Source organism: Pholcus phalangioides, unplaced genomic scaffold, assembly GCF_987345545.1.
Source record: "Pholcus phalangioides strain wild (caught in Gottingen) unplaced genomic scaffold, Ppha-v1.0 ptg000009l_1, whole genome shotgun sequence".
Taxonomy (NCBI): Eukaryota; Metazoa; Arthropoda; class Arachnida; order Araneae; family Pholcidae; genus Pholcus; species Pholcus phalangioides.
The window spans coordinates 13,910,476-13,981,964 of NW_028301602.1; the positions used below are offsets into that span (position 1 = coordinate 13,910,476).

Genomic DNA, 71,489 nt, shown 5'->3' on the forward strand with positions numbered 1-71,489 from the left:
GTCAGAATTAAAGAGAGGAATAGGGGGGATGGGGAAGAGAGATATATATTTCCAAACTTGAGCGAGTGGCAATTTGGGGGATTAAAATTTAAAAAAATGAAATAAAAATGATTTTTCTTCCAAGCATACGGCAAAAAACTTTCTTATAGAGCTTTAGAGTTTCATGGTGAAGGGAGAGCGGTAGCAAAACAAAAAGTCTCGGAAATAAAAATTATCTGTCATTATTGCTGGGGGGGGGGGGGGGGGCAATGTCCCCCCCCCCCAGCAATAATGACCGCGCCCCCCTCCCAGACTTTCAACTCTGTCCCTGCCTATGATCTGTCACCACAGAGACTTTTCTTTCCGAGTTCATCTCTCGGCATAATATCCCGAGAATATCTGTTTCCTTGATATCTTGAGCTGAGAAAAAAAAGCCATCTATATCTATCATCATTTAAGTTTAGCAGTTGCCTTCGGCAGTGGTTTTTGTAAAGTGTGTGAAAATTCATACTCTTCTTCCAATATCAGGGGTCTGCACTCAGCCAAAATTTTGGCCCGTTTTCTGGACCCTTCACGAAATTCCGGATCTAAAAAACGGACCCTTTACAAAATTCCGGATCTAAAAAACGGACCCTTTACAAAATTCCGGATTTGAAAAACGGACCCTTTACAAAATTCCGGACGGACCCTTCACAAAATTCTGGATCTGAAACACGGACCTTCACAAAATAAGAATTAATGAAACATAATTTGGAATTTAATTTCTTTTATGTAGAAAACTAAAGATTACTAGATTAACTATATTACTTCGCTTCCCGCAAAAAATTACTTATTTTTCATAAAATTATAATGATCCTTTTCACAGAAATAAGGGAAATTTTCACAAAAACTGGACCCCACAAAAAGGACGCCTGAATGTTATACTTTAATTTAAAAGGTGTATAAATTTCTATGATAAAGTTATAAAATATATATATATTTTATTCAAATATATTCTAACTCAGAAGATACAACAGATTTAAGAGAAAGTAGATGGCTCTTTTCTCCTTCCTCTGGTTTTTATATTACCAAAGGGTATCACATACGGCACGTGACGTAAAGTGGCCAAAGAGGAAAGAAGAATACAGACCTCTCCATGGAAAGCGCTGCTGAGCCTTGACCATATGACCCGTATTTTACGGGATTTTTTTTTTTTTATCAATTCTTCAAAAAAAAATTTCTTTTCTAATTTATAAAAATTAATTTAAAAAAATTCCATAGTATTAAGTTGGTATGAAATCCATTTTCAGAAGGGGTGCGCCTACGCACCTTCTTCACGAACCGCCCTTGCCAATCACCGTTTTCACGCTGCACGCACTGTAGAAACCTGCTCCTAGGAAAACCCGGCTTTATGCTTGAAAATTCCTAAAGTATGACCGATCGCTCAAAAAAATGTTTAAAATATGACATCATAAAAAACGTCATAAAAATCTGAGCCCTAATCATCATCATAATTTTATGGATTCATCATTCGTTTTGAACTTATACATACAATTTTACATACGGGTTTTGAAATTTAAACTATTTCAAATCAAAATTGATTATAAATGCTATCAATGTGAATTTCTCGTAATCAAAAATGCCTGGAATATATTAGGGCTGTAGTTACCATATTCTAACGTGTATAAGGAACACATTTTTTCCAAAGAAAAGTCAGTGCGTTCCTTATACTCGTTAAAATACAGTAGAACCTCTCGATGGCTGACACCCATGGGACCAAAACTTTTGTCCTCTAACGGGGAGTGTCCGCTATTGGGGAGGTGCGATATACAGTAACAGCTTATACACATTTATACGACGTTTGGCTTCGCTCGTAATTGGTTCCTATATGTTACTGTTAAAGTGATACACCGGTGGTTATGTATAATCACCAATCGTCTCGATAAAGAATTTCATTAAATTTGTCACTTTTACCAGCGATTCCCAAGCAGTGCATAATTCCCAAATAAAGTCGGAAAGGCTGATAAATATGCAAAAATTTATAACCTTTCTTCTGTTCATTAAACCAATTAATTATTTTTATCCGTACATGATACGTGCATTACACATATTTTGCAATAAAAAATTGAATTAAAATAAGCTTGAAGAAGAAATAAACGTTCATAACAACATCAGTTGTGTTGGCTTTCTTCACACGTATCAGTATGTGCGCACAAAACCAACATTACCATTCGGAATCTGGACCATAGTTATGCTCAGTTAAGCAAGTAATTAATTGATAGATTATCATGTTTACCAATACGAGCTTGGAATTATGCATATAATTACCGTTGAATATGATAACTATTATATGATATTTTTAGGGGCATCTTTTTCTCAGCCACCTCGTTGGGCATTTTGCCTGTTGTGGCGTTGTATTTGTATAAATTCTCGATTTAAGAACAAAAATTCACCAATTAGAGTTTGCCTGATTTTACTGTCCGCTAACGAGGAGTGAAATACATTAAAGCCCTATTCCGTGAGACCGGGGGATCAATAAAAGGTGTCCGCTAACAGGGAGTGTCCGTTAAGGGAGGTTCCATTGTACTTGATTTCGTTTCAGATTGTAGCTCAACTATGATGCGAACTAGATGGCAGCACTAGCTGTAGCTGTAAGAGATCAAATGTATTTTTCATATAACATATTACCAGGGTTACCAACAGTCCTACCTTCAGAAATTTGAAAAATAAAATAATTTCTTAAATACGGTAAAATTCTTCATTCTCTTCATTCCAAAAACATCAACAAACTTAAATGAAGAAAAAACTGTTCCTCAAAACATTTTTTAATTTGAAAAAAAAAAAAAATTACAAACACATCTATCAAATTTACTTATTTATTTTATTTTCATTGAGTCACCGCGGAGCCCCTGAGCAGTGTTGTCTTAACGCATGGGCCTACCCGGGTGCGGCCCGGGGGCCTCGAGAGAAGAGGGGCCTCACAAAAATGAGATTTGGTTGAAATTTTCTGTAATTTCCCTGGTAGGTCTTCAGAAAAACCACTTGGCCCGGGAGCCCATGGTGTTCTTAAGACGGCCCTGCCCCTGAGAAGTGCACACGGAGCACCGGTTGAGAACTTCTGTTCTAGGGAAAGAATGGGGAAAAAAAACATCAAATAATTTAGCACAGAGAAGTTAATCAGCCGTCACTAGCGGAGTACAAAAGAGAAAGAAAAAAGGTGTATACTTTTTTGCAAAAAAAAGTAAAAATTGTCTTTTTACTTTAAATTGCCAATGAACTAAGGGGATCCCGAGAAATTCCCCAAAATAAAAACTTCCTAATAACAAATTCATTTTTACTTAAAAATGCGTCGAAACTTGCCTTTATTCAGCTGAGCTAATTACCGTGTATCATACGATGTACATTTATCAAATTCTACTTGTACAATAATCAATATATCGGCTCCGTCATGCCAGAATCACTCACGAATGTGCAATGTCCTTGGAAAAAAAGAACGTTGGAAATGACGTCTGAATGTTTACTCTACCCATGTCACTCTGTGAAAGTCATTTTCCTAAAATGTTTTGTAGCGTGTGTTTCAATAGGATACACATTCGTGTTTCAGTCACCAACTTAGCAAAACAAGGTATTCAAGCAACTGATAATAATAAAAAAATTGTACATTCGTGCTTCTGGCATGCAGCGGAAGATATCAGGTTAGTACTTTTACAGGGTGACCCGATCACCCGATTTCAAAATTGTATATTTCTTAAAAATTAAAAACACAGAATAGAATGATAAGTAATATGTGAATATACGGGGGATAATGTGTCTACGTTTTATGAACAATTTTTGTTAATGTTCGATTTAATTCGATTTCAAGTGTAGAATCATTTTTAAATCGGACAATTATTTCTTAATCACCGTGTATACGGAAATCAAAGAACATACACCTCGCTACACTTCCATCGACAATAATAAGGGACACTAAGTACACTCGTGTGCAAAATTAAGAGAATTAGCACATTATGTCGAATTTCTGAAAAACTAGTGGACAGATGTTGATGAAATTTGGTACGAATACACAGTTTATAACAGAGAAAGAGAGATGTATCATACAAAAGTCATAGTACGCACGCATGATTGTCAGTAAAGCTCATCACTGCAGGGATGTCCAAAATCCACGTTTCGAGATCGAACCGAAAATGAGTCTAATATGGGGTATGGTCCCCTCTCACAGTCAGGCAGGTTGCACAGCGCGACGGCATACCGGACACAAGGCAGTGGTGTATGTTCGCGTAGCATTGGCTTTGAAGATGTTAAGGACTTTGCAAAAGTAGAAAACGCTGGAGTTGGGGGAGGAACCTTTCAAATAAATGAAGTATGTGCTTAGAAAAAAATTCTGTAATATTCACATATTCTGCCAACTACGATCGTATTTCGCCGAAAAAAGGCAAATGACGTTTTATGTTTCGAAAAATTAAATTTCATGGGTTTTTTTTTTTCAATGTGGATAGATAGATGGGAACATGGCTCCCACATTCTGGAGCAGGGCCACTAGGCTGAGATTTTTTGCGGGCCCTCAAGGCCAGACTTTCTAAGACACTCTTTTGAACACTCCCATACTCACACACTCTTTAAGTCACTCATTTAGCCATTCACACTGTTCTGGTCACTCCTATGCTTGCACATGCACCAAGTCACTTTTTCATTGCTCACTGTCATGGTTCCTTGCTGGGTTACTCTTTTGATCATTTACACATGTTCTAGGTTATTCTTATGATTATTCACAAGCTTTCACACTCTCCAGATCACTCTTTTGGTCATTGGCATGCTTTCACACTCTTTAAATCACTCTTTTGGTGATTCTCATGCTTTCCCCACTCTCTAAGTCGTTGACACTGTTTTAGTCGTTCACAAGTTTGCACATGCTCTAGATCACTGTTTTGATCATTGACATTCCACACTTTCTAGGTCACGGTTTTGGTCATTCACGTGCTTGCACGCACTCTACGTAACTCTTTTGCTCACTCACGAGCTTACAAATTCTCTAGATCACTTTTTTGTCACGGACTGACCTAGCCTCTAGCTATCTAGGCAGAGTGCGAATTTTTTAGGATAATGCAAATTTTGCCGCCCTTCCCCCAATTTTCTGGGCCAATTATTCTTCAAATTTGACGTCCCTTTGAACTTCTAAGAGCTGCCCTGCTCGTTGGCCTGCTATGCCCCCTATAAATACACCACTGCATGGGCCCTCACATGGTGAGGCTAACAGGGCTCCGGATGATTCTCATCGTTTCTTGATTTTCAAATCTACAAATTCACTATAGTGGAGACTAAAAATATGAAAAATATGAGCAAATACCTCCCCCCCCACAAAAAAAAAAAAGAAACCTAGCTCAAGAGCCCTGCTTCAGAAGGTGAGCTTTAAACATAGCCTCTCTATAATATCTGAAAATATAGTCTTCGGACCAATCCAGTAATTTGGGACCTTTATAAATTGAAATCTTTCAGGTGCGAATAAATAAGTACCTATGGATTAAACGAGTGGATCCTGCTTATAATATTTCTCCAAAAAAAAACATCATAAAAAACGTTGTAGGCTGGAAACGCTTTATACGGGCAATATCAATGAATATTAGTGAAAGATGGGGTCACGAAAATGAATCGCACTAAGCGGGAAAAAGTTCTAAGACCAGTCCCTCGATCAGATACTTGGTCAGCATTTTGCTCCCACCCCGCATCCCTTGTAATGTTGAGAAGGGAAGTAAAAGGGTGAAATATGCTCCCCTCCGGTCCAGCGTCCGGGGCACCATCCCCCCTCCCCCACAAGTTTCAGCCAATGTTTGAAGATTGAGCGTAATTTTGATGTTCTTCAGTTAGAAGCACATTTACGGTATTGCCGCCCTCTTCCATTCTAGTCTAATTTTCTTGACTACTATTTGCTCGAATTTACCGCCAAGGCTATAACCACGACCACCTAGATGTGTAATTTAGGTGGTCGTGCTATAACCCGCTTGCCTCCCCGCAACCCCTGCAAGTAAACACGTGTTGAAATCACCCGTTTAGTCATTCACATGCTTGCACACTGTTTTGTTACTTACACACGCTCTAGGCAATGCTGTCTTAACAGCGGGAGGAGGGACTCGTGAGGATGATATCTGGTTAAAATTTCAGTAAGTAAACATGTCTCGCCGGGTAGGGACCCTGAGAAAATCACTTTGCCCGAGGGCCCAGCATGTGCTTAAGACGGTTGACTCTAGGCCACTTACTGAACTGGTCTTCCGCTCCGTTAGTCACTCGTTTGGTGATTTACTTGCATACTCTAAGAAACTTTTTTGCTCACTCACGTGCTCGCAAACTCTCTAGGTTACTCTTTTGGCCACTCCCTGACCTAGTCACTTACTGTCTGGGCAGAGGTAGATTTATAGAGGGTTATACAAATTTCATCGCCCTTCTCCCATTGAACTTATTTTCTTGGCCTCTCTGAACTTGCTGCCCTGGACAATAGCCTGCTAAGCTCCCCCACTGTAAATACGTCACTGTCTTCAGTAGCGGGACCCTCGGGAGTGTTGCAAAAAAAAATAAATTGAGAAAACTGAAAAAATAGCATATAAAAAAATGCTGATCGGGTTGAATATTTCTGGAGTTAATAGAGATATTAATTATTAGTATAATAGACCCTCCCCTCTGATCTGGCACATATCACACCAGGTATGCTATGTTACTGAAATCGAAGAATTACTGCAAGTTGATTGAAAACTCCCATTTAAATAATATAAACTTCATGAGGGGGGGGGGGGGTTTCAAATGTTACATGGGGAAATCCTCTGCAAACAATCTGCAGATTACCTAATCCATGCGAGCAAAGCCACAGGTAACAGCTAGTTATTGTCATAACTAAAAATATTGTTGCCTTACTGATTAAAATATTACCTTATTTGATATTTTCTTGGAGATTGAAAAACCAGACACAACCCGCTTTCTATGTCTTATAGATTATAAAGAAAGATGAAAATGTGCACATTCAGGTTTCTATAATTCTGTAAGTATTACTCTGAAGCACATATGAATGAACGAAACCCACAATTTACACCATTTCTTCTACTGAAATAAAAAAGAACTAAAATGAATCAAAAACAAAGACAACAAAGGTAATACCAAAGCTTCCCATTAATATAAAAACTGACTCAATTTATTAGCATATGAATCACAACAAACCATAGTTCTTTTTTCTTCTTCCTATTTATGTACAAATATTTAGGCACAAAATCTATAAGGATGTCAAAAGCTGCATAGTTTAATAATCTGAGCATTCTCATGTAAAATCAAATATGATGTACTCACAATCATAATGACACAATAAATAAAAAGTAATAATATTAATAATGATAACGAATGACAACACAAGTAAGGAACACTTCTACAAAGGTCCCTTCTTTTCAAATGTTGAACAGTGGAATCATTTTATCACACACAAAGAACAAATTCATTCAATATTTGATACAGAATGAGTGAAATAAAGGATAAAAATCTCACAATTTACATACATGAATATGATAAAACCTTTCATTTTCAAATGCTATCACTCGGAACAATCAAAAATAAACAAAGAGGTAGAAAAATACATTCATTTTAACCTGAATTTCTTGCAAACCATATGAAAATATATGTTAAATCCCTCATAGACGAATCTTTGAGTCATTAAAGAAATAAATTTTCATCCTTAAAATCATTTGTTAGAACATTCAGGTGTATCCTGTTTTGTTAATCAGTATTATACACGTAACAATCCTCAGTAAATTCTAGTTAAGTACCTTTCAGAGATGTTATAGCACCTTCATAAAGTGTGTGAAATGAATACAGAACAATGAAAATATTCTTAACAGCGACATTGATAGAGACATCAATATATATCCATACATAATGAAAATGATAAAAAATAATTGATCAGGGGTCATTCAAGTATTGCATCAGCATCGGGGGGGGGGGGGGGATTTCGGATTTGCTGACTTTTGATGACAGGGGCAGGGGGTTTGAAAGTTGCTTATTTCATCAACCACCCCTTTTTGAAGATATTAAATATTCTAAGCTGATGACGAAATTTTGCTGTCGGGGTGGGGGGGGGGGGGGAGAGAGAAAGGGGTCATTGTTTTGCTGACGGGGGGGGGGGCAAAAATGGCTGAAAATCTGCTTACGTAATATTTGAATGGCCCCTTACTGTCATAATCAATCATGAACGACTGATATAATAAACAATGGAAGATGCATAACAGACAATAGAAGTGCATCAAGCATCAAAGTAGCAGTATTGAATGAATAATACAAGCCTCTAGAGAGATATACAAATTTACCAACACAATAAAGCAATAATCATTCCTATGTGATTATTTCACCTTGTGTATGACTTCAAATCATAGGTGGACACATGTATTCATCCCCCAAATTTTTTTAGCGTAGGCTGGATTTAGAAAATTTCCACCCCCTCCATTCAAAGAGCCTATATCCCCTTTTACTACAAATGCACCACATATATCCGGAGTGGCCAACATAATGGTCAGCAGTGACATCATAGACCACATCAGGGATAACACTCCAGTGTATGAGCCATGCCATTACAATGACCCAGAAAACTTGCAGATTTGTCTAATCTAAATTCCATTATTGAAATTTTACCCTGAGAGCGTCAAGCCCAGTTTTCTTCATAAACTGATACACATCCATTGTTTATTTAGTTTCCAGCTGGTATAGATACAATGCATCGAAAATTCCTGTTTATTTTGCAAATTAGTTTATTAAACTAAATCCGCAGTTTGAATTTTGCAAACAAAACATTTTTTTTAATCCCTTACTTTTTATTTGGTGACTGGTGGGGCCTGCATTGGTCAAATACACTGAAGGAATTGATTTACACAGACTAGTGGACTTCGACAGGAGTTTTATTACTGGGATGGAAAGCGTGCCAAAAGTTTGTCATGGTATTGACAATCATTGGTAAACCTGTTATACACTAAAAACATGCATTCAACTAAAAACACCACAAAAAGGCAACTTGCCGACAAAAAGGCAGAAAGAAAAGGGGTAAAAATGTCCATAACAAACTTAGTGAATGCTATGCTAATCGCTATCACCACTAGAAATAATGAATGCAAATGAGTAGTGTCAATCAGGTCTGGTGTTGGAAATGATGGCTTAAATAATGTTTAAAAAAAATCAATTTAATACACTGTAGTTTTACTTAGTCGCAGGCTGCACAAAATCACCTCACAGGCCAACTGTTGGCCATCTTTTTCATATAGTATAAATTTTACAATTGTTCATCAATCTACATGTCTCTTAAGTTAATAATCTCTTAAGAAAATATTCAAGCCCAACTTCAATAGAATATTGAAATAAATTAGGAAAATGCAATGGAGGAATAAAAAAATGCCTATTACTAGTGCAGTAAAGAAGAAACCATCAATAAATTATATCATTGGTTCCTTTCTTTATTAGGACAATGTTATGCTTTATGATCAAAGTATATCAGATATATTGGCCTGAATCTACCAATTATTACTCGGTAAAGCTGAACCCATTCAAAAATACTTGTATTTGAAGTTATACACATGGATTTGGAATCACTTTTTAGAATAAATTGCAGGTGCCCCTCACTTTTACGATTAATTGGTTCCTAAAAATAATCATGTGTACAACAAAATTACATAAAGTGCATTGAATTTAATATGGGTAAGATAGGGAGAGCTTCTTCAGAATGAAAAAATTCAAAATTAACTCCCAGCAGAAAAAAAAATTTGTGAATAAATTAATTATTCACACTTATAAATAATAAATCTTGCTAATTTTGTTTGTATGAATGAATTTATCTAATATTCTTTTTTTTTAGTTCCGACTGTCCTCAACCAGATGATGAAAGAAGAGTTGATCTTTGCTCTCCTGAAGAGCCTAGAATGATAGACCCATAACTTTTCAATGAAACAGCCGAGATTGAGCTGACACCCAGAATTTCCTATCTTTTGATAAAATATTTGGTATAATCCGAAAATTCAGAGAATTCCAAAAAATTCCTAATGAATGTTACAATTCTTCTCTCATTATGATCATTTTCTTTGAGTGAAATTCTGATGGCAATGTCAATCACTAAGCTCTGCTCAGTGGCTTCAAATCACTGAGTACCATTCACTTTTGTCTAATCTTCATTCTTAAATCCAACAGATTTTGTCATTTTCACAGTCATGTCTTTGATTTGCGCAATTTCATCTTTAGCAAACTCCAAGCCAAATTTCACAGGTTACAGTTTTTCAAACCTAGTCTCTCAGATATCATGCAAAGTGAGATCGCATAAAGCAAGGGATACCTGTACCTCCATTCAACAAGAATAGACACAGGAGAATCACAGAGTTATCTAACACGGGTATAATGAATCAATACCAACGTAGGGCTACAAGATGCTCTGATACATTTCCGTCCCTCAGGAAATAGCAATGAAAATTAACAGTGCTATGATAGTTTTATCAGCCAACAACAAGATATGTCATCAAGAAATGATATGCGCTAAATACCTGCATCCATAAGTAGCTATCAGTAACTAGAACAATAAAAATTAATTACTTTTCATCCATAGTCCCCCACAAACACTATTTTTACAGATAAATAAAATTTAACGATAACTTTTCTGTAAACATAGATTTTTTCACATTTTACACATTGCTGACTCTCCCACAGTAATAACATTTTTATGCAACACATATATTTTTCAATTTACAATTACAACAATGGAAGCATCGAGAGAGTTTAATCACAGTAGCAAAAGAAAATAAAAATTCCTCACTCGTAAAATGGCATATATCTTACACAAACACACACATATATCAACTACTGACAGATCAGGCCAAAAATATGCCAGGATAATGTATCATACACATTATTGTTGCTACCCACCCATCCCATCCCGAAATACATGGAATCTTTCCCTCCAACGAAAGCCAGTATCATTTTGCATAGTCTAGAAGAAGGCATTTTATATCATCTGTATCACTCTTGAACCACAACACCCAGCACAAAACTCCCAAGGCACAACAATAAATACTCATCCCCGATTGCTCAATATATATATCTCTCTATACATGACTAGGAAAAAGAAGAAATATAATGTCAATATACATACATATATATCGAGCAAAATCACAGTTGTATTAATGTCAGAGTAGTGAAATCTAAACCATTTTTCATCATCGAGCACATTGTACATGCCTATGTACATACGGATAAAGAGGAAAAAAAGAAGCTGAAAGGTTTTAAAACTTTTACAAACAATACCATAATTTCAAGTTTTGGGATTTATAAATTAAAAACAATAATCCTAACTTCATTCACAAAACTGATACTAAAAAAAGTTATCGATGGTAAATGAACATATATATCAACTCTCAGCACTGCAAAGAATCAGCAACAGTCATGTACCCATCACAGATTTGCTTGCGTCCTAACGTGACTCGGACACCTTTGAAAATGTATATAAATGTGTTATGCTCTGCTATAGGCTGAATCAAAGCCCTTTAAACTTATGTTTCATCACCCCCTGGTATCTCAGAAATTTCTTCTCTGTCGCTCTTCTTGTGAAGCTCACCCATCATAGTTATCCATTGTTTATATCTGTACTTTTTACCCGAGCTCATTTCATTGCCCACTAAGGAACAATATCACCCAATTTGGAGATGCTTTAAGTAAGAAAATATATATAAAGTTAAAAAAAATCATCTTGTGGGCCTTTCTAGCCAAGTTTGTTTATCTTTGAACTCTCTTTCGCTTACTTTCTACTCATCACAAAACCACTTTTGCATATATATGAGTGTAAGATGACTGACACCGAGGGGAAAAATAATCAATAAATTACTAATGATTATGTGTATTCTGCCCCAAAGTTTGAGTCTTCATGGTTGAAACAATCGAAAAAAAAAAATCCATAAAATTTGATTTTTAAATTTACGTAATTGAAAAATTTAGCATCTGATGACATTTCTAGACCAGGAGCATTTGATCATAGAAAGGTTGATAACTTTGGTAAATTGAAAAGATCATCAACAAAATTCATAGAAATGAAGAAAATAAAAGAATACATGAGTAAAAAAAATAAATTTGAGACAGCTATTAAGGTTTCTACAGCCATTGATAAATATGTGAATCAGCGATTTCCAAACTTCTTACATCCATGACATCTCAAACTGTCATGATATAAGAAATCACTTATTACTACTTTCAACACAATTATACCCTAGAAGCCATCCTGTGGCACTCCTGACCTATTTCAAAGAGTGGTGCCAACACACGTACTTTGGTTACGATTTACTTCACCAAACACATACTCCGGCCATATCTCTCTCTCACTCTATACTGCAATTTACTGCCTTAAACGAGATGGGTTAAAAATGAAGGTGCCATCTATCAATGGTCACCTCAAGCTCATTAAAGGGAATATCTTGTTATCCATATTCTCCTCCTCATTCAAACCTGGCACCTGATAGCAACCTTCACAGTGGTAGACGAATATCTTACCCCCCACTACACCACTCGGGCTGACTATTTGGTTACCACTGGTATAAATTTTCAGGACTATCCAACAAAGGCTGAAATTGTCTGAAAGAGGATGGAGCCAGGACTGCGCACAGTTTCAACGGTATAAATGCTCATAAGATAGATGACATTATAGGAATTGTTGAATTTTCCCACACAGTAACTTCCATAATACATGCTCTTGTATTTCCAAAACAGGTTGATAATTTTTAACGTAAAAGTAAATAAAAATATTCATGGCACTACAAAGCACAGCTGAATTTCTTTCAACTGCAGTCTTTGCACAATGTGTAATAAAGCATAGAAAATACAGGTATTAATTTTAAAAGAACCATTTCAATTCTGTTCAACAAAAATAATCACCTAAAAATAGAAAATACTGTCAGAATAAAACACTTATAGATGTTACATCTATGGCTAACAATGTAAAACAATTTTGAAGAAATACTAAAATTCACACGAATTAAAATGACACATAAATAACACAGATTTTCATAATAATGAACGAGAAAGGTCGAGATCAGAAAATTTTATGACTATTTCCAATACTGTCATTGAGAAAAATATATCTTTCAAAACTGCATTCAAAGAGCTATTTAACAGGATTATTTATTTCATTGAAGTAATCTAAGAAATCAAACAGTACATGATATCAAGTTAGCAGTGATATTGAATATTATTTTCGAGCAGTAAAAAGATTCCTTGCTGGAGAGCCAATGAAGGTCAATAAAAATGAAAGCCTTGAAAATTTATTGCCCACAATGGCAGTAGAGCCCATCACAGGCACAGCTACAACACAATACTAACATAACATGAAAATTCAAGCGTTTTTACCATCTTTACTTCAAACTATGGAAGACTGATGGCAATACCAGTAAGCACACAAAAGCAAAATTCAAACAACATAAATACATTAGGGCTACACATGCGCTCAGAACACACATTCTGGCATGTGTTGATTTGTTAGAAATTCCATAGAGGAATATGCATGTATGGTAAGTAGTGGTGGAACCCTACAGTTTAGACAGGTGAAGAGTTTCTATGGTTTTCTCTTATTTCTGGGCAATATCATCAGGAGCATACACAGGATCGACCTTTGTAAGGGGCACAAAAGGCTTTGGGAATTTTCAAGTTATCTAAATCCCATGTTGAAGGCCTACCCGTTCTCTGCTGAGAGACTTTTACAAATGGTAAACCAGCTTGCATTTGTGCTCCGGATAATACTGACGATTACATCAACCTTGTTAATAATTCCACTAAAAAAAATCTGTCACAGCTCTTACAAAAATGTTTTAAAATTCTCTGAGACAAAGTTGTAAACCTTGAATCATTTACTTTGAAGCCAATGTAGAACCCGAGAATTCATTTATTTCTCTATTTCTCGAAACAAATACTGTGATGCCTATTTTCCAAAAATATAATTCAAAGCCTCCATTACTATTTTTGTTACAGCCCATATATTTGTTTTTATTTAAAAAAAAACACAATTTCACAAAAAAATTCTTGAAATACTGATGCGTAAAATCTTACTGCTTTCCAATGTAAATTTATTTTATCACAATCGATAATTCAGAGTTCATTTGTATGACCATATAGAAAATAATTTCCAATGAATACCTGTGTTTAGAACAGGAAAACACACATTAGACCAAAGTTTTTTTCAGAGAAAAGCTGCAGCTCATACACTGTTACAACAATAATGTTTAGCTTACAAATATTTTAGTTTTTTCTTTTCATAGTGAATATGCTGATGCAGCATTTATTCGAAGGAAAAAAAATACTGTAGCTTATATTACGACAAAATAGTAATAAATAATAAAATAGATAAAACCAAAAGATCTGAGATTGACACATTCAAATATGAAAGGAGAAAAAAAAAATCCCAATAAAGAAATTTTCTCGCAAACATGCATAATTGCAGCGTTGGACCAAACGATGGTCTATCTCATTTTTCAAATTTTAGAGGAGACAGAATAAAAGCCATTACTGAATTAGGAAAGCACCATTTTTTCCTGGATTGCAGCTGCGCAAAATGGCATAACAACTGCATCGGTTGATTTCTGCAGGAACTTAAGGAATATAATATAACAGAAGCTACGTGCAACATTATTCAGTCAGAAAAACCGATTTTACAAAAATGTAACAGACCGCTATTTGGCTGCACACTTAAGTTATTGAAAGGGGGAAGTATCAATTTTTATCCCTTTCCACAGCAACATTATGGATTGAAAACATCTCACAGTATATACTTTAAGTAATGAGTTCTTAGCATTTCCACGAGCATGTATAGACCATACCAGCATCCACCTCTAATGCAAGATTGAAAAAATTAGAAATGATTGTCTGAAATATAGAACATTTTGAGCATTTAGCCAAATGATAGAAAACTATTTCATTAAAATTTACCAAAATATGAAAATGGTACAGCATCTAGTCATGAAAAGATATGACATTAACAGGTGAGAATAGGAAAAAAATTAAGGAGGGGGGAGGGAAGAAAAAATATATAAATAGCATGATTGATAGGAAAAGGAACATATATGAAAACTAGACACTTCTTGAACATTAAAGTGAGTTTAGGTATTTTCGACTACCTTTCTCTTGTCCTTTTTCTACAAAGCAGTACTGGAGTGAACTTTTATAACATTTTTTGATAGGGGAAAAAAAACTCAAAATGAACAATAATAACTTTTGGTCATTATAAAATCCTGAAATTTTACAGTGGGGGGGGGGGGCAAAATCATGTTTGCTTCTTACAAAAATCCTAGTTATGGCCCTGGTCTAATTAACAGGGTTTAACAAGCACAAGTGTCCCAATGGCAACTGAAAAATATACATAGATATCTGAACCAATATTTTTCTGTGTGTGTGATTGTTGAATTGGAGTCCCAGAGAAGGAAATAAATTTCCCAAACTTATATGTCAATATGTAGAAGGAAGTTCCAAATTCCAGAATGCTGAATAAAAAAACTTTTGCACCAAGATTTGTCCCCAAGACATTAATTACATCAAACTTAAAGAAGGCAGAAAAAGGCTAAATAAATTCTACAAAAGTGAGAAAAAAAATATATTGGGCTGAATTTCTCTTGGTAAAAAGAAAGTATATTTGAAATGAAAATTTTATGTAAAAACATATTTGAAATGAAAAATTATTTCTCAAGTCCTGCTAATCGCCCAAGAGAACAACACAAATAAGTAAATTTCTGTCATGCACTTCTTTGTAAATGAACATTTTGCATTCATAGTCTATTCATTTTCTCCCTTTCAATACACACCATAAAAATACTGATTCTCACAAACACTAAATCATTAAAAACCAATTTTCTACAGCGATATAACTTGCATTAAGTTAATTCAATACATTAGAGATAGTACAAAAGTTCAAACAAAACAACATAGAAACAGCAAAAATATTTGCTCAATTGGACGGCTTTTATATAAAAGGAACCAAACGTCATTTTTAACATTTTTGAGATATACCAACATTTGAACTATTGAAAGAAGTGGGATTTTTTTTTTTTTATGTAAATAGAACCAAGTGACATATAGGCTGTGATACCATCTGTGTGCACTTGAACCAACTACCAAACTGAAGAGATAACTGAATTGACAGTAACTTTATATAGCTTTTTCTTAGTTTTGATTTAATGACACTTGGTTCCCTTTATATAAAAGTCATGCAAATTCATGTGTCATAAAGTCTCATATTTAGTGGGTATTCAATCCATGAAAATAGGAAGGGGGGGGGGGGAGAGAAATCTTATCACAAAGAATTTTTTTTTAATAAATGTTTATAAAATAAATATTTGAATAAAAAGTGAATACATATATGAAAAAGAAACACGAAGGCAGTCGAGCATTCAGAAAAGAAATCAAAGATAAGTAGATCAGATCTGAATTTTTTTTCCACCATCGATATAAGCAGTTTATTTTAAAAAATAAAAATTAACAAATTTTTCATAATTAAAGAAAAATGTATTTATAGGATCAACAATATTAACAAAAGATAAAAATTCAAACTAAATTAAACCAATTTATATTTTAATAATCAAATGTGTAAACGCTAAATTTTTTCCACATTTATGTTGCATTCAACAGAATATAGTAATAGGTAAATTCATAAACAGAAAGATAAAAACACGATAAAATTGAATCCAAACAAATCCCAAATTAACATTTATAAAACCATATTTCGCATTCCATAGTTATTTTTTCAACAACGTTAAATGAATACAACAACAACAAAATGACTATCTGTTTCAAATGTATATTCATCGATGACAGATTTTATGAGTATCTCAAAATTTCATATGAACAATGGAAACATGAATAAAGATGAGCAGTTATCAACAGCAATTAATTACTACTGTACTGTACACAATTTTTTTTTATGATTACAACATACATACAATAATACACACACACACAATAATACATACACACACAATAATACATACACACTCATACATATACATATATATCTTTAAAAATTCATATGAGTCTCGTGAATGAACGAAGAGTATCACTGCCTAATTACTCCAGCGTAAGAAACAGTTTTTGACCATTAAAAAACCAGAAACACACAAGTATTTGTTCATTGCCGATCAATCATGTAGGAAAAAAAGACCCCTCAAAGCTACATGTACATATAACAAAATATATATATATATATTAGTCCTAATTTTGCGCAAAAATGGCAGACTACAATACACTTCAAACAGCTCCATTTTCTTTCAGCAGGGTATTCTTCTCGCAGGAAATTCCACCATTTCTCTGAGTGTATTTCCACACCCAATGACCAGCCCAACTTTTCTTCTCACTGTTCTCTTTTGTTCTGCCATTTGGCATCAGTGGGTCTGTAGAACTGTCCCCTGACAATTTACAGACACCATTAAGCAAAGGCGTATCAACAGCTTCAGTTGTATCTTTGTCTATGAATATTTCTGCCCATACCGGTAAGTGATCACTTACGACTCCACCCCATTCCCAACCCTTTGGTATCAGAATATGAGATAGTCCATCTGTTATAGCACCACTGTGACCTAAATAAAATCAATATAAATGTCAATTAAAAGATATATTGGTGTTCTAATGAGAAGTGAAAAACAGCAACATGATTAAGACAATGTAATAATTAAAATGCCATTCAATCATTTTTATTGCATCTTATCCATTTTATGCACAAAGGTTGATCGAATCAGACTGAGACCTATATTTTGATATACTAGGTAGGTACAAAATAATGTGGGATGTCCTCTCTTAATGCTAGAAGGACCAAGCCATTCATTTTGCCAATTTTCAATCTTTTCGATCCATTTCCATTGTGAAAAAGATTGTTGAAATCTGGCAACTTTTCCTATAAATACTGAAAAATTATGCTGTACAGTTATCATACATTAAAAAAAATTGGGTCAGAGTATCTATCAGAGTATGTATCTATCGACGAAAATGTTCTCGAAAAATAGAGGACATTCTCTTCAGTACTAGTTAGGTGCAGATCCAAGGAAATGTGTCAGGAGGAGCCATTAAATTTATTGTGTAGGTTTGTTGGATAGTCCGGTATTTTATGGGATAGACCAATTATTTTCCATAATTATTCAAAGAGCTATTAATTAATCCTCCACAGAGCTATTATGGATCCATGTCTGTTACTAGTGAATGTCATGCGACTGCAATGCCATCTACTGGACTATAAAAGAACTAAAACAATGTCACACATCAAGAGATATCACTAGAGCACGGATTATATGCACTTAAAAAGTGGCAAAATATACTCTAAAAATATACAAATACGCACTTAGAAAGCTAAAATATGGCCTTAAAATGCCAAAATATGCACTTAAAATACCAAAATATATACTACCTTTACACATACATTCATATCTTTTATGGGTATCTTTTTTCTGCCACCTCATTAGGCAATTTGGCTGTTGTGTTCTTTGGGCTTATATTTGAAAAATCATGAAAAAAGTTAGGTAAAGAAACTTTTCTCACTCTAGAGGGCTCTAAAATCCTCAAATCATTTCATGTCAACCCAGTAGTTTTTAATTACAGGGTTAGTGATTATATTACAGAAATATTAGGAAATAAATGGAAATGTATTAAAATCTGATTAAGTTTATTTGCACTAAAAACATAGACTTACCAGTAAATGACTTGCTGAGTTTTGAATTTGACCATATGTGGCTGTCTTCTTGTTGTGTTTCCAAATTGGTACAAGTTCCAACTGGTATTAAATAGGTATAGCCTTGAAACTTCAATGATTCAAATACTGTGGGGGGAAAAATTACACATAACCTCAAATAATCATAATTTTTTACCATATTTTTGTAGTTCAAATATACATTAGAATAAAATTCACTAGATATTTTTGTATGGGGCAAATTCATAAGTTTTCTTTTTTAATATGGATTTTTCATCTAATTAATGGAATCCAAGAAACTGATGTGATATGTAAAATAAAACTATTTGTGTTAGTTATGCTCATGCCAGGATTTTTCGAATGGTAACTTTCAGAGAAGTAAATATGCTCAGAGCTATATAGAATTTATATCAGATAAAGGAGGAGCAAAATATTAAATTCAGTCATGAAGCGTGATTGTATTCAACATTAACATATACAAACAAAGACACAAACCTGTATGGCTTGGCGGTAAGATGAAATTTCCTGCTAGGATCACATTATGCTCTTCTGAAAGAAAAAAACCATTTTTCATACTATTGATGCTTATCAATAGATAATATATGGTGATATCATAAATATGCCCATCGAATAAAATTAGGTATGGAATTATTTATACTTTAGTTTGGATCATATTTATTTTGATAAAATCAATTTGCACTCATAACAAATATTGCACAAAAAAGAAATTATTAAACTATAATTAAATTTATTCAACACCAAAAAAATATTTCAACATTGAACAAATATGATGCACACAAGATAAATATCACTTGTATTACTTTCCACTATAAAACTGATCATTTCTACTTTGAAAATACCAAATCCAACAGAGATTTTGCCACCAGCAAACATTTCCTTAGCAACATTGCATTTAACCACTTGTCGTCAAATGCCAGGATTAATAACGATTAATTAACAATTTCCCTTTCACTTTTTCATGACATCTTGATGCTCACATGGTGAGGGGGGGGGGGGAAGAAGCAGATCAGTGAGCTTGCTGCTATGGTGGTTGAGTGGTCATAGTGACGGACTCGCATCGCGAGGACCCAGGCTCGAACCCCACAGTTGTGGTCGGCTGAAGTTGGTTTTCTGTGGTTCCCAACTTCAAGGCGTGAATGCGAGCCGATCTCCCCGTTAAAAAGTCTCGCCACAGAGAGCAGCAGACCTACAAAGAGCACAAATGTAATTCAATCATAACACATCACTCACTTCGCTTCTGAAATATAGATGACAGCACTGAAAAATCAAACCCAACACTACATATGCACTCAGACTGTTAGGTACACACACAGTTACACCTTCGGCACAACTCGCTAGGTAGTAAATCGCCCATAAATGGTGATAGACCTGAGTTGTGCTCGGTTTGAAAGCAAGAAAAAGAAAAGATCACAGTGAGCAAAAGCGAACGACCTAGTAAGCACATCATGACCCAACACTATTCTGGGGAAGTCGGGACACTGATTATTATCTGCCTTCAATACAAGTGAACCTAAACTTGGCTATATGCCAGCATTTATTGACTAATTAATGATAATGCACCAATTAATGATTATTGAGTAAATAATGATAATAATTTGATAAGTTTATTTTATTAACTCGTTGGTGAATTATGATCATCGATTAAAAGCGATATCTCTTGGGGTCAAAATGACCCCAGGAATTCATTAGAATTTATTAAAGTTTTTGATCTAGGGAATGCACAGATTAACAAGTTTGACTTTATTTTCACACATGGTCAGATATACGTAGCCTCTGCAAACACATACATTTTAAAGTAAAATGATTTCTAATACCTACATACATTTACTTAATAATACCTAATACATTCATTTTTGAGTTCACACACATAATTACATAAAAAATTTAAACTTATTTCAATTTTTTTTTTCAACATCATTTATACAAAACACTACTCTCGTGAATTTCCCAAATTTATATTGAGACCAATTATATGCATTGTAGCTCATTTAACTATGTTGTAAACCAGATGGCAGCACTAGCTGTGAGATTGAAATGTATTTTTCATGCATAGGACTAGTTTAAAGTTAGACTTTAACTGCCCAAGCACATAAGATTTTTTTTTCATGAGAAACATTTTTTAAATAATTTAATGGCCAATCAATTGTTGTATTGGGTAAATTAAAAATATACCACTATGTTCAAAAGGATCTGGACGTTATTTTATTATGGAAAAATGGGTACAGATAGAGCCTGTTTATTTGGTGTTCCCTTTGAAAAAACCACCCTGTTCAATTATACATTTTTGCCATCATTCATGCAAAGTATTGCAAGGCCCCTTTTGCCACAACGCCTACGCCACTGCTCACTGCACCACTTTGGAATTAGAGAATTGTTGCCTTCCCCCTAAAGCAAATTCTTTATCGGAGGAAAAAAGTCAGACGAGATCAAGGGAATATGCCTTGACTTTTGTGGTTGTGGGAATGATGGGGAATTCTTCACTTTTACCTGTCAGTAAGATTGTGGGGGTAGTACAGAAAGCACCAAGTTTCATATCACCAGCTATAAATTGATTAAAGATGTTGGTATCTGAATCCACTGTATTGATATCATCTCTGAATTTGAATGTGCTCATTCATTTTTTCTGTGTCTGGATTTTAGGAACAATTGTTTGGCGTACTTAATGCATGCCCAGTTTGTCTGCTAAAATGGCATGACAACTTCCAACTAAGATGCCAACAAGTTCTGCAATCTCAACAACAGTTTTTTGGTGGTCATTTTTCACAATTTCTTCGACAACAGCAACTTATTCATCCATGGTGAATACTGATGGCTGCCTTGACCTCTCATCATCCTCAATACTCTGGTGGCCTTTTTTTGAACCGTTGATGTCATTCAAACTCTAGTTCAGCTCACTGCTATTTCACTGAACACTGACTAAATCATTTTCATAGCAACACACAAAATTTGACAACTGTGAATGATATTTAAAATTCAATGACTTTTCCTAGTGACTCGAAGTTTTGAATGCCTGTAATTAAGTATGTGCATGTGCTGTATGTATTTGAACTGCATGAAACCGGTTCTGACTAGTCAGGCACATGATACACTTAGCTTGTTCAGTGGGAAATGGCATAATTTATATTTGGAAAATATTTAAAAAAGTTTCAGAATTTTTTAACGTAATGATACATTTCAATTCATAAAGGACCCTTTCCATTTCAGAAATAAGAGATCTTTCTCATTTGTTGTGAAATATAAATATCTGGACTTACCAGGTAATTTCTCTCTGAGCATTTCGATGATATTTGGCATTAATTTAGCAACACATACTTCAGAAATGAAACTTAAGCTAACTATACAAAATTCAAGACACCCCACCTATTGGAAATGAAATGGATAAATATATCATTAGTAATTGGTAAGGAAAAAAAAACTTAAATCATTCAACATAATGCCATAAGAAAAATAATTACTTATGATGGAATTAATTTTATTTGCTGTTTTAATATTTTCATTTCAAAAGTTTTTTTATTTTTTATTTTATTAAAACGATTTTATCAATGGCTCACAAAATGATTCCCATAAGTTATGTGTGCAATTTAAGCTTTAAAAGGTTCAAGAAATTAGATAATAATTGTTTCTACTTGCACTTAAAACAAATTCTCTGAATAAAAATTACCATTGTTCCACATAATGATAAACTTTTGCAAAGAGAGATGATCATATATTTCCTGATAAAAACCTAGATAGTGTAACTGCATATTTTACTTATTTTTCAAAGGAAAATGAAGATTCATATTTTCCTGACAAAAATTTTTTGGTGCTCTTAGAATGACCTGGGCTACATTTGGCAAAAATGTCTTAACCAGAACCTTCTAGATTTTCCCACCCTATTTGCAGTTTTTTCAATTAATATAAATACTATATAAAATTTATTTATGCAACATACATACCAATGGTTCTCAATCTAAAGTCCTTGGATACTATAAGGGCTATGGGCTAAATAAAACTGAAGGATAGCTAATTCAAGAAATGGATGCTAGAAGATACAGGTATTCCCAGCATGCTGGTCTCTCTCACTATTTCCCAGCATGCTAGCTGATGTGGGGGAATACGGTACAAGATTTAAGTACAAATTTCTAATTAAAAAATATGCGTCTTCATATTCATATGCCCCTCATAGGTTTGCAACACAAGTTGGTGAGTTTTAGTAGCACACAACTCTTACTTTTAGTAAATAAGCTCAAATCACAAAGCTATAATGATACACAAATCACTGACTCTTTAAAATAAATCCATTTCTTAGTCGTTTTTTTAAATTGTTTTTTTATGCCACAAAATTACTTTCTCAGACGTGCCAACTTTTGAAATCCAGAAATCCGGAGATTCTCCCGAGGGGGGTACCCCCCCCCCCCCCCCACCCCCGACACTCATAGACTTGATCAAAAAAAAGTTCATAACAAAAATTCTGGAAAAAACTTTTTTTTCTTTTTTAATAAATTAAGAAAAAGTTACATTCTTTTCCCCCCCCCCCTCAAGGCAGGTTCTGCATTGCCCCTGAGAAGACTATAATTCTATGTTAGTCTTTCCATGCGGAATAGAGAAATCACATCTACATAATGTTCATAAAGTATGTGTTTCCTTTCGTGGATGCTATCAGTGATTGATAATCTTGTGTATATGAATTCTTAAAAGCTTTATATATATTTAGCTGTATATAGCTTAAAGTTTTATATTTTCTTTCTGAAGATGTTTAATCGGAAGAAACGACTTAAAAAAATTCAAATTACAAAGCGGCGGACGAAAAAACGTGTTTACCGCACGGCTGTTAATGGAATACAATAACGATTATACAGGAATTTTGGCAACCAAGGTCATGCCCCTGATAAATGATTGCAGATAAACGCTACGAAAACGAAGTCTTTGCCAGTTGCTTATATGCGGTCACAGAGACTTTTTTTACGGCTGCTCGATGGAAATGACTACGGCTGTCCTCTATGGGTGTTTTCCTTAACGACGACGGTAATCATTCACGCCACGACAACGTGAAAGCTCGCGTGAAATCGAATTTTCTGCCAAAATCCGGAGAAATTTTAACAAATCTGGAGAGCAGGAGGAAGGATGAAAAATCGGGAGAGTTGGCAGGTCTGCTTTCTACATATTACTAGCTCGGATAAAAGTATCTTTAACTTAAAAAAAATCACACCCATTCATCAAGTAAAACAAAGAATTACTTGGAAATTTGCAAGGAAAGGCTGACAAGTAACACCAATGCCTCTTTGCTTTTCAGTGGGAAGCTGCAGAACCATAGAATCTTTGAGATGTAGACCTTTACTAGTATCGTATAAGAAACCATTCAGAAACGACTGAAAAACAAAATGAAATATAAGTGACTGGTCATGAGACGCACTGTCAAAATAAAGACAGAGAAATTACAGCAATAATAATCGTAACATAAAACTACAAACAAAAAAAAAAAGAATAGATTATATGATTGAAATACTTAGAAAAAATTATAAGTAATTTTGAAAAACTTGAAAAAAAAATATCAATTCTAGCATTTATTAAAACAACTCAGTTGATTCGGGTCTAGTGGCATTTACTATGTAATGAGAAGCATTTGTTACACAATGGGTTTAATTTCACAGATTTTATGGGAAATAAATTAAGAGATATGTGCAAACAAAAAAAGAAAAAAATTAATGAATGTATTCTAATTTTTTTTCTTGATAAGTGTTGAATCAAATGGTCCCAATCAAAATTTAACTTGAATTTTGGAATAAATTTTTAAATTAAAAACTAACCACCAGCACTTGTAAGTTTGGGCCCTGGGCAAATATGAATTTTTGGTGGGGTGCTCTATATGCAGTGCAGTCTTAACACATGGCAATATTTAAATCAAGGGGTAGGCAATCTGTGTATATGCATTTCACTAGTGATCAGCTAATCAGTGACAAGCAAAAGTTCACCATAAAATTTTTCCAAATGCTGAAAAGTATTTGAAGGCTAAAGAAATTTTGGTATCTCACTGGTTTTATTTTATAAGAGTTGGTTTTAAATAATGACATTTCTTCAGATGTAAATCCGGTATATAGTAGCCTACAAAATATTGAAAAGTTTCAGGCCAGTGTAATGAATCAATCATAAAATCATATAAAAGTTCATATAAACATTTTTCAAACAAAACAAACAAGCAAGCACAGAAATTTTTTCCAGCCCATAATGCAAGGAAAAAAATACTTTTCTAGACATTATGCCAAGGTCAACTTGGATAGAAAAAGTTGTGTCTCCTATGGTGTATGTCCAGAACCACAAGAGGACTAGGGTTTGATTTTCAGTGGGGGACATCCACCTATTTTTTCCAAGTTGAACATAGCATAATATTCAGAAGAGTCTTTTTGCTTCATGAAAAAACATGCACTTAAAATTTTTCAAATTCAGTTTAAATATTTTGGGACACCAAAAATTTTTTTAAAAATGTGACACATCTTGTAACAATAGATAAGAACAATGGTTTGAGAAGAGTACCATGCACACAAATGCAATGCCACAACAGGCAAAATGCCCAATGAGGTAGCTGAGAAAAGTAAGTTGAAAAAGTGGCTTAAACAATTTATGTGTTGGAGAGTTGCAAGCGTGAGTTTTGGTCATCATATTGGCACAAGCAAAGAAACTGTTAGCAATCATTGATGTAGATCAGTGTTTCCCAAAGTGGGCAATAGAACCTACAGGTATATCATAGGATCCTACGGTTTATGGTTGGGGACGATGAGAGAAAAGTATTTCTGAAGAAGGGGCAATGGAACAAAATGTTTGGGAAACTATGATGTAGATCATTCAAAGTTTCACAAACTTTTTTGTTCTATTACCTTGTTCTTCACAAAACTTCTTTCTCATTGCCCCCAACTTAAGCCAACCTATACCCTATAGTTCAGGGGTAGCAGACCCAAAATCAAAAATGACGAACTCTGCAACCCATGGGTCTATTTTTAATTTAAAAATGCTTATTAAACTATCAATAAATGACTATTTATTAAACTGCTAATGCTTACATACAAATACAAAGCCACAACAGCCAAAATGCCCAATAAGGTGGCTGAGAAAAATAATAAGCATCAACAAAATTTTTGGTTTACAAAATTAGTCAAACTTTTCAGTGGCTCTCGATGGGTGGGCCTACAGGGCCCGAGCCCAGTACTCTGAATGAAACCAGGGTTATAAATTTTTGAAAGCTTTGTTCTGAAAAAAATCTTTCATTAATTTTCAGTTATATCAGTTATTGTCTTTTATTAATTTTTAACTATTTCTTAAAAATAGAATATTCAAAAGTACAAATTAGACATAATTATATTAAATGACATACCTCTCACAAAATATTCATTTTCTTCTATCTTTAACCCTCTGACTGCTCAATTTGTGGACCGAAATTGCTTCAAAAATTGCGTAATTTTTTTCACTCAAAAAGTGAAGTTTGAGCGGTAATACCACGTGCCTTCAAATGCCGCAATTTATTGGACAACTAACGACATCTGTTGGCCAAAACGTAAATGAAGCGTCTAATACTATATATAATTTTTTTCAGTTATTAAACGGGGAAAAAACGGGATGCGCTTCTCAATAAAGGAAGAAAAACACATGCCCGCGGAAATCGCGGGATGAGCAGATTTTGCTACATTTGAGTTGCCCGTGGAAATCGCGGGATGAGCAGCCAGAGGGTTAAAACTCAAGCGGAGAGTTAATTTTCTAAAATTAAGTAATATATTCCAGCCAGTTTTGGTGCAGTGTCATTATACACTTTCATAAAAATAACTTGGAAATACATTAATTGATTTTGGTCATTTTTTGCACTGAAATGATGAATGTTCACCTTTTTCTGACAGTTGTCAAGCATAGCAACAGATGGCGCTGGTGAGACTAGGCAATGCCACTTTCCTCTTACACCATCCCAGCTTCTTACATTCTGCAGTTGGGGTTCGTTCAGCTCCAAAGAAATCTAAGATAATAGAATTATGGATAATTTTTTCAAAAAATAGGAGAAATATTCGAACTGAAAGATTCTAATAAAAAAGATTTGAACTTTCACGACTATATAAAAAATTTACACCTGTTATAAACTGTCACAATAATACAATTTTGGGTGAGATATTCTATTTCAAACTAAAATTAATTTTGACTATCATACAATAATCAAAGTACTAGTAAAGATAACTTTAAAAAAAAGTTTATCATTTAAAATTGTAAACTTTATAAACCGGCACCAAAATTACCTTAACATATTGGGGAAAAATAACTATTATTATATTATTTCTTTATTATTTGATCATAATTTTTTTAGGAAAAAATCTCAATTCTTCTACTTCCGCCTCTATATGTCATCTATTATCTTTAAAAATGTTCTTTTTAAAAAACATTTGATTTTATTTTCCAACCTTTCAGAGAAAAAGCTGCCAATTGTACATGGTATAGATACTCCATGATTCCAATATTTAATAATGTATAATCTGCAGATTACAAGGAACTACCGTATTTGATATTTCATAATAATGATCATTTCTGTTTCGAAAGGGATTCTGAAAATATTCATTCTGATCAATCAGCATTGAAATCAACTATTCAACTTACAACATCAATTATCAACTTGAAATCAACTTACAGCAGAGAGAGCATCTTTAGAAGATATTTCTTGAACTGCTACAATACTGAAACTAAACAGATATAGGACGCAATTAATATTTTAAAGTAATCACAAAATTATTTTTTTAAAACATAATTATCACATGAATGATGTCCCTTTCAGTGGCTAATTTTTTGGTTTAAAATCTCATATTGGACATTTGATTAGTCATTCAGGATTGTGAGTAATGATTTAATTAATTCTCAAATGCAAAAAATAAAAGTAAAAAAATATAATTTGCATCAGCTCTCTCTCTCTCTCTAGATCTTATGAATCAGCAAAATATAATACAGTAGAACATCGATTATCTGAAAACATCGGGTCAGAAGGGTGTTTGGAAAAGTGAAAAGTTTGGAAAATTGATTTCAAAACGAATTCGATAACACAAAGGAATAAATTGAAATTCAGCAACAAAAACCTTAAAATAATTAAAATTAACTGACTTATTCTGAAAAGTAAATTGAAAAAAAAAAAGGCAGCGCATCACAAAAGAAAAAAATGAATTCATCTTGCTTATACGACATTTTGCCATCTCATCCTGTAATATTTTCAACATTAAAAATTGAAGTGGATCAGAGTTAGGCCGCAATTCTAACCACGCGAGAGATTTTGTGAAACACTGTTCTGTCCCACTGTGCATTATTACATCTGCCGTTGGTTCATCTTCATCACTTTCACAGTCATCCTGATCAACTTGATCATTCACTTTCATAATTATTTCTCCGTCATCCAAAAAAAATGTTATTTTGAATTGCTACTGTCAATTTTCAACCACTGTGACACATCTTTTCATGACAGGACTGGAATACAGGGAGCTCCTGAAGCATATCTAAGCATTCTTTCGAATCTGGAAGATTTCAATCGTCTTCAGTGGTTATGTTAAAACTATGAAAATATGGCATAACTCTTTGAAATTTTGTGAGACTGTAGTCCATCTGCTGTTTTCAAACTGACTGCAAAATTTTCTATTTTATCGCAATTTTTTTAAAATCACTGAGGGTTGTCACACCTAGTCCATAATCAGCTGCAAATTTCCACCATCACCCGCTTTAAATTTTTTCACTATTTCCACTTTTTTTCTTCTTTGATGTTTAAAACAACACGTTTTTGTTTTGTCGCCATTCTGCACTTGAGACAGATAAAAAGTATTGGCAGTGTTAAAGCTAAAGAAACTTGTAACTGCATATACTGTACCCAGATCCGCCATTGTTTACATCTATAGTTCACAGGTACTGTATGTACAATTGTTTGGAAGTGGATTATTGCACAATAGAACAAGGCTATCGATTTGAGAGATAAGAGGATTCAAGTTCCAAGAAAATACCAACTGTGTTCAGCATCATTGACTGAAAATGTGTTCGGTTGACTGAGTTGTTCGGAAAATTGATGTTCGGATAATCAATGTTCTACTGTAATTAATTATTACCAGGTCCTATAGCAAAGATTTCATGATGAGTAACCATGGACATAGAGCCAGTGAAAACTCTGACACATTTGGAAAATCAACCAATTGACATTAAAAAGTGGAGTTTACACTAAAAATACTCATCATGAGATAGAGGTTTTTAAATTAAAAAACTCATTCACAGATGGCGCTTCATCACAAAAAACTGAGCATAACACATAAAATATGGCATAAATAGTGTCGGTAGCACAACAGATCCATCACCGATATCCTGGCAGATGGACTGGAAAACACACACACACACACAGAAGTCTATGACTCATGTGCAATCAACATCAAGGAAATAAAGACAAGAACCACAGAAGTGTGACATTTATGACTTTAGTCCATGATTAAGCAATCGATTTTAACAGATAGATATGTGGCTCAAAACTAAGTATTGTTTATATATGAACAGAGCTGCAAAAAGTGCTCATATTGAAATGCGAGTTTTATTGCAAATAGCATTAATTATGCACTGTTTGTGTTACATTTGATGTGTTATGTCAAATTTTTCACGACACAGTGCCATCCGCAGGTGAAACTATGAAATATTTTATAAATTCATCAGAAAAGAACTCTACATCACGATGGTTATTCAGTGCAGCATTTCTCAACCTTCCTGAACCGAAGGTCCAGTGATATGAAATAATGTCCTGAAATAATCCAATGGTCCACTTATTCATAGAAAGAGTAGAGTGACCATAAGTTCCTACTTCACGGGACGTTCTTGCATTTTTGGCTGTTTTGATTCCTCTTATGTCACGCTTTTTCAACAAAGCTCATTTGAATTCATGATTTTCACTTTAATTGTGAACAGAACAGCTATAATTTTGATAACTTAAAAATTATACAATAATTATGGTCGTAATTGTACATAGGCCTACTCATCTCATGTTTTTATTGCTCAACATTTTTTTCAACTCATTTCAATTTCCAATAAATCTTCATTTTCCACCAATCCATAACTTTTCAAAAATTTTAGCAAAAATTTGTTAGTTTGTCGAGTTATGGCAATGTTCTTGGTGATAACTGGCAGTGTCCAATTTTTTTACAGTAATTAAGATTCCAATTTTCAATTTATGTGGTTGTCACGATGAAAGTTTTCCCCCTGTAAATATGGTTTTGTTTATGGTGTTTTTCGCTTCATTTCCCCATGCTTTAGGAATTTTAGCGATAATTTGCACATTTTTGAAAATTTTATTTTTTGTCTACAAATAATATTTATGATCACAATTTCCCGTATTTTTTTATTTTTTGATCACTACCCCGAAGTGTATGAGTATTTTTTTTTACACAAGGAATCCATAAGTTATTGCTAATATCAACTATAATAATGAATTTAATATTATTTTATTCAATTAGAATTAGTTAACAAAGTCTGCCTGGGGACCACCCATGTCATCGTTGGGGAACATAGGTTGAGAAATGCTGTTTTAGTGCAAACTGCACTTGATTTCATCAATTGGTTGATCCTTTATGAATTTTTAAAATGTGTCAATATGTGAGGCATTTCACCTACCCATGCATATTCAGTAACTTTCATATGTATCTGCATATTCATAATATCAGATATGAAGCCCACGGGTAATATTTAAGGGACAGGGGTTAAACACACCATAGTCCAGCGCAGTAAATTTGTAGAAAGGATATTAAAGAAAATTGGACTAGAATGGGAGGAAGTCGACAAAATTTGACAGCTCACCAACAGCAAAAACCTCAAATCTACCTCTAGTGAAGCCTATATCTTCCAGGGTCCAGATTGAAGGTATTCTGAATTTTCACTAAAACACCAGAAGGAAATCTTTATTCATCTAAGTAGATAAGATAATGGAACAAAATATCTTGTTCTTGTATATTCAAGATGTCCCCCAGGGTCGTAACTCGAGAGGGAGCAGGGCGCAACTGCCCCAGGTGGCAAAACTCACGGGGGTGCCAGTTTTAGGTGGAAACAGAGATCACCATAACAAAATTATTGAATTTTAAAGTTGTAGAGGGGGGGGGGGGCAGCAAAATAATATTGCTACTGGGTGGCAAAAGTCCTAGTTACAGCCCTGCCCCCCTTCTGAACAGGTGAGGCTGTAGTTTACTCACAGAAGATTTTTATCCAGTATATTTTGATCATATTCAGATGAATAATTGCAAACATGTAATAGAAAATTATACAATCATTCATAAGTAATACGCCCTATGCATCATACCCATTTTCCAGAATACTGCGGCAAATAACTTCTCTGACACCAGGATTTCTTGCCTTGTCTATCACAAAGTTCTGCAAGTTCCAAGATGCAATTCTCATGGCCTGTTTACCAGACCTAGAGAACCTAAATTCTTCTTTTACCACAGGCCTCAAAACTTGAGTAGATATCAGTTCATACAAGTCTCTGGTATTCAAATCAGCAGACCTGGATTTACCGAATCCACAGGGTGCTGAATTAGTCCGCCTGTGACTAATATGCTGCTTTACACTCAGATTATTTTGATTCGTCTGATTATTTACAGAACTTTGACTGGAATCTGTACAGGAATCTACTGTTAGATACATTTTCACTATGGCTAGTCTATCGGGAGGTAATCCCTTGACCTTAAGCAAATCATTCACATTTTTAAAAAGTCCTTTCTTTTCACGGTAATGAACTATGCTAGCTGCCATTTCTTGAGTCATTCGAGAGATGCTCATCAACTGAAAGACATTGGCTGTATTTAGATTTATTAATTTCATGGGAGATGAGCGGCTCGACACCTCATTTGTAGGTAGGGATTCCATAGACTGAGTTAAAGATGAGTTATAGCTGCTCCCATTATTTTTCCGTCGACCTACAGTAACCTCTGTACGAAATTGTTCCAGTTTTGTTGCACCTACACCAGATACTAGGGCTAAATCCTCAACTTTCTTGAAACCTCCAATCTTTTGTCTGTATTCAATGATGTTCTCTGCTATCGCCCTATTGATTCCTGGTAAGGTCATGAGTTGTTCTTCAGTGGCTGAGTTGACATTAAGGAGATCCCAGCGGAGATTTGCATCCAGCACATGAAAAGTGGCACTTAGGTTCCCAGACTTGGACTTGTAGAAGCACCTGCTAGAGTTTTCTCTCATTAAAGAGAGCTTTCGTTGTGGGACACTTATGCACTGTCCCATTATCACGGATGATGAACCTTCAGTTCATGGGGAGAAGGTAATGGCAATCATGTCAGCAGTCCTGGGGAAAAAAAATAATCACATAAATTTCTGTATATATAAATTTGTCCATCCTCACAAAAAAGTTTATTTCAACAAGAGCTCTTCTTAGGGAGTGTACAACAGATGCAGTCGCAGTGGGCCTACATAAATAAATTTTGAATTTTCATCTCTTTCAATTCTGGAACCATCTCTCTTTTTTTCTGAATTTTCATCTCAGTTCTGGAATCCTTCCTCGCCTTTTTCTGAATTTTCATGTATGCTGGAATTAACCGACAATTATTTTTCTTATTTTAAATTTATCAATTATGAATTTTCATTAGTTCTCAGACTATTTCTTTCATTAGGCCATAACTTTAATTGGATTTGGAATTTTTTTCTCAAATAAATTTAAAATTTTCTACAGTTTGGAAATTTTCATTATTTTTTTTCTTAATTTACATGCAATTATGTCTATTTTTTTAATGGATATTTTTAGCATTCTTGAAAATTATGCAATAATGTATGAATTTTTGAATGCCGATTTTTCAATCATCAAAAGGTGGTTAAAAACAGTGATGCCATTTAAGATTTTACGACTAAAAATTTTTTAAAAATTTGGTGTCTACTGCACCCCTTACACCCTTGCTTAAGACGCCCTGTATAAATATGTGGCTTTTATGGGAAAAACTTTTCATTAAAAAATAATAACAGTCTAAGGCAAAAAATGTTTGACAAATTAGACTACTACTACTTAACCAAACATGCACCTCGTACACATTCCTCTATAGAATTTCTAACGAGTTGGCACATGCTGGAGAGAGAGTGTGTGTTCTGAGTATATACTTGTTCCTAACGATTTTATGCTGTCCAGTTGCGCTTGTTTCGTGTACTTGCTGCCATCTGGCTTTCATTTTCTGAAGTAAAGATAGAAATGCTTGAGTTTTCATGTTTTGTCAGTATCGTGTTGAACGCCTGCCTGCTCTCAGCTGAGAGACTTTTTCAAATGGGAGACTGGCACACATTCATGCCTCAAAGCTGGCAAACCGCAGAAAACCAACTTCAGTCGACCACCACTGTGCTGTCAACAGGATTCGAACCCGGATCCTCACAATGAGAATCCAGCACGATACCCACATGACCACACAGCGATGACAAATTAGATTGCAAATGATAATTTTATACTGTTTTTCCTCAGCCTAATACTAATACTATTATGTAGTTCTTATTTGAATTTCTTTCTATTCATGCATCAATGCACCACATCTCTCAACTTGAAGTCAGAGTCACTTTGCTAGTGTTATTGTTGTCAACCCTCTTGACCACGTGTGTATGTGTATGCTCTGTCCTGTACCCTCTTCTTCCAGCATTTTACATTATCATTGCTTCATTAACATGAATAAATTTTTTTGTCAAGAGTTTTTAGCATTTATAAAGATTTCCACTTCAATACCATATAAGCTGAAGCCAAATAAAGAATAAAAAGTTTTTCTCCAATCATATGCAAGTGACAGCATCTGTATTCAATAAACTTCAAATGAAATTCTGCAGAGGAGTGTGTGTGTGAGGTGCATATATGGTTTAGTAGTAATAGTATTCAATCAACTGAAGACATTTTTTGTGAGCACTTTCAATTTGCATTTCTGCTTTTCAATATAAAGTTCCAACAATCACAGGAGAAAATTAAAGAATTATAAATTATCTAAGCTATTCCTACTTGTTAATCGAGCTAATTTCCAAGCAAAAATTCGATCAGAAAGGATGAAAAGTATGAGAAAAATCTTTTTTGAACATCAGAATTAGGGGTGCGAAAATATCAAGTTCGGAAGAGCAATTAATAAAAAAACGTCATTTTCATTCAGTATGAAATACACTGTAATATATATATATATATATATATATATAGGCTTAACTTATCCCAAGCATTAGGCAACCATGGTGATTAGAAAAAAAAAATGTTCTGGTGCCTGAAAAAATTTCCATATGCAATTACCAGGGTTGTGGTTTTGACATGACAAGTGTCAAAAACTGGTTTAAACTGTCGAAAATCATCATAAACCTAAATGAATGCTTTTGAACAATATTTTGAACACAATAGACAAACAACATGATGAACTTACTTTTTTTGTATATTACATTTTATTTTTAAGCACTAATTGATTACAACAATTAAAACAAAAGATTAATTATAATTTGCAATTTTGAATTTTTAGACAGACGGAGTCTAAAACAGATAATACAGTGAAACTCCATTTTAACGAATACCGTTATAGCGAAAATCTCATTTTAATGAACACTTTTCTGATTCCTCAGATAAGTTTACATAGTAACAATGCAAAACCTGAAATCTATATGTATAAAATTGATTTTCTCTCTGTGTGTATGTTCTCTATACAAATCTACAATTTTAGATCGATCGTCGCCAAATTTTGCATATATACCAAATGGGACCCGATTTGAACGATAGGCTACTTTAAAATTTTGTCAAAGCAGGGCAAATGTCCCAAATGGGCAAAAAACTTTCGGGCAACAATGGTTTTTGGGCCTCAACAATCACTTTCTGAACGTTTACTTTGGTTACCGTGGTTCCATAGCAATGAGTTTCAGACGTGTATATGCCTTTACAATGGTTTGTCACTTCTCTAATCCTGTTAGTATATGTATAATAATTTATGCCTTTATTAGGTTTGCCACATTTTCAATACTCTCAGTAATTAGGCTTTTTGAATAGACAACTTAATCATCATCAGCATCGCTTTGAGGGTTAGGAACAGGGTGATCCTCATAGAAATCAGTGTTAAAACTGCCGATTTTACTGTAGAAATGTGGAAATTTTGTGGGATTTTCACTTTAAAATTGTATTGAATTCTGGATTTTTGAAATATTGAGTTCGCTTAGAGATATACGAAGCCCAGGAGATTAAATATGAAGTACCTACTTTACCGGACTACGTTACTTACTTTACTTTACTACATTACTTTACTTACTATGTTACCGGACCTACTTTTGAGTTGGATATTCATGCAATAACATTGATTTCAACTTTTTATTTATATCTTCTCAAGAATGAAAATTAATGTCTCCGTATTGTCTTTTGATATTCAACTGCATAAATTCATATAGATTAGTATGTTTTGAAATTAATTATGGGCCCATAAAGTACATCGAAGAAATTCTACAACTTTAATTAAGCATTTTTGGAAGCTGAAACAGGCAGATGGATAACTTGAAGTTCGGGGGTTGGGGGGGGGGGGGGTGGGGATCAAAATACTTAGCACCCCTTAAAAAAGGAAAAAACTTTACATCTGGATTTGTTTATTTCATGAGTCGCCATATTTGTCAAGTTAGACACAGTTTTTATGTTCCTCAAACAAAGAGGGAGATATCACGTGATTTAAAAAGCCTCATTGAAGAAAACCCGGGCAACGCCGGGTATTATAGCTAGTTCCTTTATAACGAAATTTCGTTATAACAAAGTGATTTCTGCGGGCTCTTGGAGTTTGTTATAACGGGATTCAACAGTATATAATTTTATGGTTCATTTTATCCAAACTACTGATTACCTGTGTTCAATTTATTAACCAGAATAGAGCTGTTTATTCAAAATACGTGTGATAGGAGATCACAGAAAGGGTTAGGTTTTTGACCTCAGAAACTTACTCAGTATTGAAACAGTTAAAAACTTATTGTAAATGTTGTCATTCTTACTTTCACACTAAGAATAAGTTACGGGAGCTTTTCTTAAGCATCATATGCAATCAGCACTGCTAAATTAAAGGAAATTTTAGTTCTACAACTTAGTATTATCATTACTAGCTATATTCTAATATTATGCCCAATAAGGGTATCGTTTTAAGTATCAGTGATTATCTAGTGTTATTTGCAAATTCAATAACAGAAATCAACATTATATATATATAGCGTAAAAGAACTTTTTATAAACACCTATCTGTTATGTAAAGAGTACAGCAGATGGTTTATATAAATACACATATAAATATAAGCAGTTGAAGAAATTTTGGAAGGTCGAGAATCATCTTGAATTGAAGAATATCAAACACTTCGCATATTTTTTCCTTCAGCTTTTACGTTACGCTCTATTCAAATTGTATATTTTACATAAAAAAAATAAACATATATTGTCCAAAATAATTCTGTAGAGCAAAAAATTATTTTAAAATCATATTAAGTATTCATTATTTATATAAAATAGTGACTTTAAACATTACATGCAATCAATGTGTGTATTTTCAATGGAATTTTTATATTGAAAAGCAATATTTAAGGTTTTTGACGTGACAGTTTAAACCATAGTTTCCCAAACTTTTCATTCCATCGCCCCCTTCTCCAGAATTTTTTTTCTCTCATCGTCCCCCAACTCAAGTAAATCCATAGGATCCTATGCTAAATCCGTAGCTTCCATCGCCCACTTTGGGAAACACTGGTTTAAACCACAGTTAAATCATCAAAAACTGTCATGCAACAAAAACCTTTGTCAAGAACTTCTATTTTTAAAAATTGGTAAAATAATCTTCATTGAAAATTAAAATCTATTAAATATTAATTTGCTCAGAACTAAGAGATTGCAATATAATGTAAATAAAGTGACACCCTTCCAAAACTATAAATGTTAATAGGCTTAGGTTTATAACTTTCAATTAAAAATAAGGTTACATATTTTCAATCAAATAATTGCTAGTTTGTGATCAAATGTGTGTGTAAAAATAAAAATGAAAAAATAAGTTTTGCTTTCAAGATCAGATTATTCAATATATAGGCCTATCATAAACAGAAAAGAAACAAAATGAATAATGAAAATTGTTTACCGAAAAGCATGATTTCCTCTTTATATGTGTATATCTTTGCACAATCTTCATGAAATATACATTTTATTCCTCACTTTTTCTTGTCTGAAAAATAAAGTTGAAAGTCATTAATGCAACAGAAAGATAAGTAGCATAATTAAATATAGTTTTAAATTATATGGTATAAGTATATAAATTTTAATTTTATTCTTAGCAATATTTGGTTTTCATTATGTAACATATTGAAAAACTAAATATCTTCCCATGCATAGTTTCTTAATAAATTTTGAACAACATTTGGCTAATATATAAGCATATTCTTTTCTCTGCATTTGTGGATTTATGAAAATAATTTTTAAAAACCTTCTTTGGCAAATATGTGCACACACACACAGGCACTAAGTAATCACTTAAGTAATCATTAACTATGTTAATAAAACAGTTATGTATAGGAGAAATGATAGTTTTGACAAAATTTTCTTTTTGGTTGAAAATCATAGTCTATTCACATTCAAAATTTTTATCATGATGAAAATGTTCAATAAATCTTTGAGACAATTCCCTATTGAAGCAAATGAGTTAGTCCCACGAAGATCTAATCCAGAATGCTGAAAATTTTCTTCAATTTTTCAGCAAATTCAGTACAAGTAGAGATGAAAGCATTAAAAAAAATAAAAATTATTTACATGAATTCATCAAAATAATGTTTTTGCCAGAAAACTACACTGAATGTGTTGATCAGACTGATTTATGTTCTTGTGATCACCATGAAATTAAGTTTTTTCCCTTAGTATCTGCCCTCCATGAGAGGGAAAATTGTGTTGTTAATGTGTACAGTTTTCCAAATGTCTTTAAGCATATTCCACAATAAAAAAGCATGAAGAATGGGGTGAACAAGATTTCTAATCCACGATAAGCAATGATATTTAACATGATTTCATCTTTATTAAAAAAAATTGTTTATGCCTATGAATGAAAGTAAATTTCATTAGTTTGATTCCCTTTATTCACTAGTAGACAAACAAAAAATTACTTTTTCCAATATTTACACAATGCAAACTGAACAAAAAACACTTCTCAGAAAACACAAAACTTCCCAGTTTATGTCTTTTCCGTTGACAGAAATAAATCATTCAATTCAAGTTATTTATCTTTTAAAAACAAAAATTGTGAGAACACAAGTTTTGTGACACAATAAAAGATGCACCAGAGCATTTATTAATGACTCTTGAGTACCTATATTTCTCTATAAAACCATTTTAACTTAATGAGCCATATAGCATATACCCTCATTTCTAGATAAGTATCCAGTGTATAAGCGATGTATAGACAATAATAAATAAATTCAATTCTTTGGAAAACTATTCTCTTACATGAGGGATAAAAACTAAAACTCTGAAAAGCTCAAGATCAATAGATATCATAGACAGGTGGTCACAGGTGATGTTTGGAAGCCTAATAGCTCAACAAGTCTACCTACCAATTCCAATGATTACTCTCGAAAGTCAAAGTACAAATTTCATTGAAATGAGCCTCCCCCACCCCCACCCAACATCATGCACTTAAAACAGCCATATGTGAAAAGTACCTCTTTTACTACAAAAGAAAAGCAATAACGTACACTAAACGTTTCAAAAACTAGGGCAAATTCATTTGACATGATGTACTTACTGTAACTCATATGTTTAAGGGTAGAAAATAATGTGAGTATTTATAAGTTAAAATAAAGAGAAAAGAGAATCATAACAAGCAATTAATTTAACTGACTAGTATCAACACAATGTAAGATAATTGTGAAACCTCTCTCTTCACCGTTTAGAAGTATTTTTCACCTCAAAATATTCATTCTTAAAAGAACAACCAGTTTTTCCCCTTTCAAGTTATACATCTTCATTGCTAGAAAATATTTGTATAGGATATGAAGAGTATTGGCAAGGAATTTTCAATAGGCAATGTGCCATGGCTCATCAAGTCCTAGGCACCAGGTCACTATGGCGACTAAAATTTTCTTTGTGTAGTTACTAAATTTCAGGCTGAGAGCAGCACAAAATGTCCAACATGAGAGCCTTGAAAAATCTTTCACTATGCCCTGAAAAGGTCAAAAGAAGCATTATTTTGGACCCTTTTCTTCGGATAAAAAAATTTTTGTCAACTAAAAAATTGTTCTAGTGACTTGATTTTTTTTTTTGCAATTTGTCCAGCCCTGCTATATACACAAAGATAATAATAGCCTATAATTTATTCAATTCCTCAACACACAGTAGGCCTGTCTTCTTCCTATCTATGAGAGTAAGGAAGTATGGGACAGTTGCTTTTTACACATTAATAAATTACTTTAACTAATTTTTTTTTTCCAATGTATGAAGCTGTTAATGCATAACATTTATTGCTACTTTGGACGAAGATTTTCTTCATAATAAATTGAAAAAAAAATCATTATTCCCCCCTTCCCACTATTCAAAAGTAAGGGAATACTTTTAATTTTATGAAGCAATTTATTACTTTTATTTCTTTTTGAATGCGAATTGGATAGATAACAATAATGTGATAATAGTTAAAAGAAATCACAATTCTGAATACATTCAAGCATTGGCATTCAGCCTAAAAACTATGTGGTTTGTATTTAAGACTTCTTTTACAAATGAACTCACTAGAGAGAAGAATGGGACATCCTAATTTTGTTAGTATAATTAGCTCATTAGTTAAAAATGTACATAATTAAAAAAATTAGTTAAAAAATATTAAATAATCCTAAAACTTTCTCATTCATGCCTCCTCATATTTATGAAAACAGTTTTTTAGATAAATCTAAACATCTTCATTTCTAGATAAGTATATTTATACAGAATATTGGGAATATGGATAAGAAATTTTCAACATCCATTGGAAGATAAGAGATTTAGGCTATTCAATTCCCTCAACAAATCGGTGCCCTCAATATTTGGGATGAAAACAAATAATTAATTAGGCCTATTTTGGGAATTAATAGAAATTATCAATTGATCACAATGATATAGCCTTCTTTTACATGAAAAGAAAAAAATTATGATTCATGAAGAATATTTTGACAATTAGGAGATTCATTTGACCTGATATACTGAAAATATTGGGCTTACTAAAAACAAAAAAGTGTGGATAACAATACAACAAAGAAAAGAGAATCATAAGAATTCCCTCAATAAATCAATGTCTTCTTACACTTAGGATAAATGAAATGAATTATCTAGGAGATCAACAGATAAAATCAAACATGGTCACAATGACACATCAAAAGAAAAAGCAATAATCTCTGTTGAATATTTTGAAAATTTCCATGGATTTATTTGACATGATGATTTGACATTACATTTGACATTACAAATACAATAGTGGAAGTGTCTCATAACAAACAATAATTAATTTGACTAATATCAGTCAACACCAGTGCGTGGTCACTCACTTTGGCTCTAACAACCTACGTTTCTCTCATGAATTGAATGGTGTCACTATCGTGGATGCAACTAGGGTGACTGATTTAGGAATTCTCATTGACGAGCAGCTCAGGTTTTCTTAACATTGTTCAGCAGTGGTTAAAAATGGAATAGAATGCTTGGTTTTATTTTCAAAAAGGTCTCTTCACATTCTCTCAAAGTCATTCTTTCGCTTTTTCAAGGCTTAGTTCATCCTGGACTGGAGTATGCTGTAAAGTTTTGGAGACCATACCTACAGAGGGACATAGTTCCCTGCACCCCTTCAACCAAGTCTATGTGTTTTCTTACTGGCACACGGGGCTTGAGTCATGAAGAGAGACTTCTTTTTTTGAATATGTTCACATTGGATGAACTCAAGTGTCAGGGAGACATGATCGAAGTGTTCGAAATTTTTAACAGGGTGGATAGGATGGACCATGAGTTATTGTTACACTGTCAATCGACTGCTTTTACGAGGGGACACAAGTATCGATTGGTAAGGGACAATTCTAGGTTATGGTGTTACAGGGAGTTTTTCTCTGATAGGGTTACTAATAAATGGAATAGCTTACCCCCGGAGATAGTAAATTCTAACACAATTGACACATTTAAAAATAAATACAATAAGCATGTTGGGGTAATTCGAGAAGCTATCCATACTTGGAATAAGACAACCATAAGTATTTTTTATGGCCATTGTATAATATTTTATGATGTATACTGCTTCTAGTTTTTGTAATTGCCTTGTTATTAGGGTTGCTGTAATTTTGAAGTATATGACAACCATATTTGTTATGGGCAACTTTTTCCTCAGCCATCTCGTTGGGCATTTTGCCTGTTGTGGTGTTGTATCTGTATTTATAATCTATGTTGAATATTCTGACAATTTTATCACAGATTTATTTAATGAATAAATCTGTAGCCTATACGAGGGAAATTCTAGTCATACAGAAGATTTCTCACATCCTTTTTTTTAAGGGGCATCCAGAGAGTTCCTGGATAGAAAAAAATGAATATTACAATGACTACTAAAAATAACATAGGCCTACGTGGGTTTGAAGAGAAATATAAAAAAATATATTGGACATCATGAAGTGTTATAAATGTATTTACGATGTGCTATAAATGCATGCATCAAAAAGAAAAATGTGTGGATTATAACAAGGGGAAATTAACTTATCCAACAAAAAGAAGAGAATCATAACAATTAATTTATGTGACTAATATCAATGTAACAATCAATGTAATGATCAACATAATATAATCATGAAACTTCCTCATTCATGTTCATGGAAACATTTTTCCACCCTCAAGTTATTCCTCCTTTACCCACTTGAAATAAAACAATTTATATCTTCATGATACAATTTACATCTTCATTTTTTACAGTATTTGTATAGAATACTGAGAGTCTGGGTAAGATATTTCTAATATCCATTGCAAAGTAAGACACCAATTCAATCCCTCAATATATCAGTGCCCTTATATTTGGGACAATAATAAATACTGAATTATCTTAAGATCAACAAATATAATCAAAAATTATCACAATAACACACAGTTCTTTTATTTAAAAGGAAAAGCTAATGTTATGCGATCAAAAAAATCAACACAAATCCAATTGACATACAATACTAGTATTAAATTTTATTTTAAGGAAAAAAAATGTATACAACTTACATTGAAGAGAAGACTTGTGATGTTGCTACAGTGATCTTAATTTGAAGACACCCCTAATTAACAAATATAACGTATATTTCACGGATTATCCAAAGACTTGGAGGCATAAAAACATGGGAGAGAAGAGCACATTTTCATTTATTAATTTAAGCATTCATGTTATACATGAACTGTCAATAATTTCAGCCTGAGGCGATTGAATCGCAATGGGAGCGTGAACGCGATTTTTCCTCTCGGACCGCCATAGTGGAACTGGAGTTTTTCTCTGTGTGGATTATTGAATCTTGGCTGTGACCTATTAAAAGCGCCATCTGTTGAGCGCCGAGAAAAACTTTTTCTTTTACGTCTCGACACTTTCCCCCATTGTTTTTTTTATTATTTCTTTTTTAAGTTAAGTTGTACAATATAAAGTATGCTTTGGGAAAGAAACGCGCTCTTGGCAAAGGAAACCAAATCCTCCCTAAAGGATTATTTTCTGTTATCTTTACGAGTTAGGGCTTCTTTGAGAGCTCAATGACATTTTTTTTTATATCTTTCAACGTGATATTGGGAAAACGTATAAAAAAAAGTGACAATGAAAAAAAAAAAAGACATTGTTCACAGATCAAGGGCGATTTTCTAAAAAGAAATAGCATAAGTGAAAAGCGGAAATTAATGGTTATTTTGAGTAAGCCATGTGTGTGTCGATTTATTTATGAAAATTTCAAGAAAATGTTATTTTATTTTTATCAATAATATTTATTGGCGATAACTTTTTAGCTTTGTTTTGGCAACAATGATTTTCTCTGACCTGAACAATGTATCTTCCAGCATTGTTTTGACAACAATGATTTCCTCTGACTTTAATAATGTCTCTTCCAACACTGTTTTGGCAACAATGATTTTCTCTGACCTCAACAATGTATCTTCCAGCATTGTTTTGACAACAATGATTTCCTCTGACTTTAATAATGTCTCTTCCAACATTGTTTTAGCAAAAATGTATCTTCCAACATTGTTTTAGCAACAATGTATCTTCCAACATTGTTTTAGCAACAATGTATCTTCCAACATTGTTTTAGCAACAATGATTTCCTCTGACTTTAATAATGTCTCTTCCATTAACAACAATGATTTCCACTGGCTTCATCAGTGTCTCTTCCATTAACAACAATGATTTCCACTGGCTTCATCAGTGTCTCTTCCGACATTATTTCGTCAACAAGGACGATTTTCACTAACCTCAACAATGTGTCTTTCAACATTGTTTTGACAATAGTGGTCGGCTGAAGTTGGTTTTCTGTGGTTCCCAACTTCAAGGCGCGAATGCGAGCCGATCTCCCCGTTAAAAAGTCTCGCCACAGAGAGCAACAGGCCTTTAACGTTACAAATATTCAATCATTACACTTCACTCACAATTTGAAGTATAGCTGGCAGCACTGAAATATCATACACAACACTAGCTACACACTCAGGCTGTTAGGTACACTAACACTTTGTTCCAGACTCTGCCACGAAGCTGGGCTGGAAGAGATCTCGGCAACGGGATAAGTCCGGTGGCAGAGACCCTGGCGTTCATTCATTCATTGTTTTGACCATAATGATTTTCTGTGACTTCATCAATGTCTCTTCCAGATTGTTTAGACAACAATGATTACCCTTTCTTTAACAATGTCCCTTCTAACATTCTTTTGGCAGCAATGGTTTCTGAACAGCGTATTGTTCAACTACGCAAAAACTTTTTGAGAGCTTTGTTCACTTATTTGTTTTTAAATTTTGCGTATCTCGGAATCCAGGCCTTATTAACGAGTGAGGCTAAACGGCATCATGGTGGTAAGACCCAAATGTAAGAAACCAATACTTCGTACAGTTTAAATATATGACATGGGCATCTTTTTCTCAGCCACCTCGTTGGGCATTTTGCCTGTTGTGGCGTTGTATTTGTATTTTTGTATTCTAAATTGGGGTTGCTGGTACTTCGGGTCTGATAAGTTGCTTCCCTTTATCCCCCAGAGCATCTGTTTGCACCGGATGGGAGGGGGGGGGGGAGGGAGAGCAAGGTCAAGACAGCTCTGCTCAGATTTAAAATAGGCATTTGCTATCTGTTGCGAGCACCGTACTTCCTCAATCCTCAACCATTGAACAGTGCTTGATACTTGGGCCGAATTTTGTATCCATTCAATTAGAGACCACAATTAAACAGCCCAACCCACGGCCATAACTAGACGTAATGCGACGGGTGTATTTGCCCCGGGTGGCAATCCGGATGAGAACCTATGATGTCGATTTTTATGTTTAGAGTTCAACTCTCAGTTTAGACTAGTTTATGAACATTTGGGGAGGAGGGTCTATTCATGGCTCTCGAACCCTGCAGCAGCAGGGTGGCTTCAAGATGCGATCTGTGATCTTCAGCGGACGCCTAGGCTGGATTTTTCACGAGTCCCTTTCTCTCTAGTGGATTTATGGTGTGAAAAAAAATTATTAGAATCATCCTGAGCCCCCGGGCTGGAGCCCTCCCAGACCTAGTGGGGATCGTAAGTATATTCATGACCCCCACATTAAGGAAGCAGGACTCTAGCCGGCGGAGAGATAAGCCAATGTTATTCTTATTCTTGTTTATAAAAAAAAATCACTAATAGGGTTCCACCAAAAACTCTGCACCTGAAGGCACCTTTAGAAGATGTAGGACCATAGATATTATTTCATATTTTAAAAGCAGTTTATCTTCTTTGGTAACGTGTTAAAATCTGTAAAGCCTTTCTGCTTTATGCTTCATCATAACTATTATTTTACCTGAATATATTGACATTACAAAGGGCTAATTAATTAATTTCGGTAATAATTTGCGTCTATTTTCTCCGTACTTATTCAAAGCTGATTAAAGTTCCCTCTCAGTGAGAGTCAAGATTTTACAGGGCGTTGTCCTCTTTCTTTTTTTCTTTGGAATTATTTATTCACGCAAGCTCATGAAATCATTATCAAAGAATTCTCTGGGTCATATCTTATTTGATGATTGAATACTCAGTTCGCGCTGAGAGATGATGACTCTGTGAGAAAGTTTTGAATATGGGCAAGTCACGCGATGTCGAGATCAGTTTAAAAGCCCTTTTAAGGGCTAATTATTCTATGGATACCCGTTGCTACAAATTATATCCACCTAAGATTGTCCCCATATAAATTGTATTTCTCGAGTATTAGGCCTGAATCTTGGTAGTTTCTAGGCCTAAACGGGAAATTAGATTTCATGGGGAACTGTTTTTCGTTTTTGTTTTTTTGTTTTTGGTTTCACACGCACATTGCGCACTTTATTCAGATATTAACACGAACAGGAGAAATGGGACTAACAAAACACAAGGGGAAAGAGAGAGAGACACACACACACACACAGAGGAAACAGATAACATTGGCCACGATATCTACGTCAAGATTACGTTGGTCCAAAGAATTCTTTGACGTTAAAAACATTTCGAATGTGAAAGAAAGGACTTTTTTTTTTATCATTAGCCCTCTTGAAGTTCATTGTTCGTTTTTCCGTTTATAGCTTCTGCAAACGAGAATTAGCCTTTCTCCAACCATTTCCACTCTTTGCGTCTGTATTTACACTTTGAACAGTGCTGCTGGATGTTTGAATAGATAGACGATTGGGTTCTGGATGGCGAAATTAGAATGACACAATGTGTTTAATCGCTCGAAGAGCTCATCAAGATAATAACGATGATCATTATTACAGTGTGTATGAAGAGGAAAAAATAATTAAAATTCACGTGCCATAAAGAGAAAACTGAAAATATGTGTTAACTCGTAGCTCTTAAGCTAAACAGAAGCTATATCTGGGCTTTATTTCCACATGGGCAAGTGGGGCATTTAGTCATTGTTCGTATAATTTTGGGGTCCCGATTTTAAACAATATATAGGATGAATGAGACACTGGTCCTGGACACATTTAAGAAATTAATAACAAATTACCCAATTGATGTAAAAAGGTGCGGTTTGTATCAAAATACTTATCGAGGCATCTTATATATAAATGTGAAAGTAAGTATGTATGTATGTATGTATGTACAATATATGTTCTTTATACAAATCTACAGTTTTAGACCGATCGTCGCCAGATTTTGCATATATACCAAACATGTCCGGGATTGAACCGTAGGCTACTTTAAAAATTGGGCAAATGCCCGAAATGGGCGAAAAACTGTCGGGCAACAATAGTTTTGGGGCCTCAACAATTACTTTCGGAACGTTTACTTTGGTTACCGTGGTTTCCAACAATGCGTTTCAGACGTGAATATATGCCTTTACAATGGTTTGTCACACCTTTATTATAACAGTTTATTACTTTATAACGGTTTGTCACTTTTCCAATCTTACCAGTAATTGAAGAAAACCCGGGAAGCGCCGGGTATTTCTGCTAGCCTATATACAGGGTGTTCTGTAAGTGCTAATGCGGCCTTTATCTCATCAACCGCCCATTGTAGTACAGTTTCAATTTAAAAAACTTAAAAGGCGTTTGAATAATATTCGCTGCACAAGCTGGACGTATGACGTCACTAACAACAGAGAACATCAATTACGACGACAAAATTGGGAATAAAAATGTTCAACGCCAACTGATGAACTCAATGCTTGCCTCAAATCATCAACACTCTGGCACGAAGTTAAAAAACTATCATTATCCACCAACATGCGAGTTCAACTGCAAAATGACTCAGCACTGCTATAATTTCCACGTCAGTTGATGAAACTTGGCAATGGAAAAATTCCCGTAGACCCCCAAGCACCGGACTGATTACGTTCCCAAATGGATTTTGCCAGTTTTTAAACTCAGTTCAAGAACTTGCAGGCAAAGTCTTCCCAAACATTCAACAAAATCACCGAAATAATGAGGGGTTTTGTGAGAGAGCAATTCTGGCACCAAAAAATGACAGTGTGAACAAGATCAACGGAAAAAAATCCTAAAAATTATTCCTGGAGACCACATCTTACAAATCGGTTGACACTTTCACAGACTCAGCGCAGACAGTTCTGCATCCTGCAGAATTTCTGAAGTCTTTGGATACTACTTGAGCCCTGTTTTCCACACGGACTGCTTTACGTCGCCTGTTTGCGTGTTGGTGATCCCAAAAATTTGTACATCTACACAGCAGATGGAAAAACAAAAAATATTGTGCATTAACAAGCGATTGCCTGAAGTTTTTAATTAAAATATTTAAAAATAAAAGTAATTTTTTCTTACTTGATGCGGAAATTTCATTCATTAAGAAATAATTATCAAGCTATACATATATAAATTTTTTACGGGGCGGGCAACGTCGCCGGGTATCAGCTAGTAAGAAAAATTCAAAGTTTCATCACAGATGACACAAAAACTTCGCGACATAACACATAAAATGTGACACACAAGAAAGTGTATAGTTAATGCTTATTATGATTTGTGATAAAACTACCACACACACACACACACACACACACACACACACAATTCAGATGTAGCCCGAACTAAAAACGGGGGTAGTTGTATGTAACACAAATCGTAATAAAACAATAATTATGAACTGTTTGTACCCTCTTTTTATGCGTTATGTTGAGTTTTTGTAATACCGCGCCATCTGTGTTGAAGTTTTGACTTTCTGTTATTCATTTTAAAAAACATGACGCCTTTATAAGTACTTTCATGCAAACAGCACTTTTTAATGACAATTGACTAATTTTTTATTAATTTTTGAAATGTGTCCAGCCACAGTATACAGGGTGTCCTGTAAGTGCTAATGCAGGCTTTATCTCATCAACCGCCCGTTCAATTCAAAAAAAGCTTAAAAGGTGTTCAAAAATCACCCTGTACCAGTTTTGAGAGTGAAAATACAGTGTCACAAAATAAGATATTTAAATTCTTATACTGTCCCCCTGTCCTCTAACTTCCACAGTGAAAGTTTGTTTTCCTGTCTCTCCGGAATCAAACAGAAAAAATATCACGTTTCTAAGTCCAATATACACTGAGATATTCCAATTCAAAAATAGGAGAAAAGTTATGAAACAACAGTAAAAGCTAACGAATACACAACGCTCCTTTCCCTCATTTATGCTGTCCTTCCCCAACTTTTCTCTGATTTTGGAATTCGAATATCTCATCGAATATTGCACTTAGAAACTTTTCATTTATTTATTTTTCATTTTTTTTTGTCCTCAGCAGAGACAGGGACTTTTTTCTAATTTGGAAATTAGTGAGCAGGGGGACCGTATAAGAATTTATATTTCTTATTTTGTTACATACTGCATTTCCACTTTCAGAGCTGGTTCAAGTTAATTCCTGGACACGTTATGAAAATTTTTTAAACTGAAATTGTACCTCTACGACAGACAGACGGTTGATGAGATGAAGGCCGCATCAGCACTTACAGGACACTGTGTATAGTGATGCTTGAGCTCGGTGCTTAAAACATTCAAATTTCCTTAGCGTTGTTTTGTAATTAAAAGTACTATTCGGTCCCGCGAAGCTTCGATAAGATTATTTAAGCACTCCCTGCACATACTGAGACAAACAAGAAACTACTAGAATGAGTTTCAGGTTCTTCACCTGGGCGTAAAATGGCTTGTAAATTATTTTATTTCCCAAACATGAAAGCAAGTAAAGATTGTGATACATAGTGCTATAAACCAGACGCACGTGCGAAAAGGAAATTAACCGAGCATAAACGATGTATAACGCCAAAAATTCAATGACAATTTGGCAGCCATTCCTAAGCTGGAGATATCATCACCGACGTGTTCTGCAAATGTATACGCAGCCTCGCGTGGAAATATATCACTTTGTAGCTTTCGGAAAAAACGAAGTTAAAAAAAAATATAATAAGAACGTTAATGGATGTTAGATGGGTACCGAAAATAAAAAAAAAGTATTGATATACATTAAATATATATTTGATCACTAATCTGATGTTGAGAGAGAAATGAAATCGTTTAGTTGACGCTATAGAAACCAGAAGAAAAAACTAATTGAACTTGGTCCAAATAGCTTGACGGAAACTGGTCTAGTGCCAAAATGGCGCCTACTTACACCTGATGCGCAGGTTTGATCCTTTCTTTTTCACTTTCATTTGAAGCCTTAATTTCGTCGTTTAGTTCTTTACAGCATGCTTCAAATGCTTCCTTCAAAAGCGTGGTATGTTGCATTGACACTAAAAGTCCCGAAAGCACAATAGCATGGTGTTGAACCTTAGTCTTATCTAAATCCTAGGAATTGGACGAAATTCAAATTTACATAGTTAATCTCCTCTCAATAAAAAGACCATATGGCGGTTTCAGAAATTATGATATCTAGAGCTACTTCGATTTTTCTTATAGGGCTATGATATATAATTTTCGATATTTTCACTTTATCCTCTTCGCTCCAGAGGGTCACATAATATGTGTACTTAATATGTGTATTACGTATATACACATAATATGTGATGCAAATGTTCCTAGTGAAGATATTTACAGAAATTTTTTAAAATTTATTTATGCAATATTGTGGGCCTTTCGAAGGTGTATACAAGAGGACGCTGTGGATTTACACATAGATGTTTTGTAACATTTGACAAGAAATCGGAGATCGTTGGGAGATTAACAATAGTGGAGGAGAACTTGTTCCAAATTAATTAATTAATTAATTAGTTAATTTTCTTTTTACTACTTAACACTAACTCAGGTCATATGGCTATATTGTAATTTACTGCCATTAATGAATGGTTGCGTTTCTATTTAATTAGAATTGCGTTTTCAAGTTCGAATGTGGTACCATCTCCAACATCTTCACGGACTATAAGGAGGAGAAACGCTGGTTTTTAGACGACGCTGGCTACTACGTACTGCTACTTAACCGTATATGCACGTCGTACTCATTCCTCTGCGGAATTTCTAATGAATTGGTACTTGCCGGAACGCGTTTGCGTCCTCGTGACCCTAACGTATTTATCTCTTCCATGTTTGTGCTTGTCTCGTGGTCTTACTAGTGATGCCATCTGTCTTCAATATTTTAAATTGAAGATGGTAAATGCTCGAATTTTCATACCACGTTAATATCGTGTTGTAGGTCTGCCTGCCAAATGGGATACCAGCTCGCATTCACACCAGGAAGTTGGGAAACCGTAGAAAACTAACTTCAGCCGACCACCACTTCTTCAACAAATATTAACTCTGGCCATGCAGCACCTCCTAGAGATAGGAGGCCTCCGCAGTCTTCTTGTGACGTCAGTAAATAGTCCATTTTCCCCTCAGAATATTCAGGGAAAAAAAATTCCCTGCTCGTGCCAGTATCATCGCTGTTGTATTGCCGCTGTGGTGGTCATAGTGACGGATTCGCATCGCGAGGATCCGGGTTCGAACCCACCGTCACCACAGTGGTGGTCGGCTGAAGTTGGTTTCCTGTGGTTCCCAACTTTGAGGCCAAGTCTCTTCCCAAGTCTCGCCACAGAGAGCAACAGGCCTACAACGATAAACTATTCAATCATTACACTTCACTCATAATTAGGAAAACTGGTGGCAGATAGCAGCACTGCACATAACAAGCATTACACAGAAAGAAACTTCGCGTCAGGTTTCACTACACGTACATGCACATTCCAACATGTACCAATTCGTTAGAGGTTCCACAGAGGAACATGGACGAGGTGCATGTGTGTTTTAGAAGTAGTAGTATCATCGCTGTGAGGAAAAGAAATGATCGGGCTCAGAATTGCCGATTTCTATGCCTCAGACCAGGCCCGTCATTTAGAGGGGGGGCAGGGGGGGCCGTTGCGGCCCCCTGGCTTTAGAAAGTACACTAAAAATGATATATATATATATATATATATATATATATATATATATATATATATATATATATATATATATATATATATATATATATATATATATATATATATATATATATATATATATATATAAATACATTGAGTACATGTGCTTTGCCCCCCCCCCCCGCTGGAAAAAGTTGAAATGACGGCCCTGCCCCAGATCCAATCACTATTTGTGAGCCAATCAGGAAGATTCTACGCCAATATAGGAAGAAACGAAACAGGATGCTGTGTTTCAAAATGTGGCAAACTTGCTAGGTAGTACGAATCCGTTTATGGCAAACACTGCAGAGGCCTTCTATCTCTAGGAGATACTGGGCCATGTCGCTATTTACTGCCATTAATGAGATGGAAATGAAGGTGTCATCTATTGGTGGTCGTCTCAAGCTCGTCAGGGAAATCATCTATATCCTCCTTCGGGTTTGAACCTGGGACAGTAACCTTCACGATGGTAGACGAGCATCTTACCACCACGCCACTCAGGCGCTAGCCGACCACCACTGCGCTTCAACGGGATTAGAAACTGGGCCCTCGCGGTGACAGTCCAGCATGATGACCGCACAGCGGCTGACGACCCTGACTGCAGCATCATTACAAAAGTCTTTTTCCGTAGGAGTACTGCATATTTGGAGGCACTAGTAAAAAAATAAAACCAGGACATTGCCTCCAATAAATTTTAAAATACATTCCGGGGAGAAAAATTCCGGAGAAATGATGAACGGAGAAGAATCTCGTGGCTCCGAATCCTCATTTGTTCTTCAAGCTTTATCTTATCAGATATTAATGGAGGATAATATATCGCGATATATATCTCTACGAAATTTTTCAGTTGAATTTTTTTTTTTTTCAGTGCAGTTGAAAAGGAACAAAAATCGATTTGGAGATCGATGTTCGGAAATTGCAGACAAATCGATTCACCGAGAACCAGCCAAAGTATGCAGATGGTCGAAGGAAAAGAGCTCGAACACGTATACTTATCATTTTCTTGGAGACCCTCGAGTGATTTATAACTGCGCAGTATTAAGCTGATCCTATTATGCTTTTTTGGCATATTATTGATGGTTATTATGACTTATGGACGTCATGAATTTTCTTCTTCTTTCAGCGTCATTTGTCATCAATACGCTTAAAAAAAATTGACATATTGAAATATTTTGGATAAAAAATTTCAGACATTAAAGTCTTATATTACTTATATTAGATTTTCGTTAGCATGGGAAGTGAAGTTTTACATTTTACAATGATTTCCCGCAGATCAAGTATAGTCTAACTCGGTTATAACGACAATTATGGTAATGATCCTTTATGGTCATAGATAGCAATGTAGAATTCCGACAAACATTTAATGAAGATATTGAGCTCAAATTCTGAAAATTTCTTTGAAAAACGTTAAAGTAAAAATTGTTTTGAAATAATGGCGTTATACCCGACGCCGTTATACTTTTATCGACATTAAAAACACAAGTTTGATTAATTTTATTCTCTATAGGAGACGGCCGTGATCGAAGTTTAATGACGAAGTTTATGGCTGAAGTGTTGTGATAATCAAGTTTGACTGCACAGTGATACCTCGGCTAACGAAGATAATTCGTTCCGGAATCACGTTCGTTAGCCAAAACGCGATTTCCCATAGGTTTCTATGTTGGATCATTTGACTTGTTCCAGGTATTGTCCAAAATTTGAAGACACAAGTTTTTGGAACAACAAGCAGCAAAAAACACAAAAACTGATCGGAGGCTATAATGAACAGCTTTAAAATTGGCTAAATGAGAGTTTTCAGGAAGTTGAGATACTTTGAAGATTGTTTTACTTTGCACTAATGTACCGGTGTTGACACAACCCAGTCGAGTTCGTAGGTGTTCCATTCCATTTACGATTTGGTAATCTCATTTGTATGTCTGATAGATGCAGATTGAAAGATAAGCCCTCGAATGTCCACACTGTTCAGTTTGATCCTAAGAGTCTTGCACTCAAAGAACGACTCCTCTGAAAATATCGACTCTTTTTTTTTTCAGTTTATTTTCTTTTCTGAATCTTTCATTTTACATGAAATGATTCAAAAACTATCAAAAAGAGACGTGGAAGTACGTCTGGAAAAACATTACGAGGTTGACAACAGTTAATCGGGCTCGAGTGACAGCAATTCTGATGATGATTAGCACTAAAATTCAGCTCACGACGTTGCTGTTTTATGTAAGCGCCTGCATCTATATCATACGGCTTCGAGGGCCAACTGATGTGGCCCGTGACCTTAAACTTAATTTTATAAAAATGAACAAATCCGCGCACACACATAACCAGAATCCTGAAGTGACCCGTAACATATTCCCGGACAACTTAACTTGCCCGTGGCACATTTCCACACCACTTGAGTGACCCGCGAACTTAAACTTAATTTTGTAAAAATGAACTAAGCAGTGCATAACCAGATTTCTGAAGTTACACGCGGCATATTTCCAGACCACTTAAGTGACCCGCTGCACATTTACTGATCGCTTAAGTGACGTAGAGCGCTGTTTCAATTCACACTGGCTCGTAGCACATTCTCAGATCAATTGAGTTGCCAGCGGCACATTTAAAGGTCACTCATGTGGCTCGCGACACGTTTTCAAACCCATGAAGCTCTCTTCAAGTGGCCTGCACTCTTCATATTACGCCTATCTCATAGTTTCCCAAACTTTTCGATCCATAACCCCTTTCAGAATTTTTTCTTCTCATCGCCCGCCAACTCAAGCAAATCCCATAGGATCCTATGTTATACCCGTAGCTTCTATCGCCCACTTGGACCCATTGGTAACTTGGATCCTTTCATCTCCCACCGGGGGGGGGGGGGGCGATATTGCCCACTTTGAAAAACACTGATATGTATCAACGTAAATATTCGTTAGTCGAGCCAGAAAAATCGCGAAAAAGATCTTTAGCCGAAAAATTCGTAAGCCGAGGTATCGCTGTATAGTATTTGTTTTCCCAACTAATCCACATCTCAAAAATAGTATTGAACTAATTACAGTCGAATCCCATTAGACCGAAGAAATCACTTTGTTAAAATAAAAAATTTCGTTATAAAGGAATTCCATGTTTTTGCATTGTTGCTCTTATGTAAACTTTCCTGAAGGATTAGAAAAGTGTTCGTTAAAACGAGAATTTCGCTATAACGAATTTCGTTAAAACGGGATTCGAATTTATTCGATTTTCTAGTATCAGATACCTATTTTACTAACAATGACTTTTTGCAATCGTTTCTAACGTTGCTTTTATAGATCACACATTTCTTTTAAGAGGAATAATTACTTCTTATGCGCCTGCAAATATGTACGGTTTGTGTTTTCCCTTTGGAATCAAATATTACGTTGAGAAATTCATACCGTAAGAAATAAATAAAAAGTTGTACTGAGAAATTGAATTTTCTGGATGTTATGACGAAACTGATATTTGGAAAGAAAAGTGATTTGTCTCCTCCGGGAATGCGTGTTATAAGGAGTTGAAAAGTGTTTCTCTGGTGTATTGGTTAGCTCACTTGCCCGGTATGCAAGGGGACAACTCACTTTTCTTTCCAAATATCAGTTTCGGCATAACATCCAGAAAATTCAATTTCCAGTATATTTCAGGCCGAAAAAGTACTATCTCTTCATAAATAAAAAGTTGTTCAATCAATAAACTCATTATCGTATCACAGTGAGTATCAATTCAAAAATAAATTTGCTATGTGAAGAGATTTTCGACTCGACGAGAAACAGGCCATTATCGGATCGATATTAAGGGAATTTCGGGAAACAAAAAGTATTTATTAATGAGAAATTGGTCTTTCCCCTCCCCCCTCTCTTTGATCGTCTTATGAGTTATTTATTTGATTTAGTGGGTATCCTCAAGGTCAATTGCATTCGTAAGAAAGTAAAAATGCATATTACAAGTCAACCTACGCTGCTGAAATCACCGTTTTCCTTCCTGAATAAGATATGCGTCATGCGATACTTTCTCAAGAAAAACGCACTCGAAAATGTCTTCTAGTATAAGACGTTCATAGCGCTGAATGTGGGTTGATCGACGGCTCTTTGGACATTAGACAAACATTTCCCCCCGCCGTTTAATAGAAAAGAATCGTGGAATTACTTCCCGCCATTATTCAGAATATGAATGGAGATCTCTCTTCGGTTGAAATGAATGCCGAATAAAGTATCCGGTTTCTAAAGAATTTGATAATAAGAGAGTCGTAACACACTGTAGTATGTTTTTTACTATACAATATGCGTCGTATTATATAAGGACATCGCTTTTGGGAAGTAAATATTAGTCGTTTGGATCATACTCATGCCGAGAGCATGTCAAATAATGAATGTGACATTTATTATGATTTTCCAAGTAGGAATCACGTCAGTGTTTGAATATGTCTTATTAGGCAAACGTTTGCGTTTTTGACAATTGAATTTGAAGGCTAAATATACACAGTAAAAACTTCCAGTATATCCCAGCTTCTCTTATAAAAGTTCTCCCAAAAACAGAAAAACAATAATAATAATTTCTTACATACTCACGTAGGCGTAAAATTATAGGAAATATTGGGAGGGCTCAGAGTTATGGGGGGGGGGGGACTCAAACTTAATATATCCATAGGTAGCTATGAAGATAGTGGCAAATGTTGAGGGGGGGGGGCATGGCTGGACACAAGTTTATGCCTATGCATGTGCACATTCAAAAATACGTGTGAGTTAATATGGTGATCCTCACGTGGTGTCAGTCAAATATCCAGGAAATGCTTGGATGTCATGTAAGACATGATTCCATTCCAAATTCATCCCAACAGTAGAACTGTTTTTAAAATTTAAAATTGCGAACAAAATCATATTGTTAGCTAATAATGGAGAGGGTTCGATAACTATATTCTCTAGGATAGTGGTTCCTCAACCTCGGGCCATATGGCTACCCTGTTGCGGTCTTGGGATATTCTAGGAAAAATCAAGCGTTAGTCTTCAATGTCGGGATCTAGTACTCGGATCCCGTCGTTTTAACGAATACCTTTATAGCGAAAATCTTGTTTTAACGAACATTTTTCTAATCCCGCCAAATAAGTTTACATAGGAACAATGCAAAAACCCGGAATTCCTTTTATATCGGAATTTCGTTATAACAAAATGATTTCTCCGGTCTCTTGGAGTTCGTTATAACGGTATAAACTCAATTTATAATGAGGAAAAATTTTACAAATAAGGTTGATCTGGATCCCTGGGTCAGAAGCGGAACCAGAGGGGAACGATCATTCTTTCCAAGTATTTAAATGGGAAAAATTTGTCTGTTTCGTAAGATACGGGACGATCTAATGAAGCTACACAATAAATCATCGCCTCCCGACACATCACCCTCTGCCCGTGTGTGACCTGGGTTATATAGTTCAGTGAGGTATTTTTGGGTGGCTGGGGGGGGGGGCACATGCACGGCCGTCTCAACATCACAAGTCCCAGGGAACAAAGTGGTGCCCCATGCTTAGCAGGAAGTAACAGTTAATATATTTGCCAATTTGCCGAAATCATAGCACCATACTAGATCTCATCGTGTAGGCCTTCTGTGGGCATGAGATCCTCCCACCCGGGTCATCCCCAGATGGACCCATGCATTGAGATGGTCCAAGCTCTATAAGACTGTTGTATTCTGAAAAAATAGTCTCATTTTTTTCCCACCATACTTCACACTTGAACACTTTATTACTTCACAGCTGATGTTTTTTCTCAGCTCTCAGTGCTCTCTCACCCCCCCCCCCCCAGCTACCTTTCATAGCTCTCCTTTCACCTAATTTTCACCTGTGGTCCCCATAAAATATCCCATGGCCGCAAGGGGGGGGGGGTCATAAAGCCCCAGGTTGAGATTGGGAGTCAAATAGAATGGAATGGAATCTAACAGAATGGGAGAAGAGCGGCGAAATATGTATAACAATCAATAAATTCCCCCTTCCTAGACAGCGAGGGGCAAAATCAGTGAGCGACCGAAAGAGTGACCTAGAGCAAGGGTGCTCAACCTTTTGGAGAGTGCGGGTCACTTGAGTGATCTATTACAGTGCCCCAGGTCACTTGAGCGATGAGTGAACGTGATCACTTATGGGATTTGGAAATGTGCCACGGGCTGCTGAAGAAATCTTTAAATACGCAGCGGGTCACTTGAGTGACCTGTAAATGTGTCGCGAGAAGCTTTTCAATTTCATTTCTTAAAGTTACAGGCAAAGTGAATATTTTTCATCATTTATCTAGGGAAGTGATTCTTAACCATTTCAGCCCATGTCCCCCCCTTTTTGAACCATATTTTCTTTTCGTGGCCTCCTGTGGTATCCAGCCCCCACCCCCATACACGGACGGACGAGAACGTTTTCACTTATTAAATTGAATTTTGTCAAAATTCAATTCATAACGAGAGAAAAATCTTACAAATAAAAAAGGTTGATCTGGATCCCTGGGCCAGAAGCGGAACCAGAGGGGGGGACGACGGACGATCATCCTTTCCAGGGGGGGTTGAAAGGGGGGTTTAAGGGGATTTGAAATTGTGATCTAAATCCGCTGATCTAGAGAAATATTCTTTTTCCCATCCAAAACGGATTCAACCAACTTCTTTATTTCGGATACGGGAGGTTCTAATGCACAATTTAAAAAGAAAAATGAGTAAGTTGATATTTTTATTCTGCAGACACTGACCTGAAAATATGATAAATTTGCAGTAAATGTCACAGACGTGAAAAGTCACCGAAAGTGAAAATCAAAAAACAAAAAACTGCAGTTGAAGTCATCGTACAAAAAATAGTTAATGCTGTCACGTTTTTATGGCATGGCCATCACTGAAACAATTACGAAGAGCGAGAGAAAAAAAATTTACAACATTGTGTCAAGTCAGCTGGAAAAAAAAAAATCATTATACTTTCATCATTACGTGGGTGATCTCCGTGAGATAAGTGAGAATTTTATTTTTTTGTTGTTAGGCCTATACGCGACCACACGTCAAAAGGAAAAAAGAAAAATACAATGTTCAAAAATCTTGTACAAATTGTTATGAAATAGGAGAGATAACCTGGCTTATATCAGATATGATAAACGTTAATGTGAGGGGGGAATCCGTAAAAACCTGTAGACACCGACTTAACTAGTGTAGTTGGTGCTTCAACAGTGGCGTGTTTACAAGGGGTGGGGGGTGCTTAGCGGGCTATAGCCCAGGACGGAAAGTTCAGAGTTGCGGCAAATTTGAGAAATGAGCAGCCAAGAAAACTAGTAGAATGGGAGAAGGGCGGCGATATTTGTATATATAACAATCAATAAATCCACCTCTTCCTAGACAGCGATGGGCAAAATCAGTGAGTGACTAAAAGAGTGACCTAGAGCAAGAGTGCTCAACCTTTTGGAGAGTACGGGCCACTTGAGCGATCTGTTACAGTGCCCCAGGTACCTTGAGTGATGTGTGTAAATGTGCCGCGGGCCACTTGATTGATTTGGAAAGTGCCACGGGCTGCTCAAGAAATCTTTAAATATGCGGAGTGGTCACTTGAGTGACCTATAAATGTGTCGTGGGCTGCTTCAGGAATTTGAAATTGTGCCGCGGACCACTTAAGTGATCTTAAATGCATCGCGGATCACTAAATTGAAGTGAGAGTGTGTAGTGGGTCACTTAAGTGATCTGTTACAGTGGCCCAGGTCACCTAAGTGATGTGTAAATGTGCCGCGGGTCACTTAGGTGATCTACAAATGTTTCACGTGCTGCTGAAGTCTGGAACTGTGTCGCGGGTCACTTGAGTGATCTTAAATGCACCGCGGATCACTAAATTGAAGTGAGTGTGTAGCGGGTCACTTAAGTGATCTGGTACAGGGCCCCAGGTCACGTAAGTGATCTGTAAATGTACCACAGGTCACTTAAGTGATAATATAATAGGCCGCTTAGTTCATTTTTACAAAATCAGGTTTGAGGTCGCTGGTCACATCAGATGATTAAGCGGGCCATGGATTGTGTATGTACGACGTAGAGAGTTTGCACGAGTGAGACTTACATGAGTTAACATTAAAGCGTGAGCAAACGAGTAAATGACTAAACGAGCGACACGTACAGTGCGGGGGAGCAGGTCAGTTAGTGACCTAGAGCGTGTGAAAGTACGCGAGCCACCAAACCAGTGTGCAAGCATGCGAGTGACTAAAGCAGTGTCCAAGCATGCGAGTGACTAAAGCAGTGTCCAAACATGTGAATGACTAAAAGAGTGACTCTATCACAGGTGTACTTACAACAGTGAGAGGGAGGCAGACCAAACGGGTTATAGCACAGGGTGGCGAATTCGAAGAAAGAGTAGTCAAGAAAATTAGTGTGGAATATGGGAGAAGGGTGGCAAAATTCGTGTAGCGCCCACTGGCGGCAAAACAATAAATGCATCTCTGTACTTCACCCTAATAAATGATGTAATTTGTTACATGATGACAAATTGAACTAATTTATTTGTCATTTGATTACCGTATGCCTACGTATACTTTTTGTTAGAAATAATTAAATAATAAAACTTTCATGATATATAATAATTAATTTAATTATCGGGAACTTATTCGGGATACAGAATTTTCCCGGTATTCCATATCCAAAGTAATTGTCATAAATGGGAAATTCTAATAATCATATTAATAATAATTGAGAGACGAATTCAACTCATTTGCGCCAAGTGCAGCCATTAGTCACTCGGACTAATGCTGACATTTAGACACGTGTTAGCGGTTGTAAATTAAATATTGAACAGTTTCGTTGTTGACTGTTAATATTACGACGACAATACGTATCATATATGATTATCGTAATTCAATTTATTATCTATTACTGAATTTGTCCTTTTTGTAAATAACGTATTCCACCTGGTGGCTGTAATAGGAACTCTAAAAATGTTGAATTAATCAAAACCGCTTGAAAATATGTTTTCGTAGATGAATGTATTTATATTGGAATTCGATCCAGGTGTAGAGACAGTATGAAAGCTTCAGTATATTTACAGGTTGTTCTGAAATAGACTGAGAGTTTTTCAATTCTTCAACACCTCAGAGCAAAAAACAGCCCTGGGTTTTTTCAAATCTATATATATAAAATTGATTTTCTGTGTGTCTGTGTGTCTGTGTGTGTGTATGTTCTCTATACAAACCTACAATTTTAGATCGATCGTCGCCAAATTTTGCATATATACCAAATGTGACCCGACTTGAACGATAGGCTACTTTAAAATTTCGTCAGACCAGGGCAAATGCCCCAAATGGGCAAAAAACTGTCGGGCAACAATGGTTTTTGGACCTCAACAATCACTTTCCGAACGTTTACTTTGGTTACCGTGGTTCCCTAGCAATGCGTTTCAGACGTGTATATGCCTATACAACGGTTTGTCACTTCTTTAATCCTGTTAGTATATGTATAATAGTTTATGCCTTTATAATGGTTTGCCACATTTTCAATACTCTCAGTAATGAGGCTTTTTGAATAGACGTCATAATCATCATCAGCATCGGTTTGAGGGTCAGAAAAAGGGTAATCCTCATAGAAATCACTATTAAAATTGCCGATTCAACTGCATAAATACGGAAATTTAGTGGGGGGGGGGGGGGTTCCCTGCCACATCAATAATTTTGAAAATTAAATTGAATTCTCGATTTTTGAAATATGTAATTCACTTGGAGATACGAAGCCCAGAAAATTAAAAATATGAATAATTTGCCGGATCTACTTTTGAGTTGGGTATTCATGTAATAGCATTGATTTCAACTTTTTATTTATATCTTCTCAAGCATGAAAATTAAGTTCTCCGTATTGTCTTTTGATATTTATTTGCATAAATGCATGTAGTTTAGGATGTTTTTAAAATTAGTTTTGGGCCCCGTAAAGTGCATCGAAAAAATTCCACAGCTTTAATTAAGCATTTTTGGAAGCTGAAACAGGCAGAAATACATAACTTGAAGTTCAGGGGGAGGGAATCGAAATACCTAACACCCATAAAAAAAAGGGGGGGAACTATTCATTTCTACGTTTCTTTAAATTTAGATTTATTTCTTTCATGAGTCGCGCAGGACGTCGCCATATTGGTTAACTTAGACACGGTTTGCATGTCCATCAAAGAAAGAGGGAGATATCACGTGTTTCTAACAGCCTCATTGAAGAAAACCCGGGCAGCGCCGGGTATTATAGCTAGTGGTATGAATAAAAAGAGATGATCTCTGAATAGATTTTCGTTTCACACAGTGCAATTTCATTTTTCTGGAAAGCAAAAAAAAAGGAAAAATTCCGGTACACACCAAAAAGGAAGACTAAGGGGGCGGGGGTTCAAAAACGTATGAGGACACTTTGAATGATATTGAAAATGAAGATGTCTGGTAACCCTACTTTAAATGGGATGGTTTAATTGAGGTATGGATCGATACCTCGCTAGCACGACGCACAGGCATCGAGTTCGAGATAGCAGAAATTGATAATTAACTTGCATCGAGATTCTATTAGGTGCTCCTATGAACACAAAAGTGCTCGAGAGAACTAGATGTCCGCTCTATATCAAAGTTAGACGTGAAAACTGTGATAATTAGAGCCCGGATTATATGCGCTAAAAAGTGGCAAAATAAGCTTAAAAAAAGTGCATTTAAAAATTTAGAATATGAAATAAAAATTAAAAATATTTACAAAGAAATTAAAATGTGCGCTAATAGAAAAATATGCACTAAAATGAAAAACCATATGCAGTAAAGGGAAAATAATATGCACTAAATTTTAAAAAAATGCTCTGTAAAGTGAAAAAATATGCGCTAAAAAGAAAAAACATGCATTAAAATGACAAAAAAATGTGCGTATTAAAGGCACTGAAGTTGCGCCCTAAGAGAAAAGAAAAATATGCAGTAAAACTGAAAAATATGCGCAAAAATAAGAAGAAACATGCATTTAAAAATGCATAGAAATATGCACTAAAACGAAAAATGCTCAACAGTAACATATTTTTTTTTTGAAAAAATTAGAGAAATTCAATTAAAAACTTCAAGAATAAAAAGATGAAAACAATCTTGAAAACATTGGTACAATGCGATTAAAACAGGAAAAAATGCTAAAAATGTGCACTTATTCTCAAATTCCAGTGATTCTGTGCATTTGTATGCAATAACTATGAAAAGTGCTAAAATATGCACAAGTACGTATGCACCTATGCATGTGCATATTATCCAGGCTCTAGTGATAAGGACAAGGTATGCCATATAATCGAATCCCTATATCCGGGGTAATATCCGGAATTCTCTCCAGAATCCATATCTGCGGCGTTCGTTAAGGTCATTGTTCAGCAGTTTTTTTTTCGTCTCTCTTTCTCGTGATAAAGATCGAAATATTATCTAGGCGTGCCTTTTCTCTCTGGGACTTTGTGCCTTAAGGATCAAAAACACGCTCTTTCTTCGCCTTATCATATCTGTTTTTTTATTATTCACGCGTTTCCAAAACTCACCTTCAGATTTCTCAAAACATGTACAAATAACCATTGTTATGCTTTTTCTTTTATTACTGATTTCTAGGAGCAAATGACGAAACATGTCTGTCGATGCGTGACTAAATGTGTGCACTTAACAGACGTCTTCAAGTAAACGCAGCATTTTCTAGTGGGTGATGAAACTGGAAAATTTTTACGTAAATACCGTTGGTAGAGAAATATCTCAATGAGTCTCAATACGTAAAAAGGATGTTTCAGTTACGAAACTTCGGTAGCTAAGGGTCTTATTATAACAGGAATTTATATAATTCAATATGATTACATTTCTAGTCTAAGTAAATATTGCAATACTTTTAGTGAGAACCTCGTTTGAAAGTTTTCGTGGGCGGTTTCGCAACTTCAGAGAAGATATATTATTCTACCTTTACTCCTTTAATTTATACAGGGTGTCCTATAAGTGCTAATGCAGCCTTTATCTCATCAACCGTCCGTCGTAAAGGTATAGTTTCAACCAGTGCCGTAACTAGGCAGGTGCAACAGATGCACCCGCATAGATGCCCAATTGGAGAGGTGCCAGAGTGGCCCATTTAGGCCCACTCTGGGCCCAAGAATGGGCGAGAATTCACCTAAATGCACGTTCTTGCAAAGGGCACGGAAATGGCTAGTTACGGCACTGGTTTGAACTTATAAAATGTTAAAAAAGGCGTTCAACAATTACCCTGTATCAGTTTTGGGAGGGAAATGTGTAACAAAATAAAAAAAAAAATCTAAATTTTTGTACGGTCCCCTTGTCCTTTAACTTCCAATGAGAAAGTTTTTGTCCTGTCTCTCCTGAGGCCAATAGAAAGTATTTACATGTTTCTAACTGCAGTATTCACTGAGATATTCGAATTTGAAAGTTGGGAAAGGACAGTACAAATAAGGGAAAGGAGGGTTGCCCGTTAGTTTTTGCTATTCTTTCATAACTTTTCTCCAATTTTTGAACTCAAATATCTTAGCGAATATTGCACTTAGAACCATGAAATATTTTCTGTTGGCTTCAGGATATACAGGGCGACAACTTCTAATTGGAATTTAAAGACCATATAAAAATGTAATTTTTTATTTTATTTTGTTAGATACGCATTTTCACTCTTAAAAGTGGTACAGGGAAATACCTTTTGAGCATTTTTGAAACTGACGAGATAAAGGCCGTGCTAGCACTTACAGGACACCCTGTATATTCCCCTATTCCTTTTCCTTTATTCCTCCTCTAAGGTCCTTAGACATTTTGGCGTTAACAGGTGGGTCAACGAGGTACGGGCCCCCAAATAACTGAAGCCTTTCATTAATTCGGAAATTATAAAACACATGTATTTGATTCATTAATTACAAATTTTTATCCCGTACTATTCTGAATTTTTTTTCTAAAAATACGAGTTTTTTTTTTTCTCACCAATTCTGAATTTCCTGAAATATATATTTTTTTTTAATTTTCATCCATTTTGAAATAATTTCTTCAAATTTTTTTTTACTTTTCAATAATTTTTAATTTATTTTTTAAAAAACTTATACCCCCCCCCCCTCCCTTTCAATGATTTGGAAAAAAGGTATTTCTTCCATTATTCTAAAATTTCATTCCAATCGAATTTTAAGAAATTGTGAAATTATTTCTTTTATTGATTCGGAAATTTCATCATAACCGACTTTTATATAGATATTTTATAAAGATATTTTATGAGATATTTCCATAAAGATATTTTATAAAGATATTTTATGAGATATTTCCATAAAGATATTTTATGAGATATTTCCATAAAGATATTTTATAAAGATATTTTATGAGATATTTCCATAAAGATATTTTATGAGATATTTCCATAAAGATATTTTATGAGATATTTTAAGATATTTTATGAGATATTTTAAGATATTTTATGAGATATTTTAAGATATTTTATGAGATATTTTAAGATATTTTATGAGATATTTTATGAGATATTTTATGAGATATTTTATGAGATATTTTAAGATATTTTATGAGATATTTTAAGATATTTTATGAGATATTTTAAGATATTTTATGAGATATTTTAAGATATTTTATGAGATATTTTAAGATATTTTATGAGATATTTTCATAAAGATATTTTATGAGATATTTCCATAAAGATATTTTAAACTTTTATGAATTCTGAAGAAATTTTTCGAAAATTCTGAATTATCATTAATTTCTGAGGTTTTTCTTTTTAATTTTGAAATTGCCTCTCTCTTTAAGTCTTATATATATCATCTCTTTCTGTCATTCCGAAATTATTTCTCTCTGAAAAAATATTCTTTCAAGACTTCTGAATTTCCACTGAGTTTCAAATTTTTTGATTTATTTTGAATTTTCTCTGATTCCAAAATTATTTCATTTATTCTGAATTCTCATCAAATTTCGTTCAATGAGATAATAAAGTATTTTTATTTCGGTACTGTCACACCATCGTTATGCATACAACATTCTGTAAGGGCGTATGCATTGAATGCCAGCCCCTCCCTCAGCTTTCAATTTTAGATTAATTGTATAAATAAATTAAATAAATTGTATAATTAATTGTATAAATATTACAAATTCAAATAAGTATAGTTGAAAAAACGAGACAAATATATGAAAAAAAAAATCGGAACAACGAAAATTACAGGAATGTCCCATAATACGGGACACGAGTGGTCCATCAAATTGTTTCAAGAACGTTTTGCAGGTTCTTGTTTTCAGAAAGTTTGAGAAAACACTGTAGTACAGGATGTCCTGTAAGTGCTAATGCTGCCTTTATCTCATCAACCGTCAGTCCTTGAGGTATGATTCCAATTTAAAAAAAATGCTCAAAAAAGCGTTCAAAAATTACCCTGTACCAATTTTGAGAGTGAAAACACAGTGTTTACAAAATAAAAAATCTAAATTTTTATACGGTCCCCCTGTTCTTCAACTTCCAATTAGGAAATTATTGCCCCGTATCTCCCGTGGCCAACAGAAAAAAAAAATTCCACGTTTCTTAGTGCGATATTCGCTGAGATATTCGGATTCGAAATTTAGAGAAAAGTTATGAAAGAACAGCAGAAATTAACGGACAACGCTCTTTTCCCTCATTTACGTTTTCTTTCTTTCTTTCAAACCGAGCACAACCAACACCGTAACCCTCGAAAACTGTTTTAAGTTTTTTCGGTAACTTTCTCAGTTTTCGAGGGTTACGCCAACACCCCCTACAGAACATGTTCTATAGGTGGTGTTGGCACAAATCGGGTCCTTCGCCATGGGCTATTTATTACCTAGAGAGTTGCGCCGGAAGAGTAAGTGTGTGTGTACCTAACAATCTGAGTGCGTATCTAGTGTTGTGTCTGATTTTTCAGCGTCGCCGTCTATATTTCAGAAGTGAAGTGAGTGAAGTGTAATTATTGAATATTTGTACCATTTGTAGACCTTTTGAGCTCTGTGGCAAGACTTTTTCAAGGGAAGAACGGCTCGCATTCGCGCCCCGAAATTGGGAACCACGGCCTCATTTATGCTCTTCTTTCCCAAATTTTCTCCGATTTTTTTTTTTTGGTGATATTTTAGTGAATTTCATATTTCAGTGAATATTCCATTTAGAAACTTGGATTTTTTTTTCCATTGACCTCAGGAGATACAGCTCAACAACTTTCTAATTGGAAGTTAGAGGCCAGAGGAACCGTATAAAAATTTAGATTTTTTTTATTTTGTGACACTGTGACACTCAAAACTGGTTCAGGGTAATTTTTGAACGCTTTTTGAACATTTCATTGAATTGAAACCATATCTCTACGACGGACGGTTGATGAGATAAAGGCTGCATTAGCGCTTACAGGACACCCTGTATATAGGAATCCCTATTCCAATCGCCTCAGGCTTTGTAGTAAGTTAAAAAAAAACGTTGAAACCTTCTCTTTCAAATGTTTCAAGCCGTTTGTTTCTGTCTTTAATATGTTTTTTTTTTCCAATATTTTTTTCAAAAGGGGTTAGAACTTCTGCACCACCCTGTATCATCTTCATCAAAGCACCACTATTTGGACAAAAGATATAAAATATATAATTCCACGTACCATTACGAAAGCATATCTTATCAAAAACATAATAACGGAACTCTCTCGCAAAAAGGAAATAATTTCGCTTCGTATTCGTATAGGGGGAAATATAATAGGAAAAAAACCCCAAGATTTATGGCTGAAATAAATCATAAATTTAAGTATATAAGAAAAGTAATTGAGTGCACCACTGCACACACACGCAGGTATTCCATTTCTTACGTTAGAGGAAAAAGACGTCTATCGAGAGACAGACGGACGTAAATCGCATGTATTTTGCGTTCGAAAGTAAAGTGAAATTATTGCTTGAGACAAAAAAAGCGCATGTCTACATGTAAAGGGTATAAGTCAGTCGCATTCATGATCAAAGTACCGGTAATTGGCAATATTATGGACAACCCTTGTTCTCTCTTTCTCTCTCTATCTAGAACGGATTCGAGTTCGTGACTGTTATAGTGTGTGCCATGTGTATTTGAAAATGTATGCCCGTTTTTCCTCATTGCCATTTTGTTTTTGTCTTTGAATGTTTTTATGGTCTGCTACGTCTATAGGTCATTCTATTGCTTTCAGTCTCTCACGGGCAGTATTTTTCACCTTGTTCGCGTGCATGCTCGATTAAGTTTTTGTTTCTCGGTAAAAATACCAATATAAATGTCAATAATTCTAGCTGAAGCGATCGGTTGTAACAGCGTTTTCAGAAATCTTTGAAAGAAAAACTTATATAGGATGTTTAACGAAGTGTCCAAAAGTATCAGTAAAGCGAGAAAAATTCATCTGTACTAGGGGTAGCATTGTATTCAATTGGGGATGGGGGAGGATGGGAGCGCTACAGAAATTGAAATTTTTATACACCCCTCCCCCTCCCCCATAAACAAAAATGTGAATTGGTAAAATTAGCGCTTATGCCGATAAGAGATTGTATTTTAAATTAAAATTCCAACTGCTAGGAGTAATGCTAAATTTTATAGCTTTGAATGTAGAGTTGGAAGTTTATGGCAAAGATTCCACCAGATCCCGTACATTCATCCACATATCACAGATTTTGTCACTCTCTCATCTCTTCTCATCTATCATCATTTTGAACGTGCTATGTATTTTATAGTTCATCATATTGACTTTTATTGGTGTATACAGGGCGTCCTGTAAGTGCTATTGCGGTCTTTAGGTCATCAATCGCCCGTCGTAGAGGTATGATTCCAGTTTAAAAAATTCCCAAAGGGCGTTCAAAAATTACCCTTTACCGGTTTTGAGAGTGAAAATGCAATGAATCGCAAAATAAAAAAGAATCGAAATTTTTATACGGTCCCTCTGCTGGCTAACTTCCAATTATAAAGTTCTTGCTTTTTATCTTTTGAGGCCAACAGAAAAATTTTCATGTTTTTAATTTCCGTTTCACTAAGATATTAGAATTCAAAAATCGGAGAAAAGTGAAAGAACAGCAAAAAGTAACGGACACAACGCTCCTTTCCCTCATTTATGCTGACCCTTACGAACTTTTTTCAATTTTTGAATTCGAATATCTCGGTGAATACTGCACTTGGAAACTTGGATTTTTTTTTTGTTGGCCAAGCAAAGACTTTCTAATTGGAAATTCGAGGACAATATTCACAGAGATACAGAGATATTCGAATTCGAAAAACAACGGGACCGTACATTATTTGGATCTTTTTATTTCGTGGCACACTGTATTTCCACTCTGAAAACTGGTACAGGGTAATTTGTGAACGCCTTTTTTGAGCATTCTTTTTTTAAATTGAAACTATACCTCTACGACGGACGGTTGATGAAATAAAGGCCGCATTAGCATTTACGTGATACCCTATATCAAGGGCCAACTTCTTTCTGTTCGCGGGCCAACATAATGGTCAGCTATAGTACCGCGGGCCGCATCTGTGGTGTAACTTCGGTGTGTAAGCCACTCCATTATTAATTGAATTAATTAGTTACCGTATATACCGTATATACGCATGTATAAGCCGACCCCCTCATTCCAGGACCATCAAAATCGCAATAAATTGAAAACCCGTGTATAAGCCGACCCCAAAAAATCCGTGCATTTCAGGGAAAAAAAAATTCTTATATTCCCATGCAAAATTAATAGCTTACGGAAATTTACAATATAGAAAACGATTCAAATTTTTTGATCCGTTTCTTCTGATTCTCTAAGCTCATCGTAATCCATCATATCATCATAGGGGGTGCGGCATCTTCGTTTTCATCTTCATCTGGGCTGTCATCACCATTGTCACTTTCAAAGAGTATATCATCTTCAGTTCAGTCCATCACATTCTTGATGCAACACTTTTTGAAGGATTGGCGGAAACAGAATTCCACGCCTCATGTACCCATTGACACACTAGGCCAATGTCAGGTTTCTTCAAGTTTTTGTGGTTTCTTTATCATCGGAACTCATGCATTCGATCCACAAATTCCTCAAATAATCTTTGAAAGACTTGTTGATGCTCACATAAGGCTTCACAAATCGACATTAGCCCACCTGGTATCAAAGCCAATGATGTTTTCGATTTCTTTGCCTCGGCTTTGAAATTATCCGTTCTGTGGGGTTTGAACATATCCCATACCAATAATGGCGGTTTCTGGAACACTGCTACAAAAATGACTACTAATTGTGGGGTCGAAATTTTCTCATCAAAAACTGACCCGAGTATAAGCCGACCCCCCCCCCCCCACTTGAGGAATTCCACAAAAAAACTCGGCTTATACACGAGTATATACGGTAGTTATTAAATTAATTACGTCACTAGAAAGAAGAAGTCTGTAAGCAGTTTGTGTTAATCAAAGAAATCTGCTGTTGGAACCGATAGTTCAAATAATGATCACAAATTTAATTTTTTCACGGTACGTTTTTACCTTGTCGCGGGCCACACAAAATCTCTTCACGGATCATATGCGGCCCGCGGGCCAGCTGTTGGCCACCCCTGCCCTATATAATACGGTCGTTCAAGGGTGTCATTCCCTCCCCTTTTAGATATGAAATTCCATTGCGTATAAATAAATCAAACTAATGGGAATATTTGAGCGTTTGGTTCAAATAAGTTGATCAGTAATGATGACGAATGTCTGGAGTCCTTCCTTTCAAAAAGTGAAAAAAAAAGGAACTGATATATCCTGTCTTTAATGACCCTCTGGCAAAGATTTATTATCTTTCTACGACGGATACTAATTCAGTCAATCTTTCGTTTCATCTGCCGATGCATCATTCTATTTTTATTCAGATGTTTCCTTTCAGATTTGTGTGTATTGAGTGTACTCTAATTTTAAATAAATACATGCATTTCATCATCAGATTATCGTCTTAGGCTTTCATGGTGCAAAGACATAATCGGAGCGTGAAAAATGGAAAAAGCTTTCTCTACATCTTTTCCGCGAGTGAAATTCTGATAGGTTTTGATGTCAGTAGGGAATCCGATCATGGCCGTGACACTTTTATCGATCCGTTATTCCCCCCCCCCCCCGTGTCTGTCATTATACAAAGTGCGAGCTGTCGGAAGCTGCCACGCTATAATTGTTATTATTATATACTCTTCGTTGTTGACGTTCGCGATGGACTTCGCGCAGTGGATTTCCATTAGCGTTGGACGTGTCGCGATAACTTTTCGCTCATGAGTTTCAAATTATACCGTGCGTGTGTCATGTGGGTAACATTGAAACATTGAATCGACTCAAGGTTGAAGCTTTGCACGGTTGGTATCGATATTTTTTTTGGGAGATCTGATGCTCTTGTGATCCTTTCTCTTAAGATTATGAATGTGATAAGAATGTTCCGTTCATCTTCATTACGTTCTGGAAAGTAGGGGCAGTGCCTTCTTAATACATGGGCCCACCCGGGTGAGCCCGGGGCCTCAAAAGAAGAGGAGCCTCACAGAAAAAAAAAACAATAGCTGGTTGACATTTTCGAAAATTGATCAGGTAGGGCCTCAGAAAAATCACTTGGCTCGGGCCTCACGATGCTCTTAAGACAGCCCTGAGCAGGGGTTTCCCATTGAAGTGATGGTGTACAACACACGGCCGGTGCAAGAGTACGTGGCTCACTAAGGCAGAGAAAAGTTCATATTAAATATACGAAGTGTCCTGTAAGTGCTGGCACGGCCTTTATCTCATCAACCGTCTGGCGTAGAGGTATAATTCCAATTCAAAAAATGCTAAACAGGTGTTCAAAAATTGTCCTGTACCAGTTTTGAGAGTGAAAATACAGTGTATAACAAAATGAAAAATCTAAATTTTTATAGTCCCGTGTGCTCTAACTTCTAACTCGAAAGTTGTTGCCCTGTCTCTCCTGATACCAACAAAAAATATCCATGTTTATAATTGCAATATTCACAGGGATATTCTAATTCTAAAAACGGAGGAAACTTGGAAAAGAACAGTGTTACATGCGGGTAAAATGGTTTTTCCACGCTTGACGCCTGTGGCCAGATAGTGAGGGACTAGGGCGGTGAGGACCTGAGTTTGCAAACATGTGAATAACCAAAAATGTGACCTAAAGAACAAGGGACCAGGTCAAGAGGGAGAGGGAGTGACGAAAAAGCAAAAAAAAACTAAAAAGCAGAGGCACATTTACAGGCTCTGAGCGGCCTATAGCTGGGCAAATTCAAGAAATAAACAGCAAAGCCAGTTATTAGGACGAGAGAAGGGCGACAAGATTTTTGTAGCCCACAGTCAACCATAGGTCCACTTCTGGTTATGTGAATTTTTAGTATTGGAAATTTCCAAAACGTTTGGTGCCTAACTAAAGCCTAAGCTGTTTCCCGCTTAAGCCACCCCTGAACACTTATTAATATGTATATCACTAATGGCTGCAATCCTTACTGCCATTTCAGAGGAAAATATTCTTTTTTTTCCGAAGATATTTGTCACCACGGAAAGATGCACAGACTTCCCATCTTAAATAAAACAATCTACAAACACGGTGCGTGGGATGACGGATCGTGAACAGTATCCATTTTCGCAATTTCTTCTCCCTCTCCACGATGGGCCCTCGTGAGAAAAGCCCGAAGGAAAAGAAATCAGAATTTCTTTATGCAAGACTTGCGAGAAAAAAAAAACTTCGCCATTTCACGGCCGGGAGAATTCCACGCTCCCTTTTTTTTTAGTGTTGTTTTGGCGCCCACGATTCCAGGGAATCGATTGATCTAATAACCCACATTAGAGAGGGAAACCGTCACGTTTAATGGACCGCGGTGTCGTTCAGTTCGACACTTATTTTACGTTATTTTCTCGTGTGTGTGTGCTGCTCTCTAAGTACTTCGTCTCCAACAGTCTGAGTACTGTTCGGAAATGGCTACTGCGCTA

General features: G+C 35.3%; 1 protein-coding gene across 1 annotated transcript; it reads right to left on the bottom strand.

Annotated features, from left to right (window-relative positions):
- Window positions 1-16,032: 16,032 nt before the first annotated feature.
- On the bottom strand, window positions 16,033-42,118 carry LOC149081791 (endonuclease/exonuclease/phosphatase family domain-containing protein 1-like). Its single transcript, XM_089235561.1, has 10 exons — window positions 41,865-42,118; window positions 36,757-36,840; window positions 30,975-31,973; window positions 27,309-27,360; window positions 26,523-26,648; window positions 23,890-24,021; window positions 21,928-22,033; window positions 19,148-19,201; window positions 18,656-18,781; window positions 16,033-17,552 (listed from the first exon to the last, which is right to left on the bottom strand). Exons 3-10 carry the CDS (start codon window positions 31,910-31,912, stop codon window positions 17,224-17,226), a joined length of 1,863 nt encoding a protein of 620 aa, XP_089091687.1. The 5' UTR covers window positions 31,913-31,973; window positions 36,757-36,840; window positions 41,865-42,118; the 3' UTR covers window positions 16,033-17,223.
- Window positions 42,119-71,489: the final 29,371 nt, after the last annotated feature.

Excerpts from the sequence above, each read along its gene's own strand:
- LOC149081791 (XM_089235561.1), bottom strand. The coding sequence starts at position 31,912 with ATGGGACAGTGCATAAGTGTCCCACAACGAAAGCTCTCTTTAATGAGA. Across the intron at positions 24,022-26,522 it reads TTGACAACTGTCAGAAAAAG|TCGTTTCTGAATGGTTTCTT; the intron begins GTGAACATTCAT and ends TTTGTTTTTCAG. Across the intron at positions 19,202-21,927 it reads GCTCAGAGAGAAATTACCTG|AAGAGCATAATGTGATCCTA; the intron begins GTAAGTCCAGAT and ends TTTTTCTTTCAG.